At 32.1% G+C, this 72,089-nt stretch overlaps 3 protein-coding genes and 1 pseudogene across 3 annotated transcripts; 3 read left to right on the top strand and 1 right to left on the bottom strand.

Annotated features, from left to right (window-relative positions):
* The window catches only part of LOC129891790 (transcription factor WER-like), a 1,449-nt pseudogene extending 551 nt beyond the window's left edge, over positions 1-898 (top strand).
* Positions 899-4,574: 3,676 nt separating this feature from the next.
* LOC129891791 (transcription factor MYB14-like) lies at positions 4,575-5,952 on the top strand. Its single transcript, XM_055967273.1, has 3 exons — positions 4,575-4,754; positions 5,173-5,302; positions 5,413-5,952. The coding sequence occupies exons 1-3, from the start codon at positions 4,622-4,624 to the stop codon at positions 5,810-5,812; spliced, it is 663 nt and encodes a 220-aa protein (XP_055823248.1). The 5' UTR covers positions 4,575-4,621; the 3' UTR covers positions 5,813-5,952.
* Positions 5,953-29,108: 23,156 nt separating this feature from the next.
* On the top strand, positions 29,109-30,189 carry LOC129892396 (transcription factor MYB63-like). Its single transcript, XM_055967966.1, has 3 exons — positions 29,109-29,304; positions 29,389-29,518; positions 29,592-30,189. Exons 1-3 carry the CDS (start codon positions 29,172-29,174, stop codon positions 30,061-30,063), a joined length of 735 nt encoding a protein of 244 aa, XP_055823941.1. The 5' UTR covers positions 29,109-29,171; the 3' UTR covers positions 30,064-30,189.
* A 24,200-nt stretch (positions 30,190-54,389) lies between these two features.
* LOC129892145 (putative cyclin-D6-1) lies at positions 54,390-57,219 on the bottom strand. Its single transcript, XM_055967696.1, has 5 exons — positions 56,834-57,219; positions 56,658-56,753; positions 56,327-56,528; positions 56,124-56,254; positions 54,390-54,792 (listed from the first exon to the last, which is right to left on the bottom strand). The coding sequence occupies exons 1-5, from the start codon at positions 57,095-57,097 to the stop codon at positions 54,550-54,552; spliced, it is 936 nt and encodes a 311-aa protein (XP_055823671.1). The 5' UTR covers positions 57,098-57,219; the 3' UTR covers positions 54,390-54,549.
* Positions 57,220-72,089: the final 14,870 nt, after the last annotated feature.

Below are 72,089 nucleotides of genomic sequence, written 5' to 3'. Positions count from 1 at the left end.
GAAATAGGTATGCACTCTTCTTTCACATGTCCAATTTTATGAACTAACACAACATAAAGGTGAATTTAGAATTTAAATTTCATGACCTCCAACTTTTTAAATATTCAACATTGAACTCATTGTGTCAGATCTATTAATAGTTATTAGTACTATATATACCCATCATACCGAAAATTATGAGTTTCATAACACATAGTCAAAAGGTTACATCAGCCTCTACAGTAGAGAAAGTTAAATCAGACTTCCTCGTCGATTTCTTTTTAATAGATACACACACAATTCAGTTACTTTAACATGATAAGAGGTAGTAATAGTAGTTTTGTACTATGAGAATTTTTTACCCTAGTAGCTTGCTAGTGTGAAAAGTTTAGAAATCACACGATGAAATCAACCCCCGTAAACTTGTATTGTTGCAGATGGTCGGCAATTGCTATTCACTTGCCAGGAAGATCAGACAATGAGATAAAGAATCATTGGCACACAACACTTAAAAAGCGCGCTAATAACTCAAGTGAAGGAAGCAAGTTATGCAATAGTAAGAATAGTGGAAGTAATACCAAAAGAAAGAGTAATGTGGAAAATAAAAATATTGCAAGTCCTAATATGAGTAGTTCGCATGAAAATATAGTATTGGAAAGTTCAGAATGGTCACCAAAGGAGTCATCAAGTGAAGAACTCTCCTCTTATCAACAAGAACATAATGTTTTTCAAGAAGCAACATTAATGGAGGAAGTTACAAGTGGAAGCTTTTGGACAGAACCATTTGAAGTGGATGGTAAAATTGATTTTTGTAGCTCCTTCAATTGATTACTATGGACTTGTGTGTCCACCTTCACCTTTTATAGCTCATGAATTTCTTTCCTCCTTTGATCTAGATCATTGTAATAATTATTGGTAAGTGCATGTATAATGTTGCATATCTACAAATAAAGTTTATTTATTCGATCAACCTAAAAAAATGTTGACGTGTTTTGTTTCTTCTTTGAGTGGTATAGTCTTGTAGATAATTGTACAATTGTGATCAATCCATATGTAATGCGATCAAATACATTTGCGACAACTCAATCATTATCTCGAGGAACATTTATCCAAATAATTAATTAATTGATATTTTTTGGGTACAACTAATTAGTACTCTCGCAATGTTCACTTTTACTTGTTCAATTTAAAAAATTAAAAAATACTTAATTTTTAATTTATTTTTATTATTAATTATAATCATTACTCAATATATTTATCAAAATAATAAATTTATCATATTTAAAAAAATAATCCAATAAAATTGTCATTTTTATTTATTATTCCTTAAAGAATATGTTAAGTCAATCGTGTTGGACAAGTAAAATGGACAAGGGCACTATTGACAGCATATATAGAAGCTTATCTAGCTCAGGTACAATTTTCAATGTAACTTAGATCATTTAGGAAAAGTCAAGATTAGAGATTACTTAAGTTTTAGTATCTAGCTCAAAGAATTTTGTATTATGCACTATGCAGTTGAAGGTTATGGGGAATCGAACAAGATAATCCAAGGCCAATTAATCTCCGTTTGTGTTTGGTAAGGATTACGAAGATCTTATATGGTTAAGAATTAATTCTATTTTATTTTTATTCTTTTTTAAATTATAAATTTTTTTAAAATTTGATAGAATTCGAATATATTTCAAAACATCTTAATACATTGCATCTTGATTTCGGATACATTCCTCCACGTCTCGATATATCGCATCTCGATTTCAGATACATACTCAGCGTTCCAATATATCACATAAAATGATGTATCCAATCGATACATCGCATAAAATGATGTATCCAATACATCGCAACTACAAATGAATTGATCTTGTGGGAGTTTATATGTCTCGTCTTTTTTATTTTAATGACCCATATATAGATTATTCTTACCGTCTATTTGTAGAGTATTTCAAGTTATATTTAGGGAAAGTTACGAATATATATATATATATATATATATATATATATATATATATATATATACATATATATAGTTTGGTCAAATAGTTTACCAATATGGTCTAAATATACATAATATATACATTATTATAGTATATGTTGTATATAGGTATGTATAGTATATGCATATATATATGTATATTATATGTGTAGTATATTTATATTTAGTATTTTATTTGGGAAAGTCATAACTGCTCAATTATATTGGGAAAGTCATAACTGCTCAATTAAGTCATTGCTATGAGGAAGGCTATTGACTGTACTATTTGTAATGAATGAAAGAATGTGAAGATTTTTTTTGACACTAAAAATGTTGTCAACATGTATCCTGCTTGTATTCGAAAATCCAATGACGTATTCGAAATTCATAAATTTTAAGGATTTTTTTTAATTTAGAAAAAGATAAAAAACTAATGTTATTATCTCTTAACACTATGAAATCTGTATAAATTACACTAAAAATATTAATGTTGGAACATATATTTTGGTCAGATTCATCATGTTGGAGCAACAAGTAATTCTTGGGCCGGTCAACACTAAGTCAATTGATTACCCGAAGCCCAAACACATCAAGGCCCCATAGCTTATATGGGAGCATTTTAATGCGAAAAAGGGTGGGTCAAATATGTTCCCTAACGTAATAAAAATAAGGAAAAATTACTAGAAAAAATACTTTTTAATAAATAATTATTAATTTTAGTGATACTTTTTATTTTTTACCATTATAGAAATATATAGCAATATTATGATATAATTACTATGTATTAAAAATGAATTATGCATGCAATAAAGAGGCAGCCCGGTGCACTAAAGTGCCCGCTATGCGCGGGGTCCGGGGAAGGGCCTGACCACAAGGGTCTATTGTACACAGCCTTGCCTTGCATTTCTGCCAGAGGCTGTTTCCAAGGCTTGAACTCGTGACCTCCTGGTCACATGACAACAACTTTACCAGTTACTCCAAGGCTCCCCTTCTGAATTATGCATGCAATATAAATGTATTATACGTGTTTTAAAATATATTATACTTGTTTGGTAAGAAATTGACACAATGTATTATAAGTGTATTAAAGTATGTGATAAATATATTATCCATGAATAAAACTTGTATTATTGATTTTTATAAATTATTCTCGCTAATATGTATTAAAATTGTATTATAAGTGTTCACTGAAAAAAAAATATTATTACTATAAATGATAAATATTTTCTTAATGTAGTAAATTTCCCTAAAAATAACTCAAAATGCACTTCTTCCACCTAGCAGATTAAATTTGCCCCTCCCACTTGTTGAGATTAAAACGTTCTTAACGTATTAGAAATGACTTTAAAATGGTCTTTTACCTTATTAGATCTAATTTGTGCCTAACGTCATTTTCAGACTTTAAATTACCCCTCCACTAACAATATAATTATAAGATATTTATTAAATATTAATTGGACATGCATATAGACTTTATTTATTTGTCCGCGTACGATTCTTTTAAACATTATTATGTCCCATGGGACTCCCATCTAATAATTAAGGATACATAAGTACAACGGCGGTAGTATATGTTTTGAAGTTTTCATTAATCATGTTGGTATAGATAAGGGTGGAGCTAGAGATTCGGATATGGAATCGATCGAATTTATCAATTTTGTTTAAATAATGTATTTATATTAAAAAATCATTAAATATATATAAATTTAAAATTTTAAACTTAAATATTATTTAAAATCGTAAAATTCAAAACTCATAAAATTAAAATCAACTCTACTTAAACCAAACCATGGTGTCAATATATAAGATCCAATAAATGCAAAAATAGGTTTTTGTTTAGAATGTCATTGTCAGTTGACTGCTGGCATGTTTGGGGTATTAGACTCAAATGTGAACATAGAAGATGGGGCAGAAAAAATGTGAAAAGCAGAAGACTATAATAGAAGGTCCCGTTATTAACTAACAAATAAATAATATAACTAGGAGTAAATATTTCTTCTATTTCCATTTCAATGAATTTAACTTTTTTTTAGTTAGTTTGGAAAAATATACAGTAATATCTTTTTAAAAATTACAACTTTCATACTTTCTAAACTTCATGTAGGAGGGAGTAATAAATTGTGATACACGTTATAGTTCGAGAATCTAAGTTTAAGAGGTTGTCAATACATTCCATCTTTTTTTTTATGTTTAAAAAGGAATATCAAACTTTTACATTTAATAATTTTTAGTTCTAATAAAAGGGGTCAATTTGAGCTACATTTCAACCATAGATAAGCTGAATTAGAATAGTTAACATAAGTTTGATTAATAAATGATTGTATTATTAACCCGCAAATTATGTTTTCATGAGTTAATTTTTTGATTTCTCTGCTTGTCACTAGAGTCAAGACACTTGAGCAGTCTCTTTATTGGATGTATGCATGCCTTGACCTTTAATGCCTAGTTGTTAATGAGAGTTCCCATTGTTTATTGTAAAAACAAATTCTCATTGACAATTAGTTGAAGAAGGATAAATTAATAAGAAACACGGCTTCAGTACGTTGTTCTGCTCCTATCACATATAGTATATAAGAGCAGAAACTTTACAATTCAAGTTACGTATTAAGGTAAAGAAATCAAATTTTAAGAATAAAAAAAGAGAGATTTATTGAATAGCAAAGAAAAATGGTGAGAACTCCTTTTATTGACAGAGATGGAATAAAAAGAGGTGCATGGAGTGAAGATGAAGACAACAAACTAAAGACTTTTGTTGAAAGATTTGGTCATTCCAATTGGAGGCAATTGCCTAAATATGCTGGTTAGTTGAAGCCCCAATTCCTTTTGCCATTCATGTTGTGTGTATATATAGCTTTTTAACTTTTGGCGAATGGTTTTCTATACGCTTCGTAAGTACTGTTTGCTTTGTCCAATTTACATGGCACGATTTCTTTTTTAGTTGTTCCATAAAAAATGTCACATTTTCATAATTAGAAATAATTGAACTATTCCTTTTTTACCTAGTATTAGGTATAAATATGACAAAGCCAACTTTTTGGTTAGCTAGTTTAGCTGCTATGCTGATGTATCAGAAGGTATTATAATAATTGTGTGAGACAAATCAAACAGTTCCACCTAAATTGAGACGAAGGGAGATTACTTATAGTATAGCAGATTTTATAGGAAGAGAATTAAAGTTTGATTCTTACTTTGAGCATTTATTTTTTTGGTATTTTCAGGTCTAATGAGATGTGGGAAGAGTTGCAGATTGAGATGGATGAATTACTTAAGGCCTGATTTGAAGAAAGGAAATTATTGTCTTGAAGAAGAACAACTCATAATTAAATTACACAAGGAACTCGGAAACAGGTATATATGTTGTAGCAAGAGTACATGACATTATTAATTTAGTCGTAGTAAGTATTAAATTACACTGCTATATATAGATCGATGATTCTAATACGTATCAAATGTTGCAGATGGTCAGCGATTGCAGCAAAATTACCAGGAAGATCGGACAACAATATCAAAAACCACTGGCATGCTCATCTTAAGAAACGTACTCCGAGATTAACAAATAATACCACTTCATCAACATCGACGTCGGAGCAATTTACTGATGATGAGGCTGGCTATGATATGAAAGAGCTTCCAATTATATCATGTGATTTATCGAATAAATTAAATGGAATAACGGACTGGATTGAAGAAGATAATAACCACATTAAGACAATGGAACAATTTTCATGTATCAATTCAGTGGAACCACCCTTTTGCTGGACAGAACCCATTGACAATTTTCAGACAGAAATAACCTCTGATATTAATATTTGGTCCGAACCATTATTTGACAATTTCTGGACACAGCCTTTCTTTTGACCCATGTATTCCAAGATACATATACATGTGCTGACACTGAATGGAATATCAGACCTTTTATATTTTTATTTTGAATATACACATATGATGTGTATATATAATGTTAAAGAGACTTGTACAAAGAGTTTTCAATGTTGAAACCCTCCAAATTATATTGTTCACGCTCTAAACATTCAGTTTTGGACGTGCTGGAAGTGTGGTGGGGGGAGGGGTTAATGGGACATATCAGCTAAGAAATGAGAACAAGGACTCCTTATATAGTCTTGGACAACCATCTCTCATGTACTAGCTCCTTGTATAGTCTTGGAGGCCTTACGTTTTTCTCTTTGACTTTGCGAGTGAACACAAAATTTAACAAAAGAAAACAAAACTTTCAACATATAAAAGATGGAGAAACTATCTTATTCATACCATATATATCTATCTATATTTTTAAATAATTACGTATCTTATCACTAATTAAGAATTTTATATCATATATTGAGAAAGATACGCCTAGATATATGTATATTTGCTATCAAATACACTAAAAATAGGGAGAGAGGCGAGCGAGATGGGTGGGAGGCGAGCGAGATAGTCATGTATCCAAGATACATGTGAATCACACTAGATACATGTATTTGTATGTATCTGGTGTAATTCGCATGTATCGGAGATACCAGATACATAGGAGGGTGGCACTCGAGATGGAAGGAAGGCGAGTGAGATTTGTTTATGTATCTCAGATACATGCGAATAGACTTGGATACAGTGTATCTAAAACAAATTACACCTAATTTTGACCTCATAAAATTCGAGATACATATATCTAGACGTATCTGGACGCATCTGGTAAGATTCGTAATGTTATAAATTAAAGTGTATTTAAATAATTAGCTCCTAAACTAGTGGGATTTTTGTAAGTTTCTCGTAAAAGATACCCTTAGAATTTGTGCTTTAATTTTGAACTTGTTATATGGAGTATACTATAAGAACAAGTCAATAAAATAAATTGAATGATCACGTTAAAAAAAGAAAATTGAATGTTATCTAGTTTAATTTGTGATATTCTTTTAAATCTATTCAAAAAATTGTAATATTTTTATATTTAAGAATAGTTTTACTTTAAAATTTTGAATTTTATTCCTAATGAGATATTTTATAGTCAACCAAATTCTTAAACCTTATTTTAAACCATAAATTCAACAAACTTATTTATTAATTTAAATTTCATAATTAATCAAACAATATCCTATAACTGTGATATAAAAAGTGTCTTCTATTGAAAATAGACCTAATAAGAAAGGTAAGTAAAACGGAAGATTATTCGTAGCTATATTGACTCTTCCTCCACGTGCTGTGAAGACTTTCTAGTACCAGACTACCAGTACGCGTTTTCGACAAAAAGTAATAGAGGGTCTAAAATATTTTTGAATTATTGAATTTGAATTTGATATAAAAATATTCTTCGTTAACTTTTTGACTGTAAAATGCCTTTACGTCAATCTATTGGCCCTGAAATATCTTTATTTTTTACCGTTTCATTTAGCAATAAAATTAAATTTCTCATTTGTTATGTAGGAGTGGCCGCGGTGGAAGACAAGATGTGGGAAATGCAACTGAGATGGTTTGGGCATGTGAAGGGGAGAGACACAGATGCCCCAGTGCGGAGGTGTGAGAGGTTGGCCATGGATAGTTTCAGAAGAGGTAGGGGTAGGCCGAAACAATATTGAGGAGAGGTGATTAGACAGGACATGACACAGTTACAGCTCACCGAGGACATGACCTTAGATAGGAGGGTGTGGAGGACCCATATTAGGGTAGAAGGCTAGTACATAGTCTCGATATTCCTCCGTATTAGTAGGTTCATTAGCGCACTATATTTTCTTCTGTTCTGACTTCTGTTATTATCTTTCTATTATTTTCTGTACTTTGATTACTCTATTTAATCTGTGTTGCTTTCGTTATTTGCGTTATTCATTATTTGCTTTCTCATATCGCTTTGAACTTCTTATCCTTATCTGACCTCTTTTTATGCTTCTTTTGAGCCGAGGGTCTCTCGGAAACAACCATTCTACCTTGGTAGGAGTAAGGTCTGCGTACACTTTATCCTCCCCAGACCCCACGTTGTAAAATTTCACTGGGTTGTTGTTGTTGTTGCTGCTACGTGACACGATTTTATTGGTGTATTTTACAATTAACCTAAATTAATTAAATATCAACCCAAACTCGGATCCACCTAATAACCCTATGCTCGCCCCGTCTAAAAATTCCATTAAACTAAAGGAGAAAAATCTTGATTCTCATAAATTTTGGTGTTCTTCAAGCTTTTTCAAATTCTCCAATGGTGATTTTAATTTTTTCTTTAAATATATCCCCAAATTAATAAGTAAATCTAAAATTAAGTAAAATAAATGATTTTCAAAATGATTTGAATAATGGATAGGTAATCTACAAACTTCAGTTCTCCAATTTTGAAAACGAAATGCGAAATTCTTCGGCTTCATAAATGGAGTTACAATAATTTCCTTCAACTTTTTTTTCTCATCTTATTCACTAAATTTATTTTAGTAAGTGTACGATTTTGAGCTTGAATTTGATTGGTATTGTATTTGAAACGTAGTTAAATATTAAGAAGAAGAAAAATTGATTTAAAATATGCTGAACACCATAGAAGCTCGGATGAACCTCTAATGGAGATATCAAATTCTTGATATGTATGTTTTCGGCGTCATTGTGAAGTTGTATTTTAATTTTGGAGAATTTTGAAGATGGATTACGGTGACTTGGATGGATTTTATAGTTGGGTTCTATGAAGAAGATGAACAATAATTTGAAGAACAAATAAAATTTAGAATAAATAATAAAATGATGGGGTGGGGTGGGGTGGGGCGGGTATTAAATTGATCCGGGTTTGAATTGGAATTTAATTAGTATAGGTTAATTATAAAACACACCAATGAAATCGTGCTACCTAATAAATGAGATTTTTAATTCTATTGTTAAATGTGGCTATCAAAAATAAAGGTATTTCACGGTCAATAGGTTGACGTCGGGGGCATTTTGAAGCCGAAAGGCTAACAAAAGGTATTTTTATACCAAATTCAATAGTTCAAGAATATTTTAGGTCATTTTCCGTATATACAACCACTTGTATTTATTTAGTAAAATCCAGTAGTAGTAAATTAATTATATAGTAAAACCATCCTAAATTACTATTTTCGGGATTATGAAATATTATTATTTTATAGAGGTATTATTTAATTAATAAATTAATATTTACTAATTTAAAAAAATCAATAAAAGTTAATTTTGATTACATCGTTCGGAGGATGAAATCTTAAGAAATTTAAATGAATGAATTTGAGGTCATAAATTAGATTACCCACGTGAAATTGATACATGTTCAAAGTTTCAGAGCTTAGACGAAATTATAGATTTCATTGGAGAAAACAATGTTGATGATGAAGTTAAAGATAATACAATATTTTTGGAACCAATTATGCATAAGTAAACAGTTATCACACCTAGAATTCTTCACAATTTTTTTGGTGCAGTTCGAGAAAACAACACCAAAACTTTTGAATGCAATAAGAAAAGTTAGAGATGATTTTCAACTAGATTTAAATTAACAAAAAATAAAAAAAATACTAGATATATTTGTAACACCCTGAAATTTTCTAGGCTAAGACCTGAACCATCCTTCTTATACATATGGGATCTTACCAAGTGATTCTAACTTTGTATAGGAGTGTTAAGGTCTTTTCCTAAGTATTTGAAGTGTATTGGATGTGGTTTAAGGTCATAAGAGACCTCCAAAGTTTTTAGACCTTAGAAATTATCAAAATACCTCTACATGAGAGATTGCTCGTTCAACGCATCATCCCAAACTCTTTTGGTAAATCTGAGCCCGTAATATCAATCAACACGAAAAATTGAGTAAGACAAAGGGCCCGGTCGAATTTTAGGTCAATCGGATCAAAAATTGACTTTTTGGAGTGAAACCAAAAAAAACAGAAAAGTACGCAACCGATCTACAAAAGTAGGTCAAAAAAATTTATTTTTTATTTTCGACGTTCCCCCATAGGCCAAAATGTTCTGCACGAAGTTATTTTTAAAGAGGGGCAATCAAGACTTTTCTCCACCCCTCCTATACTTAACCCACAACTAATATAGGTCATTTTCGACCTTAAAAGAGTTACAAAACATTTCGAAGTTCTTCTACGCATTCTAACTAGAGGCTCAGGGCTAAAGAGTGGAGAAAAGGCTAGGGTTCTAAAGATTCAAGTAAGCGCTTGTAAGATTGATTGTCATGTCGTCATCCCGGGTATGTAAGGCTAAATTAAAGCATGGACATTGTTCTTCCATGTGTCCCATGATAGTGATAAGTTAATTTGCGAATGATCTGAGTCCCCATGATTGTATTTTCTTGAGAATTTCCTTAAATTTAACATAATATTGCGGAATTGATGTTTTTCTACGAACTTGTTTCTTGAACAAATGATTTAAACTACTTATTTCATAAATCCTAATAGTATTTTGACTAATATTGATTGCATATGCCTAAAGATTGAGTCTAGAGCCTTGAAGTCATGAATGCATGATTGTGATTGGATGTGAACATAATGATAGTCTTGATGAAACTTGATAGTCCTTCATATCTTCATAATTGAACCCAATTGAATGGTCTCAAACGAATGCTGTCATAAATGATTGTCCCAACTACTATTAAATGATTGGGAATGATTAACTTGATAGAACTGATGAACTGATAAAAGTCCATATGAAACTTGTTGATTGGTTTGATTGGATTGATTGTCTTATGAGAATTGAGTCATGGGAGAAGTATCGAGAACCAAATTGGATAAGAGTAAGTAATAAATGGAACTCAATAACTACATCGTCAAACTTCGGAGAGGATTGAATCGTTAAAGTTGGATATTTCTCTATTTTATTGTCCTGAAGAAAATAGGATTTTATTGATTGTTGGATCCAGATTGGTAGATTTTTCTTTCACCCTGGCAAGGTATTAGACGGTTGTGACAATAGGAATGAGCTTGTTGTACGATCACTGGCTTACAAGTGATTGTTGTCGAATAAGATGTCACAACCCGACCTAGGGCCTAGTCGTAACACGGTGATTGAAACCCCGAAGAGATCCAATCAAGCCTCTTGTACATATCATAAGCATTCATAAGGTAAAGCAAAAATGGAAACCTCATAAGAGAGTCTAAATCACAAATAGAAATTTAAGAACGACACATGACAACATAAACTCAAAACATTTATCTAACTAAATGCCTCTACTCATGAATATGGGCGGGGGATAAGACATGTCCCTAGCTTACTCTCAATATGAAATATAGCAAAAGTATCTAAAAACAATAACTAACTCGATAACTAGTCTCAGATAAATGAGGACTCACCTCAACCGCTGCATAGGAAAGCTTAACTAGCCACGTAAATGAGTGTGATCTTCAACCTCAACCCCTGTATTATAAGACAATGTAGACAAAAAGTATGCATTAGTACGTTGGAATGTACTCAGTATGTGGGCGTGATATGCAATGTCAATCATGGAATGCAATGGTCACGCAAATCACATGGTAAGATGAGATAAGTAAAGACATGAGAAAATCATATTGACCAAAATATTTAAAACGCATAATTTAAAATCATAGCATACATAAGAGATCATACATATGTGGGATAGGAATCATAACCGATAATAAGATCATGCGAGCTATAACATGAAATCCCATTGTCTTCCCATACAACGAAGAAAAAGGGAAATCTACTTGCCAATGTAGAATTTACCCCGCTAATTGGGTTATGCATATGCTATATGTGGATCCACTAGCTAGGCCATGAAGGCAATCCTACGATGGCATGTAGTTATGAGACAAGAGACTTTATATAAGGACCCCGTATTTTGATTCCCTACCTCAAGTCCACATTCGATGCTAAGTCAAATCCCACGGAATACATACAGAGCATAGAAATCATAATTTTATATATCATAGTCATTATCATAAATTTGAAATCATGGAGTAGCTCGTTTTCATAACATACTTGTAATGTGAGAATTGTCCTTTCATCATTACAATCATATTTGCATAATTCATATCGTTTAGCCTTAGGTCACCACATAGGGACCTAAGTCACCTTACTTCATAACTTGCATGAAAATCATCCTTCGAAACATACTTATAGTCCATGATCATAATTGAAATAAATAATCATAATTCATACTTGGAAATTCATGATCATAGCTTATACTTGAAATTTAGGTAAGACATGAATGCATGATCAATTGATTTGAAAATCATGTAATTGACTTGAAAACAAACATGATCATAAATTTTATATCAGCCCATACATAATTTATATAGATAATATCATTAGGAAGTATAATTGAAAATACTCATAATTTTCATCATGAACCCAAGATATCAAAATAGGAAAATTCATGGAAAAACTCTTTAATTTAATGCAATAACCATCAATTTATATTAAAATAGACTCATGATCATACTTTAAATCATAATTCATGCAATAGGATTAGAGATCATAAGACCCATAAAATATCATACTTTTATATGATAGAAAACCTTTAGAAATTTATTGGGTTTCTTGGATGAAAGAATTCATGAATCAATACCCACGTACCTTAAGTGAGAACACCAAATAATTTGGAAGAACTTGAGAGTTTTGATGGAGAGCTTGAGTGAATTTACTTGAAGTCTTTAATGGAGTCCTTAAAAGTGAGAGAAATATTTGAATAGGTGAATTGTAGAAGAATGAATAGAATTAGAGGTTTAGGTTAATTTATAGAGTTGAATTAGGTCCTAAAACGTCTAGGTTCATTAGCTAACAATTTAGGAAAAATTCTAAAGTGACCTGACTAAACACTAAATTTGGCCAAAAACACACAGCCAGGTCCGCGATGCGGAGGCAAGCAAGCCCGCGGTGTGGACTTATTGCATACCTTACTGGTTTGCGTAGTTCCTTGAGAAATCTATTTTTTGATCTATGGGTCATAAAAATCCACCGAGACTATTTTTCTACAGATTTTTACTCCTAATCGATATTCCAAACTCGAATTTTCCAAAATGATTAAGAATAATTCATTACTTGAGCGGCCTCTTTCCAAGGGATTCTTAAGGCACTTGTGAGCATTTTGAGGGATGTTACATAAGAGAAACTCTCATATAGGTCTTGATAGTACTCTGATTAGATCGGATTGTATTGTATTTTATATGTCTCTATCTAAACCTTACTCTTGCTTTAGACTTATGATATCTTGATTGAGTTTCTTACTTCTTGATTTGAGTTATCTAAATTGATAGTAGTCTACCTTATGCATATTTCATTCTGACATATTAAATACTCATATTATCCATTTAATGACGTTTATTTGGGCCTGCATCATTTCATGATGTCGAGACAGGTACTAGAGGTGATCAACAGGCGTATCGTTGAGAATATATTCATATTCAGCTGATTGATAAGTTCTCCCTGCTTTTGGAGGATGTCATATTTATATTTCTAGATTTTGAATTTAGTTCTCTTTATTTGAATTGAGGTATCCATGAACCTGTCTTGGCACCATTTAGATAATAGTGATAGAGGTTTCATAGACTAGATTGATGATCTGTGGATTTGAGATTGTCTTTTGGCTAGTTTCATTCGTACTAGTCTTGTTGAATGGATTAGACATATTATTGGCCTTTTGGCCACATTCTATAAGTAGTTATTTGATCATCTTGACAAGTTAAGACTTCCGCTGATAGAAAGTTGATTTAAGGATTGTGTGAACAGGCCAAGTGGTTCACTTGGGTACTAGTAATAGTCTTTGAGTACCTTCCACGCCTAGGATACTCTCTTGGAGCGTGACAAACTTGGTGTTAGAGCACAAAGTTCAAGATTCCTAGGGAGTTTATGAAGTCATGTCTCGTAGAGGCTTGTGTTATGGGTGTGTTGTTCACCATACTTATAATCAAGAGGCTATAGGGCATTAGAAATTGTTTTACTTCTTCATATTATGAGTTTGTGTGATAGAGTTTAAAGCTTTAAGAAATCTTTTCTAATTTATGTGTTCGAGTGTTGGTTTTAGATCATGCATCCAAGAAGAGAAGCCAGACCAGTTAGGGGAAGAGAAGGCCAGCCATGCAAAAGGATAACCAACCTTAACAACAAGTGCCTGAGGGACAAGGAAGACCGGTGCCTGCAGTGGAGCCTCCACAGGCTGACTTCACAATGTTGAGCTTCTCCAGACTATTTAGAGTTTGGTTCAGCCAGTAATAACACTAGTTTCTAGACAAAGAGCAGGTAGACAGGATGCTCCAGACACATCTAAGGTACATGAGTTCTTGAGAATGTACCCGCCTGAGTTCACAAGATTTACATCCAATGAGGACCCAGAGAACTACAATGAGGAGCTGTAGAAAATGTTTTAGGTGATGCATATGGATGATATTTATAAAGTTGAGTTGGCTACCTACCAGCTCAAGGGTGTGTCCAGAGTATGATTTGATCAGTGGAGAAAGAATAGAGCAAAGAGTGCACCAGTGCTGAGTTGATAAATTTTTAGGAGGCTTTCTTGGGTCGTTTCTTCCTAAGGGAGCTGAAAGAGATAAGGTAACAGAGTTCTTAAATTTGTAATAGAGCTCTATGAATGTGCAGAAGTACAGTCTCAAGTTCACACAACTATCCCGTTATGCTCCTAAAATAGTTGTTTATATGAGAAGTGGATGAGCTTGTATGTAGCTGGACTGGGTTGTTTGATAAAGAAAGAGGCAAGGGGGCAATGATGGTTGGAGACATGGATATTGGTAGGTTGATGACTTATGTGTAGCAGACGGAGGAGGAGAAGCTGCAGGATAGGAAAGAGTTTAGAAGCAAGAGGGCCAAGAAATCTAGCCATGAGGTTGGTAAGAAAGGGAATGGGAATGGGAGTCATTTTCAGACAAGGCTATCTGGCCTAGCCCCATCATCTTCTAGTGCGCATGCACCCAAGATCAGAAATGAACAGGGGTCCCAAAACTTAAGAGCCTTGGGATCTCAGTCACAAGCTAGTTTGGCTCAAAGTTCTAGAGGTAATCCACCATGTGGTAAGTGTGGAAAACTTCACATAGGATAATGCACATAAGGAAAGGAATGGGTGCTATAAGTGTGGCCAATTGGGTCACTTTCAGAGAGACTATTCGAGTAGTCTAGTAAAGCTTAATCTTTTGCCTCAGCACCACCAATTTGAGGAAATCAAAGGGATACTACTTCTAGTATGAGTGGGGATATAAACCATTTGTATGCCATCAGTAGTCGCCAAGATCAGGAGAAATCCCCAAATATTATTATGGGTATGATTCGAGTCTTTTCCTTCGATTGTTATGCTTTGTTGGATTCGGGTGCCACTTTGTCATTTGTAACTCTAATAAGTTTGATAAAGTTCCTAAGTGTCTTCTTAAGCCTTTCGGTGTATCTACTTTTGTTGGTGAGTCTATCTTAGCTGAGAGAGTCAATAGAGATTGTACTGTGTTAATCTATCACAAAAATACCATGGATAACTTAGTTGAGTTGGATATGGTTGATTTTGATGTATTTCTTGGCATGGACTGGCTTTATGCCTGTTATGCCTCTGTTGATTGTAGGACTCGTATGGTTAAGTTTAAATTCCCAAATAAGGTTGTATTAGAGTGGAAGGGTAATCCTGTTGTGCCTAAAGGTAAATTTATTTCATACCTTAGGGCCAAAAAGTTGATCTCTAAAAGATGTATTTATCACATCGTTAGGGTAAAGGATGTTAGTTTTAAGACTCCTACTTTTGATTCTGTTTCGATTGTGAATGAGTTTTCTTAAGTGTTTTCTGAGGATCTGTCTGAAGTCCCTCCTAATAGGGAGATCAACTTTGGGATCGATGTTCATCCCGATACTCGGCCTATCTCTATTTTGCCTTATAGAATGGCTCCTACTGAGTTAAAAGAATTAATAGAGCAATTGAAAGATTTGTTAGATAAGGGCTTCATTAGTCCAAGTGTCTCACAATGGGGTGCTTCTATCATATTTATGTGAAAGAAAGATGGGTCCCTTAGAATATGAATTGATTACCGGCAGTTGAACAAGGTCGCAGTAAAGAATAAGTATCCTCTCCCCAGGATAGATGATTTGTTTGACCAACGTCAGGGTGTCTCCTGTTTTTCAAAGATAGACCTCAGATCAGGTTACCATCAGTTGAAATTGAGAGAATGTAATATCCCGATAACCTTTTGGACCCGTTATAGCCATTTTGAGTTTTTGGTCATGTCATTTGGGTTAACTAATGCACCTACAACCTTTATGGATCTCATAAATCGAGTGTTTAAGCCATATCTTGATATATTTGTGATTGTCTTCATTGATGATATTTTGGTCAATTCCAAGAATGAGGAAAAACATACCTATCAACTTAGAGTTTTCCTCCAGACTCTGAAAGACAAGCAGTTATATGCAAATTTCTTCAAATGTGAATTCTGGCTAGCGTCAGTGGCTTTCCTAGGCCACATTATATCTGGAGATGGCATTCGGGTTGATACTTAGAAAATTGAGGCAATGAAAAATTGGCTCAGACCTACATCAAGAGCTTCTTAGTTTTGGCTGGCTACTACCGCAGATTTTTTGAGGGATTCTCATCCATATCATCCCCATTAACTAAGCTGACCCAAAAAAAGCTAAGTTTTAATGATCCGATGCTTGTGAGGAGAGTTTTCTAGAAATTGAAGAACTAAATGACCACCACTCCTGTTTTGACTTTGCCCGATAAAACATAGGATTTTGTAATCTATAATGATGCATCTAGAGCTGTTTTGGGGTGTGTATTGATGCAGAGGGTAAAAGTGATATCTTATGCTTCGAGATAACTTAAGATTTATGAGAGAAATTACCCAACTCATGACTTTGAGCTGGCAACTGTGGTATTTTCTCTCAAAATTTGGCGCCACTATTTGTATAAAGTGCATGTTAATGTATTCACTGATTATAAGAGTTTGCAGTACGTCTTCAATCAGAAAGAACTCAACCTAAGGCAGAGGAGATGGCTAGAGTTGCTCAAAGATTATTACATAACCATCTAGGTAAAGCTAATATTATCGCAGATGCTCTTAGCAGGTTGTGTATAGGTACCACTGCCCATACAGAGGAGGGAAAGAAAGAAGTTAAAGAGGTGCATAGATTGGCTCAATTGGGAGTTCAACTTGAGGAGAATAATAAATGTGGAGTTAAAGTTCAGAATGGGTCTACATCATCCCTTGTGGCAGAGGTGAAAGAAAAGCAAGACCAAGATCCTGTCCTCCTTCAATTAAAGAAAGTTGTTCACAAATAGAAGGTGATGGTTTTCTCCAAATGGGCAGATGGAGTGTTGAGGTACCTGAATAGATTGTGTGTCCCAAATGTTGATGATATCCGAGAAAGGATTATAGATAAAGCTCATAGTTCCAGATACTCTATTCATCCTAGTTCTACAAAGATGTATCATGACTTGAGGGAAGTATATTGGTGGAGTGAATTGAAGAGACATATCGTTGAATTTGCTTCTAAGTGCCTGAATTGTCAATAGGTTAAAGTTGAGCATTAAAGTCCATGTTGGTTAGCTCAAAATATAGAGATTCCATAATGGAAGTAGAAGATGATCAATATAGACTTTATTACAGGTTTGCCGAGGTCCTAAAATCATCATGATTCGATTTGGGTGATTGTGGATAGACTGACTAAATTAACCCACTTCTTAGCAGTTAAAACTACTGACACCGCATAGGATTATGCAAGATTATATAAGGAAGATTGACAGATTTCATGGGATTTCCTTTTCTATCATCTCAGATAGAGGAGCTTAATTCACTTTCCAATTTTGGAGATCTTTTTAGAAAGGACTGAGTACAAAAGTAAATCTTAGTACAACCTTTCATCCCCAAACAGATGGCAAAGTAGAGAGGATCATTCAGATATTAGAGGATATGTTCAGGGCATGTGTACTTGACTTCAAAAGAAATTGGAATGATCATTTACCTCTCATTGAGTTTTCATACAACAATAGTTATCATACAAATATTCAGATGGCTCCATATGAATCTTTATATGGAAGGAGATGTAGATCACCAATTGGGTGGTTTGAAGTTGGTGAAGTTGAGCTGATTGGGCCTAATTTTATTTACCAAGCTATGGAGAAGGTGAAGGTTATTCAAGAGATATTGAAGACAGCCCAAATCCGCCAGAAATCTTACACCCATGAAGGCCGTCATTAGGTTTGAAAAGAAGGAAAAGCTTAGTCCCCGATACATTGGTCCTCCCTACTAGATTGTGAGAAGGATTGGAGGTGTCACTTATGAGTTGGAGTTACCTTCTGAGTTAGTCGCTATTTATCCGGTATTTCACATCTCGATATTAAAAAAAGTGCTTGGAAGATCCTTCATTGGTAGTTTCCATTAATAGTATTGAAGTAAAAGATAGTATGTCCTATGAAGAGATTCTGGTTCAAATACTTAATCGTCAGGTTCGCAAGTTGAGAACAAAAGAGATTACCTCAATCAAAGTCTTGTGGAGGAATCAATTTGTTGAGTAAACCACATGGGAAGCTAAGGAAGATATGAAATCTAGATACCCGCATCTATTCGTTCCTAATGACAAAAATGTTAAAGGTAATGCCCATATTCTTGACTTGAACTGATTTGTATATTCTTGAGATTGAATAGTTGATTATGATTTGGTTGATTTGATTAAGTCCTGATTTTAATTCGTGCCTCCATTCCACACCTATTTACTCTTTATTCGAGGATGAATAATCCTAAGGGGGAGATACTGTAACACCTTGAAATTTTCTAAGTTAAGACCCCAAACTATTCTTCTTATAAATATAGAGTCTTACCAAGTGATTCTAACTTTGTATATAAGTGATGAGGTCTTTTCTGAAGTGTTTGAAGTGTATTGGATGTGGTTTAAGTTCATAAGGGACCTCCAAAGTTTTTAGACCTTAGAAATTACCAAAATACTCTTATATGAGAGATTATTCGTTTAACGCATCATCTCAAATTCTTTTGGTAAATCTAAGGCTGGAATATCGATTAGCACAAAAAATTGAGCGGCACAGTGGTCCCGGTCGAATTTTAGGTCAATCAGATCAAAAATTGACTTTTCAGAGTGAAACTGAGAAAATAGAAAAGTACGTGATGCGGACCTGCCCAAAAGTAGGTCAAAAAATTATTTTTTTGATTTTCGACAGTCCTAGACATTTATCAGAAGTTTTCATAAAAGAATGAATTATGAGGGAATAGGTCCGCGTCGCGTACTCGTTCTCCGTAGGCCAAAATATTCTGCACGAAGTTATTTTCAAAGAGGGGCATTTCAGACTTTTTTTCACCCCTCCTATACTTAATCCATGACTAATATAGGTCATTTTTGTCCTTAAAAGACTTTCAAAACATTCCTAAGTTCTTCTACGCATTCTAACTAGAGAATTAAGGCTAAGGAGTGAAGAAAAAGCTAGGGTTCTAAAAATTTAAACAAACTTTTGCAAGATTGATTGTCCTGTCTTCATCCCAAATATGTAAGGCTAAATAAAGCATGGATGTTGTTCTTTCATGTACCCCATGATAGTGATAGGTTGATTTGTGAATGATCTGAATCCCCATGATTGTGTTTTCTTGAGAATTTTCTTAAGTTTAACATATTTTACATAATATTGTGTAACTAATGTTTTCCTACGAACTTGTTTCTTGAACAAATGATTTAAACTACTTATTTCATAAATCCTAATAGTATTTTGACTAATATTGATTACATATGCTTAAATATTGAGTCTAGAGCTTTGAACTTGTGAATGCATAATTGTGATTGAATGTGAACATGATGATAGTCTTGATAAAACTTGATAGTCCTTCATATCTTCATAATTGAATGGTCTCAACTGAATGTTGTCATAAATGATTGTCCCAACTACTCTTAAATGATTGGGAATGATTGGATGATTGATTGGTTGAAAGGATTAATTGGATAGAAATGATGAACTGATAAAAGTCCATATGAGACTTGTTGAATGGCTTGATTAGGATTGATTGTCTTATGAGAATTGAGTAATGGGAGAAGTATTGAGCACCAAATTGGGTAAGAGTAAGTAATAACTCGAACTCAATAACTACGTCGCCAAACGTAGGATAGGATTGAACCATTAAAGTCGGATGTTTCCCTATTTTATTATTCTGAAAAGATATGACTTGATTGATTGTTGGATCCATATTGGTGGATTTGTCCTTTACCTTGGCAAGGTATTGGACGGTTGTGGCAACAACAACGAGTTTGTTGTACCATTATTGTCTCATAAATGACTGTTGTTGGATAAGAGAAACTCTCATATAGGTCTTGATAATACTCTGATTGGATTAGATTGGATTGTCTATGATTGGTCTTTGTCTAAACATTACTCTTATTTTAAACTTATGACATCTTGATTGAGCTTCTTACTTCTTTATTTGAGTTATCTGAGTTGATAGTAGTCTACCTTATGCATGTTTCATTCTGCATTTTACATACTCGTACATTCCACGTATTGGCGTCCATTTGGTCTTGTATCATTTTTTGATGTAGAGAAGGGTGCTAGAGGTCATCAATATGTGCATCGTTGAGGATCTATTCGTATTCGACTGATTGGTAGGTCCTCCCTACTTTCGGAGGATGCAAATTTATCTTTCTACCTTTTGAGTTTAGTTTTCTTCATTTGAATTGAGATAGCCATGAACCTGCCATTAGCACCATTTAGATAGTAGCGAGAAAGGCTTCATAGACTAGATTGTTAACTTGTTGATTCGAGATTGTCTTTTGACTAGTTTCATTCATACTAGTCTTGTTGATTGGACTAGACAGATTGTTGGCCTATGTCCTTATTCTGTAAGTAGTTATTTGATCATCTTGATGAGTTAAGTCTTCCGCTGATAGAAAGTTGATTGAATGATTGTGTGAATAGGCCAAGTGGTTCGCTTGTAGACTAGCAATAGTCTCTCTAAGTGCCGGTCACGCCTAGAAAATCCTACCTGGACGTGATAATATTTTACTAAATTATCTTAGATATTTTTATAATTTAAAAAAATTATTGATTTATAATATTAATGAAAGTATATATTTATACAGCGTCATGTACGTTACCAGTACATGGGTGTGCATGTGTGGTGTACGTTCAGTACGACATTCTACAAAAGAATCCAAAAGTACAAAGGGCAGACCACATGTGAACGTACAGCTATAACACTTTAGAATCCGATGACTAAATTTAATTGATTCATATGATATTTTGTCTTCGGCTTAATACGGAACAAATACTCTTTATAAAAAAAACAATTAAATTCGTTATCATCAATTAGATAAACGAAAATAACAAATATAAAAGTTATCGATATCGATGTTGGAAATGATTTTCTATGTGAATATTTACATTAACTTAAATACTTTATCATGTTATAAAATTGAAAAAGCAAATATAGTTACAAGTGGATGTGATTTGAGCCTCTTATCTAGTGGATTTCATATTAAGTCTGAATCATTTAACATATTTATGTTGATTTTAAAGTAGTGTGAGCCGTGTTATCATGGATTTATGTGTCTCTAATTGAAGGCCCTATTAATTCGTTAAATATGGCATGTGTATATCTATTTTGACTGCTTTAAAATTATTGTACAAGGCAGTTTAATCATATGTTATCTAGCTTTCGGTGTTGTTCTTGATGATATATAATCAATATAATTTGTCTTAGGTTATATACATTATATAGTGTCACGACCCAAGCCTAGGGCCTAGACGTGACATGGCGAATGAGGTACCCAAAAGTACCTCAATGAAGCCTCTAGCATTCTTTTAGCCTTTCATAGGTAATGATGATAAACAAGCGGAAATCATAATAGTAAATCTTCAACTTACATATGTCCAACAATACCTCTAACTATTAGATTTAATGGGGCTAAGACAAGTCCCTAGCTCACCCCCAATCATAATAGAAGAAATTCCATAATAAAATATCTTAACATATCATAAACTAGAAAGATAAAGGAGTATTGTTCCCGGAACATGGGAACTCACCAAAAGTAGTCTTCAATGGAATATCAACTAGCCACGTGGAGGAGAACGAGGAAGAGCATTGATCCCTACATGGTGATATCATGTAGGCAAAATAGTATGCGTTAGTATTTTGAATGTACTAAGTATGTAAGGATGCATGAACATTGAGGAAACATTAAAAACATTTATGTAATATGGAACATAATGTAATACATGCATAATAAATCATATGGATATCCTTTAAAACATTCATTTTGTGGAAAATTAACCATAACCGACATTTAAGACCATGCGAGCTATTACATGGAATCCAACATAACCCCCTACGTTGGCCGGGGAGACTACTTGCCAGGTAGAACTCCGTCAACTTCATTCATTTTTTTAACTTTAACTTTAAGGGCTATTTATGGATCCATTAGCCTAAGCCTACAAGGGCTCCTATGTTGACACATAGTTAATGAGACAAGGGGTTGCTACTAGGATTCCCTTACCGAATCTCACCTCAATGCCTCATTCGGTGCTAAGTCAATCCCACGGAATAGTTTAATACTTCAAAATATTTATAGCATATAACTTGAGAATTTAAACATCATATTCGGTAGAATAGCTCATTAAAACATTTGATAATTCAAATATGAAAGAATTGTCCTTATTGCATAAAGAATCCATCATTCATATCATTTCATCATTCTTTCATTTCATAAGACTCCCTTTTTTATCATAGATATTGCTTTCATAAACATTATTTGGAGTCAAAGCTTTCAAGTCAAACTTTATTAAAAACATAGTAAAACTAGGTGGGTTCAAATCACTTCAACTTGAAAATATGTATGTAAATAAATATACATAAATACTTTGAAATCCATTAATTAAAAATCATGCTTTAAACAACCCACCATGAATTTCAAGAAACTTTAAATAGATAAATAAAAGAATTACTTGTAAACCATCAATTCATACATATGAAATTATGTTGCATCAAAATAGAGCAATAATCATTAGTTTAACCATGATTCATATTATTAAGTAAAATTAAGAATTACCATAAGAAAATATTACTTGAAATCAAGAGACTTAATTGAAAGAGTTTTTGGACTACATGGGTGGAAGAACCCATGGATAAATACTCACATAACTTAGAGTAGAGCTTAGAGAAAATAAATATAATTTATCATATAATCAAAATAATTTAGACATGAGAGTGGAAGGAATACTCTCATTGAAACCTTACATACTTGGAAACCGAAGCTTTAGTTGGTACCGAAAGACTTAATGAACACTCTTGAGTCCTAGCTTCTCTCCTCGCCGGAACGTTTTGTGTACTAACCGGAGTATATGAATCACCGGAATAGTATTTCTTCACTGCTAATATCTAAAACTATATTTGAGAATGTGTAAAGAAGTGTATAGAGAGAAGATTTACTTGAGAAAGCTTGATGAATAAAATGAGGAAATAAGGTGGGTATTTATAGGTGGGAAAGAGGGACCTAACAATAAATAAAATAATTATAAATAAAAAATCTAAAAATTTAGTGGAATATATTGATGTCATGGATGATGTTAAATGGAGGACAATTTATGTCATGAGTGATGTCAAATGTATCTAGATCTTTCTATGGTAGGTGAAATGAGTTATTTTTGACAAAATACTCTTTTTGGGAGCTGCGTTTGAATAAGATAAATTCCTTATTAGGATTTGGTGTCTTCATAAGAATTGTAGATATGGAAGTCTAGTTTCATATCGTTCAAGAATCAACCAATTTGGATAAACCTACAGTGATATATGATTTTTCTTCTATAAACACTCATTTCCGTCACAGCATCCTACCTTACAAAGATTAATTTATTTGACCTACTTAACCTCCGAATATTAAAATATGATCTTCATAAAAGTTGTAGGTAATGATATTGTGGTTACGCAGAAATTTGAATCACTCAATTTGGATATTCCTATGAAAAGTTATGACCAAAATACAGAGGCTGTATCATGTTTAGGCAAAAATTAAAACATCGTATACAACGTTTTTAGGGGATGTTACATATAGATTAACTTAAGGGGAAATTTCGCAAATACTGACTATAACAAACTTAATTAGGCTTCTTAGCTATAGTTTGTATATTTACGGGTTGTAACTATAGTTTAAGCTGCTTTGTTTGTATAATTCGCGCATAATTGAGCTATTTTTGTGTAAACTCGAACTAAAGAATTTATACAATCACACATATCTGAACTATAAACAGTTATACAAATTATATTATACAAAATTATATTATACAAAAGTTATACAAATTATATTATACAAATTTCTAATTATACAAATGTGCGAATTATACAAATTCAAACCATAATTAACGCTAAATATTAGCGGCGAATTATAAATTAGTTAAACTATAACTATATTAATTAATTAACTAGTATATATTTGCTTATTCGTATAATTTTCCCTTTTAACTTTTAATTATAATCGATTGACTTTTCTTCAAAAGACTAGTTTACCAATTAATTAATGAATAAAACGTTGATATGGATATGATGAGGGAACTAACAAATATATAATTCAGTTAAATAACAAATTTAATGAATAAAGAAATCGATTAACACGTCTTCTAGATCTTAATTAAAAGTTGGTGTTGAAAGCTCATCCTATAGTCAAATACACTGAAAGCAATCTCTTTATTGGATCCAAGTTTGAATTTCAAGAGTTAAATTTTAATTTTAATCATGAATTTGAGCATATAATTTTTAGGTTTTTACAAATAAATTTACATATTTGAAAACTACAAAGAAATACTATAAGTTATAATAATTAAAATTTTAATATATTCAAATGACATATGAAAAAATTGCAGTCAAAAAATAAATTAATTTAAGTATAATTTTTAGGAATCACATAGTTTAAGGAGTAAATTACATTTTATCCCTACCTTTTACCAATTTACAAAAATCTCTTCAAATTTATCTCATTCGGATACATAATAGTCACCCGGATACATAAATATTGATAGATTATAGAACTTGTCTGTTGAGCTTAAAAAAGGAAATAAAAGATAAAATTAAATGTCAGTTCCACAAATCATTCAAAACAAATTGATATCAATCTCTCTCAAAAATTTTAAGAACTTCAAACAATTCAAAATTCAATTTTTCTTCTCCTCAATCTATCCCAAATAGTAACAAATTTTCTTCTACTTCTTTTTCATACATATTTTTCTTTCTAGTCATCAGTTATCAATTTTTTTTTAGCTTTTTCATCTACAAATTTCTGATACATATGGATGATGCTCTATCTTTTAGTATTGTTATTACTCAATTAGTTGGAGAAGGATGCATCTTCGACTTAAAAAATCGACTGCAAAAAAAACGTCCAAAAAGGAGGGGAAAATGTCAAGTTGTTGGTAGCTCCAGTAAGGGCTTTGAGTCAAGATTCATGGATGACGCCATTGTTGAAAGTGAAAAAAAGTTACGGGAGTTGGTAAAGAGCAAAGAAGAAGCTGTCGAAGGATTTCGTCATCACGTTTTTTTGCTTTCAACAAATCAGATTTTTGATTTTTTTTTAATTTTTTGTTGTTCATCTTTTTATGATACATACATGTTCAAATTTTTAATATATCTAGTGGTTTTTCTTTCTTCAATTAATGTATCATGTCTTCGTTTTAATATTATGATACATTACATTTTTATCATGCACAATTTATTTTGTTCAAATATTTAGTTTTTATACATAACCTTAATTTATTAAAACACAAATTAGCATGTAACTATCACAAATTTCGTTATTTTTTACTACCAGATAGATACATGCACCTTAACTTATTCAACTAGAATGTAATGTATCTATAGATATTATCACATATAATTGTTGATATATAAACACTAATGTTTTTATAACAATATATGTTTGTATCATATTCACAGTTATGTATGTGACACAATATTAATAGAACAACTGGTTGATTTTTTTTGTTGTTGTTGTTAATCTTTTTCTGACACATATGAGTTCTGGACATGATACATAAATTTGAATTTATAATAAATGTATCTGATATATAATCACTACTACACTATAATGTATCTATCTCAAATGTAGCATCTTATGGGCAATAATTATCTATTTAATGTATCTAGTAGAAATATTGTACTTAACAATTCAAACAAGGTATATAAATAGTAATGTATCATGATAAATCTATCAATCTCAAAAATACAATTCAATTGTAATGTATCATAATATTGAAACGAAGCATTATACATTAATTTAAGAAGTAAAAATAATTAGATACATTAAAAATATGAACTTATATGTATTACAAAAAGATAAACAACAAAAATCGACATTCATCCATATGCATCAACAATTTTTTAAAATGAAAAAACTTTTTTAAAAAAATAAAAAACTGAAGTGATAGAAAGAAATCTACCTCTTGAATAACTTGAAATCATTAAATTGAAAGAGAAAATATTTGAAATTCAAAAATAGATTAATAGATGTAACTGCGGAGAGATTTGTGGAGTGAAAAAAGGAAGGAAACCATGGGTGTGGTATTTTGAATTGATGTATCCGAAAAAGGAAATGATGGGAACGAAAAAATATATTTTTAAATTTTTTTGAAACGATAGAAAAAATAAGAAAATATAATAAAAAGAGGTATATAGTTAAGTAATGTTTCCTTTAAACTCTCAAAATTCGAAATGAGTCACATAAAATTCAAAAGATATCACATGAATTTGACTCTTTCAACAAATACTATCGACAATTTTCAGAGTGAAACCTTTGACCAACCCTTCGATAAGTTCTGGACAAAATATTTCTTTTAATACCTTCAACAAGTTTTTAATTCGTACTCTACAATTTTTTTGATAAACGACGAGAATATATCTATTTATTTTTGCCATCCAATGTCTGCTATCTCTAATGGAATTTGTATCCCAATAAAATTTTCTCCATTCTCAAAAAATCTGACTCAAGACTCTAATTAGCTGGGGAAGGATCTTGAAAATTTACACTACAACGCATAAACTATACATAGTTGAATGACATTTTAGAGCTTTTAATTTTGTATTTTGAATGAATAATAGAAAATACACTACCCCATATCAAGCTTGTCACTTTGCTTTAGTCAAATTGTGTAATTAGATTATATAATTGATCCTTCCTCCCACGTGCTTAAAGGATATTTCATTCATGAATATATAAATGAAATTTGTAGTAGCATTTGTCTAAGTTAACTCTTTTGGATCCGCGTTTTGGGTTAAAACTATCTGCAAACGACGCTCTATAATGACTCGTGCTTTATTGATGACATCATGAATGAACCAAGAACACGTAGAGCTATTTTAAGTAATTTATAAGTTAAAAACTGTTTATACGTTTAAAAAAATAAGTAGGTGTGACCCAACTTATTTTTTTGACTTATGATCTGTTTTCAACTTATAAGCTGCTTAAAATAAGTCTATTCAAACAAACTCAATTATGTATTGAGGCTTATTTTAAGCACAAAATGACTTTAAGTTGGTCAACCAAATACTCAAAAAATTTAAATACAGCTAATAAGTAACTTATAAGCCAAACCAAATGGGCTCGTACATGATATCTAATACAATTTCTATTTCTTTATTCATTAATTTCAAAATATATAATCAATCTGACTATTTGTTGAACTATTAATTACTCCTTGTATTCCAATTTATATGACCTATTTTTCTTTTTAGTAAGTCCAAAAAAGAATGTAATATTTTTATATTTAGTCACACAAATATCTATGACTCATTTTAAATTATAAATTTCAAAAATCTTTCTTTTTTTCTTAATTTTATATCAAGTCAAACTAACTCATATAAATTGGGACGAAGAAAATAGAATTATTTTTAAAAAAAACAACCGTACGTACTATATTATGCGTAAAAAGTCTGAAGACTTAAAATAATGCAACAACATCAATTGTACAATCTAAATAAGCACAATAGATCGCCCAATTTATGAAATAACGAAAGAGAAAACTTTCTTAAACTATGTGGTAGCATATTTTTAAAATGGAAAAATATACAATATGCATATCTTCAATATTTTTTTATACTTGGAATTAAATAAACCTAGTACTTTCTATTAAGAAGTTAAATCTTGTTTATTATAAACGAGTTTATCAAATATATATTTATATATATATATATATATATATATATATATATATATATATATAAATTGTGGGCAGGTTGGGAATAATAATAGATTGAAATGTGAACACTGACCACAACAAAGGAACATCAACATGTGAACACCTAAATAAAAGGACTCTATAGCCCCAGATACTAAAAGTAGTTGATTCTTCTCATTCAATTCAATCATTGACCTACCGTACAATTTTTAATTTCAGTAGGGTTATGAATGTATGAACTATTTATTATTTTATTCAGATATTAATTATATATAATTTAGTTATTTTACTTTTTATTTTGTCTAAAATACTATATAGGATTCCTTATAATTTATATATGTATTAAATATGTGGGTTTCAGATATTTTTTTTCTGTTTCTTTTCTTATAAAATAATGAATTTTAATATTAAGAGGGTTTTAACAAATTATATGATTAGAATTAATCATTTTGAAAAGGTGAAACTATTACATAAAATTAATGTTATATTAACGATGTACGAAAAAATTGTATCATATAAAATGAGACCAGGTTAAAATGACACAAGAGAAAAGTCATTGATGGACCTTTTCCAAAAGGACACGATCACAAGGTACTCACCAAAGTAAAAGGTGAAAAGGTTTCAATTCTCCGGGATCTAAAATATTTTTCTATTTCAATTTATGTATAAAAAATTTTAAAAATTGAGATTTAAGCAAAAAAAAATTATTATAATTTTTTTTATTTTTAAAATATTAATTAATTTTTGAAATTTGAACTATATGACATAAATTGAGACAGGAGTAGAAAAGAAAATAAAGAAATGAATTAACACGCCTTTACTGGATCTTCAGTTGGTGGCTAAAATTAGCTTAGAGTCAAGATACTGAAGCAGTCTTTTTATTGGAATATTATCCGATACTAGGTAGTAATATAATTTGGTGTTTACATAAATTGTTTATTATATATACTACTACAAAACAATTTCTTGTTTGGTTTAATTAGTTGAAATAAATAAATTAATAAGAAAACACGTCTTCAGTTGTCTGCCTCTATCACATATAACTTATAAGAGCGAAAAACTTTACACTGCAAGTTATACTCAGATAGAGAGTTTAATTAAGTTAAACAAATCAAATTAACATAAAAAGGAGAGAAAATAATTCCAAATTAGAAAATGGGGAGAACTCCTTTTATTGACAAAAATGGAATAAAAAGAGGTGCATGGAGTGAAGATGAAGACAACAAATTAAGAGCTTATGTTGAAAGATTTGGTCATCCTAATTGGAGGCAATTGCCTAAATATGCTGGTAATTAATTAGTTCATACAGTATGCCTTTTATTTTCTTATAAAAAGTTTTTTGCTTCTGATACTTATTTTTGAATATTTTCAGGACTAATGAGGTGCGGAAAGAGTTGCAGACTGAGATGGCTGAATTACTTGAGGCCTGGTTTGAAGAAAGGAAATTATAGCCATGAAGAAGAACGACTCATTATTAAATTACACAATGAACTCGGAATAAGGTACCTACATTTTTGAGCTAATAACTTGTGCAGTTAAGTTAGGTCTAAAATTCATTTATTTATATTTTTGCAGATGGTCAGCGATTGCTACAAAATTACCAGGACGATCCGACAATGATGTCAAAAATCATTGGCATGCTCATCTTAAGAAACGTGTGACAATGGATCAGCAACTTACTGATCAATCTTCAGAGTCAATTGGGCAATCTCAAACTTCTTATAAAGTTTCGGAACAAGACCCAGTTATTAGAGAGGTGTCAGATCATCATGCTCACGAAACTTCACGTCATCTAGAGGTTTCGTCAAGAGATCATGACGATTTATGTTCCGATTCTAGTTCCCAATTAAATGGATTGGACTGGATTGAAGAAGATAATAATTACATGAGATCAATGGAACAATTTCCAAGTATCAATTCATTGGAACCACTTCCAGACTCTTCCTTTACCTGGACAATTAATCCTATCGACACTTTTCAGAATGAACCTTTTGACCATATTTGGACCCAACCCTTCGATAATTTCTGGACACAACCTTTCTTTTAATTCTTAATTATATACCTCAACTTTCAAGAAGATTTTGATATATTCTATGAATTGTTTTTGAGAGAAAGACAAGTACTACAAGAATTTGTACTGAATAACATATTTCATGAGCTTTCAAGTTCAAATTCTAAAAATTTTGCAACCTTCACCAACGAATTATTCGTGTTTTGTGCCTAATATAAGGTCTTGTAATTGTAATATATAAATAAAATATATTTCTGTTAGCACATGCATGCTAAAAAAGGTTTTTTGTCTTGTGTAAAACAGCAACATCATATATATATATATATATATATATATCTTATTAATTTATCTACAAATTGTTTAGGTATAACTAAAGTCCAAGTTGTGGAGATGACAAAGTGAGTGATCAGTCTACGAAAATTCATACTTTAGTCAATTATATATTGTGCATGTCTGCATATTATATTTTCTACCCTTATCGATAAAGACATTAAATATGTATTAAATATTAAATACAAATTATAAGTTGGAATATAGGGAGTCAACTCTACACTCTTTTTTGTTTTCTAATATTCTGCATTTCACATTACTTGACTTTTATTTATAACCTGACACGATTTTAAAATAAAAAATTAATTAAAAATATATATTACTAAATTAATTTTATTAAAGACGTTATATTTTATTAAATTTATTTTATTAAATACGTTTGAAATTCTAAATTTGATAATTATAATTTTATGTAGTTATTTAATACTAAGAATACTATAAAAAAAAAATTTGATTTGATAAAATGGACGTAGAAGTAAAATGAAATATCTACGTTTGATATTGGGGCCAAGTCTTCAGTGGCCATGTACAATATACTTTTATATATTAACTTTTATTTATGAAAAATATATATTTGTGGACAATTATTTTGATGAGGAGCTATATAATATAAAAATCTTTTTATTTGATTCGTCGAGAATGTGTGCATATTTAAATAATTGAAATACTTCCTGAAAAAGACAGAAGGAACTTCAACGTTTCAAATTAAAGTGGACGGTGTACATATACATGTGCATTATTTTTCACAATACGCGGATGCTAATTACAGAATAAAAAAGAATTGTTTGACAATTTCAACTCAAGAAGGAAACAAATTTGACTTTTAATAATTAAGATCAAACAAAATGAATTTCATTGCATGTCATTTTCACCTAGCTTTAGCGAATCGTGATAGATTGAGAGTTTGGACTTTTAGGTTTGACGTAGTGATTCTGAAGGTTATTTTTAAAAATTTTAGTAAAAAGATTATTTTACCCCTTTTGGTAGTCTTCTCGAATCATATTTGATTGATATCCGATATTCGTTCCGTGGTTTTCTTGAAAGGTTGGGATTTTTGGTAAACTTTGAGTCTTAGATGTTTAGAATGACTCAAAAATGGTATTTGAGGTCATTTAGAGTTTCGAGTCTCGAAATGAAATTTTGTCGATTCCATCAGTTTCAGAACATTGAAATTGGCCTCAGAAAGTTGGCGGAACTAGATTTGGGGTCATAACGTGGATTTGAGGTGTTGAATTGGAAATAGTTGGATTTTTGGCTATAGATTTGACTTTGGTCAACATTTGAGGATCAGATGCTCGGAATTGTATTATGATGACTCCATTGGATTCGGAGAGTGATTTTAGGCCTAAGCAGAGTTCTTGTGTATTTTTCGAAAACTCCGAGGGCGTTTTGGTCTTTTGAGGCATAAAGTTATTTTAGTTGCGACTTTTTGGTTTTCGGGTCAAGGAGGCCTCGAAATAGAATTCCAACTATTCCGTTGAGTCAAAAACATCGATTTTAGTAGGATTGCATATATGATTTGAGTACACGGAATTCCGAACAAATCTCGAGGGTCAAGTCGAAACTTTGAAACTTGGAGCATTTTTGCTGAGATGCAGGCCTCACGGTCGCAAGGGGTAAGTCGCTTTTGCGACACTCGCTTAAGCGAGGACCTCTTTATGAAAGTGAAGATCATGGCTAGTGAGGTAGTCGCGAAAGCGACTAATGAGGCTGCCTTAGCGAAGGGGTGGGGGTCATAAAAACGACCCAATTCTCGCAAAAGCGAGGGTCTGCTTAAGCGAAACCCTGTCGCTTAAGCGACATTTAAGAGGGGTTTTGGTCGGGGTTTAAGCTATTTTCTCTAATTTTGAACTTTGAAACTCGATAGAAGCCATTTGGAGAGGGATTTCTCATGGGATTTTTTTGAATTTAGGGATTTCAATGGGTGAAAATGATCCCTTTTCAAGAACCTTGAGAATTTCTTAAAATGGTAATTGTGACTTGATTAGGGCTGGGTTTTGGAAATGGTTTTTTCTATTGAGTTCCTAAGACTAAGAGGAACAATTTCATCCAAAAAATTCCAAACTTAAACCCCTTTGCAAAATCGAATTTTGAGCCTTTGACCCTTTTTTCGCTGAATTTCACAGTCTTAATTTCGTTGGAGTTGGTTTCTGATTATGAATCAATACTTGAATAGATTGTGGAGATTCGGAGTATAATCGAAAGGGCAAGGCACACGTAGATTGATCGGTCGCATCTTGGCTAAGGTATGTAGACTTTTAAAACTTTGTGAATCTATTAGAATTCCCAAATATTTCATAATATATGTGCTGAGGCGTAATGGGGATGAGGTTACGGATTTAACTATGATATGAACTAATGTAAAATGAATTGATGGGGTTAATAAAAGACGATGTGTGATATTGTTGAGTAGTGAATATTACATACCGTAATCTAGATATCTATGTGTATTTGATGAAATACTTGATAGTCTAATTGTGATTGTGGTTTATCTGAATTAATTATTCCTCATTACTTGTGTGAGCATGATGCTTACATTGGTTCTGAAACACTGTGATGTTGTAAGATTGAAGTCATTTTCGGTCAGAGTATGATATGGCCGAGGTCATTTTCGATGAGAGATTGATAGGCTGAGGTCATTTTCGGCAGACTTATATTACCAAGGTCATTTTAAAAAAAATTATATTACGAGGTAATTTTCGGCGAGATTACATTATCGAGGTCATTTCTGGCAAGATTATATGGCCGAGGTTATTTCGGATGAGGTTGTAGGAACGAGGTCATTTTCGATCAGAGAGTATGAGATCAAGGTCATTTCCCATCAGATTTTATTATGCCAAGGTCTTTGCCAACAATTGCATACATGTATGATCATCAAGTGTGCATATACATATTTTACATATCTGTGTTGACAGTTTGATGCCTATTTGTGACTTGTGAGTATTTGTATAATATATCTTGTGATATTGAGTTGTGATCTGAACCTTATTGAACTGTTTAGTATTAAGTGTTAGGTTGGGCTGATTTTTATGCAGGTTGTAGTTTGGAGGTTTGGCTGTGTTGGAAAAGGAGTTCGTATATTTTATTAGATTTACTTAGTTTTTCTAGTTAGCTTGTTGGGTACCGTATTGTTTGGTATTCACTCTTGCTTCTACACTAGTGTAAGTTCTGACCCTGGACTTTGATCATCGTCTCCTTGTAATCATTCGAGACTTTCAAGAATTTTGGGAGAGCTAGTCATAGACATTCAGCATACTCTCAGATTTCCTATATTTTTTTGTTTTACTCCACTTGAGAGTTGAAGAAATATTGAGACTTGTATTTCATTTTAATTTTATTTTCTTTAGCGACTTGTACATATGAAAACCAATCTTTGGGGGTATTTAAATTGAAAGACTTCCACTTTGCTTATTATTTACTTATTTAGAATATTTCCGCTCTATTTATCGAAATGCTGGGTTTATGCTAACTTGTCCATTGGAAAAGCACCAGTGCCATCACACCCGATATTGGGTCTTGATAAATTGGTATCAAAGCCCCAAGTTCATAGGTCTCACGTGTACAAGTCAAGTCTAAGTAGAGTCTCGAGGATCAATACGAAGACATCTGTACTTATCTTCAAGAGGATATGAAGATTGTTAGGAAACTTCTTTTATTCATTCTTTCTTATCATGCCAAGTCATTATTGCTAGTGCTGAGTATGACGGGTTGTTTTGGTAGATACCGAGGTAGTCCCTGAGGTAACTGTTGATACCTCAGCTATAGGTAGAGGTAGGGGTAGAATGAGAGGCGAGGCTGTTATATTTTGGATTTTTGCTTTTTGGACCATTCGTGAGCTAATGAATATAAATTCAAGGACTTTTAATTTTGAATTTTATGATGACATGATTTGCTGTAAATGACTAGTTATATGGATAATTTATGTGAAGTAAAAGACATCTCAAGAAGTACCCTTGAGCCAAATCAAAATAGAAGCCATCAAATATTTTTTTTTTAAACTCACGTTTTGGGTAAGCTGACTTCGGAAGACCATAACCCCTTTATAAATTAGTAATTTGGGAAAACACTCAAAATAAAAGTTGTAGAAAATGGAAATATCGTTCCAACCATAGGTCGTGAGTATAGAGTTGATATCGGAATAAAGAGATATGCATGTTTTAAGACAGAAGGGTCAAGCTGGATAGTAGATTCGGCCCAACCTGATTCTAACTCGGGTCAGGCCCAATAACCACATCCTTAAGGTATTTGTTTAAGCTTCTATCTTCATCCTCAAATAAGAAAACATCCAGAAATTTCTAGAGAGAGAGAGAGAAAGTTCTTGAGAGAAAATACCAAATCCGACCAAAATTCGAGTTCCAAAATCCGAAGCTCATGAAGAGAAAATTGTTGTACGTCGTGTTGGCTTCAATTTGAGCTAGATATCAGCCAATAAGGAGAAGATTTAATGTCTTTGCTATACACTTGAGGTAATATTAAAGTCCCCTTTTCATTGTTAACAAGTTTAGTTAGAGTTTTAACAGATTAGGACGGAGAAAATAGCGTTATAAATTAGCTTGGTGATTTGTTGAGATTTATGGGTTAAAGAGTTGTTTTAGGTAGCTTAAATAAATGAAATTAGCTTTGTGATGATGTATAATAATAGTTGATAGTGCTTTGATGTTGTTGATGAGTTGTTGTTCTTGAATTTGGAGGAAAAAGGTGTATGAAGATTGTGAGGGTTCAAATCCATTTCTGGGATTGTGTAGCTGGTAGTAATTCTGGAATATCTCATTGTATAGACATTTGATTTTAGATATTAAACATGTTTTGGAAAGCTAATACATGTACCTACAACTCTTATTTTTATGTTGTAGTCTATATCTGCTATTATTATGTCAAAAAAAAGGAATGAATCATGAGACAAATTCTGTCCAGATTTTGGATTGAAAAATGCCTCATGTATAGCTGTTAGTGTTTTGATGATATCTTTTTGTAAAAAATGAGTTTTGAATTTATTTCTTTTGGGTTGAAAATTTAAGACATATCTCTAAAAGTTTCATGAAGGTCATTAAGTCCAATTTTACCGTTTTCAATTTCAAAATATGGCCACAACTTGAGGTACTCGGTTTTTCCGAACTTACTGTTTTGGGTAACATAATTCGGGTGGCAACATTCTAGGCTTATTGTCAATAATAAATTTTGTTTTATGTCAATATTTTTGATTGTTGATATTAATTTATGATTATATGACTGATTTGAAAGTGGGAAAAGTGAGCGGTATAGGGGAGGTGCTGTCCAAATGTTTTTAGAAATAACCTACTAACGGTAGAGTACGTTTTATTCATGTCCATAGCTTAACTATAGTGCTTAACGTTTTAATATAGGTTGAGAAAATATTGGGCAACATATTCGTATAAACGCTAAAGGTATGTAAAGCTAACCTTTTCTTTCTTTTGGCATGATCTTATATAACAAATGGACGACGAATGTATAGAATTCCAACGAAGATCTTATTCTTAGATATACTAGGATGACGAATGTTCTCAATTTTCAGAATTTATATCGATATGTCTTGATTCATATGTATGATTCTAGTCATCCAAGTTGGTATAAGTCGTATTAGTATAGATCATACTTTTGTATAATTCATATTTGGAATAATTAAGGTTAATCGGAGGTTACTTGAAATAAATATTGTCTTGATTTTCAAATGATGGTTCATTTGAGTTATTCTATTGAGTCTCAAATGATGATTTAAATGAATATGGTTACTCACTACTCTACTCATGCATGTCTTAATATATCTTTCACCAAGTCCCGGGCCGGGTATGTATTCGTGCACAATTTCACTGTATTATTCATCGAGTCCCTCACTAGAGGGCCAGGTACGATATATATATATATATGATGATATGATATGATGACATGGTGATAGTGTCGAGACCCATGATGGGCTGAATTTGATATACATGTATATGACAGATTTACCGAGTCCATAATAGGCCGAATATGATATATAATATGATCATGCATGATTTTATTTCATAAGGCATAGGTACAATGATTTCTTGATTATCGATATTATACTTGTCTCCTGATTGCCTATTTTAAATGTGAACTCCTTTATGGTATTTTATACTTTATATACTCAGTAAATATGTTGTAATGACTCCCTCTTTTTGGGGAGTTGCATTTCATGCCCGCAGGTACAAATATTAATTTTGGGGATCCGCCAACTTAGAATTTCCACTCAGCTATTTTGGAAGTGCTCTATTGTCCTGGAGCCTAGAATTTTGATATAGATATTTTGATGTATATATTTATTTATCCATGGGTATAGCGAGGTCCTGTCCCATTATATGTTACTGTTGATATTCTTAAAGGTCTGTAGACATATATGTGGATGATATATAGATGTTATCCAGCTGTACTAGTATGATATATATTTTGGAACATTCCTATTCATAGTGGTAGCCTAGTCGACTTCCGTATATACATATATATTTTGGAATGTGATATGTAGTGGCAGCCTTGTCGGCTTACGTACCACCTTACCTTTGATGTTATAACTCCTCAGGAGACAGGTCGCATAAATATATAAATATGGGACAGTTTTGATATGACATCTTATTTCCTTAAGTCCCATATCATATTTAGTTGTGAATTGGTTATAGACAACAGATATGTGTACGGGTGTCCAGTTCGGGCATCAATCATGGCCTACGGGGTTGGATCGTGACAGAGGTCATAGAGAGGTTAACGGTAAAGGTCGTACCTAAGAAGCAACGCCTTCCCGAGGTCATGCTAGAGAGACCTCCCTAGAGCCACAGGTTGAGATTAGTGAGAACCAGGTTACTCTAGAGCCCGCACCACCATTGCTTCAAGAGACCTTATTGAGGATGCTGGATATGTTAGAGAGTTTTACTTAGGGTGCTGCAGGCACGCCATAGGGTTCAAAGACTAGAGTTGGTGTACAAACTATAAAGCAGCATCAGATCCTAGTAGTTTAGGTTCAAGTGGGCTAGCCACTATTGGTTTCCGCACCAATTATCGATGCGCAGATTGCTCCAGATATGGTTATGACTATAACAGATCAGTAGTGCTATAAGCGATTTCAGAAGATAAAACCACCCCAGTTCTAAGGTGGCAAGAGCGAGAATGCACATGAGCATTTGACATTGTGTTGTGAGATATTAGAGGCAGTGAGCATGGCCAATGCCCGATATGTTTGATTTATTGCACTCCAGCTTCATGGGTCAGCCAGGGAGTGGTGAAGGACATTCATGAGGTCCAGACTACTTAGATCCCCTCTGATTGAGTGGGGAGGTTTTGCTAGTGCTTTTAAGGATTGTTTCATCCCATTGAGCTTACATGAGGAGAGTAGATTAAGGTTCAAGAGTTTGAGTCAGGGCGGTATGTTAGTTGCCTAGTATAAGGCTTATTTTTTCCAGTTGTCGAGACATGCTACAATATTTATCCCGAATGATGCGGTGAGAGTCTGCAGGTTCGTGAAGGGTTTGACTTTTTCTATTCGATCCTATGTGTTTAGATCAACTCGTAATGGGGATTCCATCCAGTCTATTATGAGCACCAAAAGGAGGTGGAATTGATGGTTAAAGATGATTTTGGGGACCCTAAAAAGGTCTGAGCTAGTGGTCTATTTTTGAATACCTCGTCCGGTGGTAGAGGTTCATATAGGGACGACAATCAGCTTCAACATCTGGAACCTATTCATTCTTTTTTGCCAGCAGCCGAGAGTGGGCAGTTAGTCTGAGGGCCTCAGAGTTTGGGCCGAGGTAGTTATGGTATTCCATCAGGGTTGTTACCGCAGTCTTCTGTCATGAGGCTGTGTTTTATTTGTGGAGATTCGTGTTATTTGATGCGTCTGTGCCTACTAAAGACTCATTTAAGGCCCCAGCGTACTTATTTAGTGACTCTAGAGAGAGATTCAGCACCTCTAGCTAGAGGTTGGGATAGAGCTCAAACAAGTAGAGACGGTAGAGCCACTGGTGGTGGTGTTATGATTTCGCAAGGTAGGGGTACAGTTCAGGAGGTGGAGGTAGAGGAGCTCAGTGCTATGCTTTTCTGGGAAGACCCAAGGCTGAGACTTCTGATCCGGTTATTATAGGTATCATCCTGGTTTTCCATCGACTTGCATCTGTGTTATTTGATACTGAATCTACATTCTCCTATGTGTATACTTATTTTGCATCTGGATTTGATTTGACTTATGACCGTATACCTATGCCTATACATGTCTTTATGCCCATGGGTAAGCCTCTAGTAGTGAATTGAGTGTATCAATCTTGTATTGTTTTTTTAGCCGAGTATGATACTTGGATAGACATGATTATACTACAGATAGTAGACTTTGATATGATATTGAGTATCAATTGGTTTTTTCCTTATCGTGCTATTCTTGATTGTTATGCTAAGACCATAACTCTAGGGATACTGGGTATTCCGAGGATCTAGTGGAAGGGCACTAACGGTTCCTACTCTAGTAAGATCATCTCTTATATACGTGCTTAGAGACTGATTGATAAAGGGTGCATGTCATAGTTGTCTTTCATTCGGGATACTAGTGCTGAGTCACCTCTCCTAGAGTCTATTCCCATAGTTAAGGAGTTCACTGATGTGTTTCCTTTTGATTTTGTGGGAGTTCCTCCGGATAGAGATATTGATTTTGCTATTGACTTGGATCCGAGCACTAAGCCCATCTCTATTCCACCTTATCACATGGCTTCGACAGATTTGAAGGACCAGTTGCAAAATCTATTGAGTAAGGGGTTTATTCGCCATAGTGTCTCCTTGGGGTGTACCGATTCAATTTTTGAAGAAGAATGATGGATTTATGAGGATATGTATCTATTATAGATAGCTGAACAAGGCTATAGTTAAGAACAAATATCCTTTTTCTCGTATTGATGATTTGTTTGATCAACTTTAGGGAGTATCCTTGTTCTCCAAGATAGATTTGAGATTCGGGTATCATCAGTTGAGGATTAGACCGTCTGATATTGCTAAGACCACTTTCCGAAATCATTTTGGCCATTTTAAGTTTCTGATTATGTTATTTGGGTTGACCAACGCCTTGGTAGCATTCATGGAGTTGATGAATGGGGTATTTAGGACATATCTAGGCTCCTTTGTGATTGATTTCATTGATGATATCTCGGTGTACTCCAAGACAAAGGAGGATCATTCTAGTCATTTGAGGTTGGTGCTTCAGAAGTTAAGGAAGCAGAAGTTGTATGCCAAGTTCTCCAAATGTGATTTTTGGCATGATTCCATGGAATTTCTAGGACACGTGGTGTCTAAGGAGAGTATTAGGAAGGATCCGGCCAAGATTGAGGTAATTAGAGGCTGGACCAAGCATACTTCCCTCACCGAGATTCGAAGTTTTATGGTTTGGATGGATATTATCGACAATTTGTGCAGGGATTCTCTATTATTTTGGCCTCACTAACTAGACTGACTCAGAAATCAGTATATTTTCATTGGTCAGATGAGTATGAGGTGAGCTTTCCAAAGCTCAAGGCCTTGTTGACTTCAGCCCCTATTTTGACCTTATCTGAGGAGGGTGTAGACTTCATAGTTTATTATGATGTTTTTGGTGTTGGTTTGGGTGGAGTTATGATGCAGAAAGGAAAGGTAGTTGCCTATTCGTCTAGACAGTTGAACGCTTATGAGAAGAACTACCCTACTCATGATCTAGAATTAGCCACAGTTGTATTTATGCTGAAGCTATGGCATCATTACTTGTATGGTGTGCATTGTGAGGTATTCACTGACCACTAGAGTCTTCAGTACATCTTCAGTCAGAGGGATCTAAATCTGAGATAGCGTAGATTGGTTGATCTACTGAAAGACTATGGCATGACTATCTTGTATCACCCGAGGAAGGCCAATATGGTGTCCAATGCTTTGAATAAAAAGGCTACTAGTATAGGGAGCCTCACGATGATTAGTGTTGACAAGCTGGCTAGAGATGTTTAGAGGTTAGCTAATAGCCTTGTCCGATTGTGAGTTTCTGAGGAGGGTGGAGGATTTATTACTTTTATTGATGCCCGCTCTTCCTTAGTTGAGCAGATTTAGGAGAGGTAATTTGATGATGAAAAGTTATGTCCCATTGTAGAAAAAGAGTTAAAGGGTGAAACCAAAGAGGCTAGACTTGATTCAGAGAGTGTCTTGAGAATTGGGAGCCAGATCTATGATCCCAAGATGGGCTACTTAATCAGATGGATACTAGAAGAGGCTCATTTCTCTCAATATTCTATCCATCCGGGTGTGAAAAAGATGTATCATGACTTTAACCAGCATTACTAGTAGTGTGGGATAAAGAAGCATATTGCAGAGTTTGTGCCTAAGTGTTTGACCTGTCAACAGGTCAAGTGTGAGCACTAGCGGCCTAGAGGTGTGAGTTAGAGGATATCCATTCCTACTTGAAAGTGGGAGCGAATCACCATGGACGACGTTATGGGTTTGCCTCCTACCGTAGGTCGTTATGATTCTATATGGGTGATAGTCGACAGACTAACCAAGTCTGCCCGTCTTATTCTAGTTAAAGTGAAGTACACGGCTAATAGACAAGCTCAGATGTATATTAGTCAGATCATTCGGCTTTATGGAGTTCCAATATTCATTGTTTCGGATTGAGATTCGGTGTTTACTTCCCACTTTTGGCAAGATTTACAGGAGGGCTTGGGTACTAAGCTTGATATGAGTACAACTTTTCACCCACAAACTGATGGCCAATCCGAGAGGACGATTTAGGTGTTGGAGGATATGCTTCAAGCTTGTTTTATTGATTTTAGTGTTAGGTGGGATCAGTATTTTCCCTTAGCAAAGTTTGCCTACAACTATTTTTATCACTCTTGCATTCAGATGTTCCCATTTGAGGCATTGTATGGTAGGCGGTATCGATATCCTATTGGGTGGTTCAATTCAGCTAAGATGGACTCTTTGGATACAGACTTGCTTAGGGATGCAATAGAGTAGGTTAGGATTATCCAAGGTAGGCTTTTGATATCCTAGAGTAGGCAAAATAGCTATGCGAATATGAGAGTTCGACCATTGAAGTTCGTGGAAGGTGATCATGTTTGGCTCCGAGTGTCACCCATGAAGGGCGTGATATATTTTGGAAAGAAAGAAAAGCTTAGCTCTCGGTTTATTGGCCCATTTGAGATTTTGAGGCGAATGGGTGAGGTGGCTTACAGATTGGCCTTGCCACTTAGCTTATCAGTGATACATCATATGTTTTATGTTTCCATGCTCCAAAAGTATATGTCGGACGAGTCTCGTGTGTTATCTCTTGACACAGTAGAGTTGGGTCCAGATTTTACTATTGAGGAGGAGCCCATAGCTATTCTTGATAGACAGGTCTGTAAGCTTAGTACCAAGGAGATATCTTCAGTGAAAGTATAATTGAGGCACCACTTAGTCGGAGAGGCGATTTGGGAGTTGGAGGATGACAAACAGGCTCAATATCCATAGCTTTTCGAGGCTTTAGGTATTTTTTCTATCTTTATGCTCGAGGACGAATATGGTTTTTAATGGTGCATGATGTAATGACTCTAAAGGTTATTTTTGGAAATTTTCATAAAAAGACCATTTACCCCTCCAGTTAGTCTCTCTGAGTCATATTTGATTGATATACATTGTTGGTTCCATAGTTTTCTTGAAAAGTTGAAATCTTTGATAAACTTTGAGTTGTAGAGGTTTAGAATGACTCAAAAATGATATTTCAGTTCATTTAGAGTTTCGAGTTTTAGAATAGAATTTCTTTGATTCTATTAGTTTTGAAATATTAAAATTAGTATAGGAGAATTGACGGAACCAAATTCGGGGTCATATCATGAATTTAAGGGGTTGAGTTGGAAATATTTGAGTTTTTGGTCATAGGTATGACTTTGGTCAACATTTGCAGCTCGAATGCTCAGAAATGAATTCCGATGACTCCGTTGGATTCAGAGGGTTATTTTAGGCCTAGGAAGAGTTCTTGTGTATTTTTCGGAAGCTCCGGGGGCATTTTGGTCTTTTGAGGTATAAAATTAGTTTAGTTGCGACTTTTTAGTTTCTGGGTCGAGGAGGCCTCAAAATCGAATTCTGATGATTTTGTTCAGTACGAAACGTCGAGTTTAGTAGGGTTGCATATATGGCTTTCTCTATTGAGTTTCTAAGACTAAGAGGAACAATTCCATCCAAAAATTACCTGTTTTAAACCCCTATATTACAGAGTCAAATTTTGAGTCTTTGACCCTTTTTTCTCCAAATTTCACATTCTTAGTAACGTTGGAGTTGGTTTCTGATTGTGAATTAATACTTGAATAGATTTTGGAGATTCAAAGTTTAATCACAAGGGCAAGGCACACGTGATTGATTGATCGCGTTTTAGCTAAGGCAAGTAGACTCTTAAAAATCTGTGAATCTCTTAGAATTCTTGAATATCCCATTGTATATGTGTTGGTGCGTAATGGAGATGCGGTTATGGTTTAATTGTAATATGAACTAATCTAAAACGAATTGAGGTTATGGGATCGCTATTGAGTTCCTAAGACTATGAGGAACAATTTCATCCAAAAATTTTCGGATGTAAACTCTTATTTTGCGAAGTTGAATTTTGAGCCTTTGACCTTTTTTCGCCAAATTTTACATTCTTAGTATCGTTGGAGCCTGAATCAATACTTGAATAGATTGTACAGATTCGGAGTATAATCGAAAGGATATGGCACACATGGATTGATTGATCGCATCTTAGCTAAGGCAAGTAGACTCTTAAAATTTTGTGAATCTCTTAGAATTTCCGAATATCCCATTGTATATGTGTTGGGGCGTAATAAGGATGAGGTTACGGGTTTAATTGTGATATGAACTAATCTAAATTGAATTGAGGTTACGGTTTTAGTCTCTATTGAGTTCCTAAGACTAAGAGAAATAATTTTATCAAAAAATTCTCAAATTTTAACCCCTATTTTGCGAAGTCGAATTTTGAGCCTTTGATCCTTTTTTCGCCAAATTTTACATTCTTAGTATCGTTGGAGTTGGTTTCTGATTGTGAATCAATACTTGAATAGATTGTGGAGATTTAGAGTATAATCGAAAGGGTAAGGCACACGTGGATTGATTAATCACGTCTTGGCTAAGGCAAGTAGACTCTTAAAACTCTGTGAATCTCTTAGAATTCCTGAATATCCCATTGTATATGTGTTGGGGCGTAATGGGGATGAGGTTACAAATTTAATTATGATATAAACTAATCTAAAATGAATTGACGAGGTTAATAAAAGACGATGTGTGATATTTTTGAGTAGTGAATATTACATGCCGTAAGCTAGATATCTATGTGTATTTGATGAAATACTTGATAGTCTAATTGTGATTGCAGTTTGTTTGAATTAATTATTCCTCATTACTTCTGTGAGCATGGAGTTTGCATTGGTTCTAAAATACTGTGATGAGAGGTATATGATTGTGAGACCGAGGTCATTTTCGATCAGAGATAAAATATGGTCGAGGTCATTTTCGGTGAGATATTGATAGACTGTCATTTTGGGTGAATTATATTACTGAGGTCATTTCCGATGGAATTATGTTGCCGAGGTCATTTCCGATGGAATTACATTGTCGAGGTCATTTTTAGTGAGATTATATGGCCGAGGTTATTTCTTGCGTGGTTGTGGGATCGAGGTCATTTTCGATCAAAGATTATAAGATCGAGGTCATTTTTTATCAGAGTTGATTATGCCGAGGTCTTTACCGGCAATTGCACACATGCATGATCATCAAATGTGCATATACATATTCTGCATATTTGTGTTGATAGTTTGATGCTTATTTGTGACTTGTTAGTATTTGTACGATATATCTTGTGATATTGAGCTGTGATCTGAACCTTATTGAACTGTTTAATATGAATTGTTAGGTTGGGCTAATTTCTGTGCAGGGTAGTCTAGAGGTTTGGTTGAGTTGGAAAAAGTGTTCGTGTATTCTATTAGATTTACTTAGTTTTTCTAGTTAGCTTGCTGGGTACCGCGTTGTTTGATATTCACCCTTGCTTCTACACTTGTGTAGGTTCTAAGCCTAGACATTAATCACCGTCTCCTTCTGCTCATTCGAGGCTTCCAGGATATTTGGCAGAGGTAGCTATGGATATTCAGCATACTCTCAGATTTTCTATATTTTTATGGTTTACTCTACTTGAGAGTTAAAGATATATTGAAACTTGTATTTTATTCCAGTTTTTTTATTTAGCGGCTTGTACATGTGACAACACATCTCTGGGGGTATTTAAGTTGAAAGACTTTCACTTTGTTTATTATTTATTTATTTAGACTGTTTCTACTCTATTTATAGAAATGTTGGATTTTCGGCTGACTTGTCCGGTGGAAAAGGATAGGTGCCATCACACCCAAAATGGGGTCTTGGCATTTGAAATTTTTACCATTTTTTATTTTGATTTCATTAATATTTCGTGCTTGTAACTGATTATTGCTCAAAAATATCAAATGGACAGATTAAATTGAATTTGAACATCTAAAAATAGATTGAGTTAACAACTAGGCAAAATATTACTTGGACTGAAATAGATTGAGTTGAAACGAGCTTAAAAAAATATCGTCTTAACCCTTGCAATTCTCACCAAACTTATATTTCTTTGTTTATTCTTTTGTAATAATATTTAAGTATCCAAGAATATTTTTTTTCTATAATACGTTTATTCAAGTATCTAAGATTTATTTTAAAAATATATTTTGATAAATTTTTTCATGGATCAAATTAAACTACGTACTAATGTACATATATCTACCCAAATTTCAGCTGAACTGAAATGAAATAAATTGATGTTAAATAAATTGGGGGTGGGATCTGTCGGATAATACAAGTACAGTTGGACACGTCATATAAAATATTTCTAATCATTTTTATGGAACATGAACCTTTAGTTCACTAATTAAACATGATGCAAGCTGACGCCAAGTCGCTGACGTTATAAACCGTAAGTGAAAGTATATAATAATTGGATACAATTAAGTAATAATGATATATGTTTGACGTCATACAATAAGTAATTTGCTGTAAATTAATACTCAAGAGTAAATATTTAGCTTTGGTTTCTACATAAATAATTCCGGGACTGTTTTATCATCATGCTGTCATTTCGTGTATAGCATTTTCGTTTTATTATGATTTGGGTTTTGTACACGTTAATAATTTGTTATGAACTTATGATATTGTTATTTCGTCATGCTTTATTTATTTATATATTTTTTGTTTTGTCCTTCTTTATATACTATTGTTGTCTTTTACTTTATTTTTCTCCAGCCGCGTAGGAGATTATTGAAATAACATTTTCTTGCGCAGATTGTCACTATAAAGACATTCAAGTATTTGAAAAATCAGGAAAAAGTATTAGTTGAAACTTGCAAGTTGCATGCGTGAATATTAAAAAAACAATGCTTGAATATTGCATGAAATTATACCTTCAGTCAAAGAAATATTATACTCTCACTTTATGTATAGCGTTCGAAGAAAAAAATTTGATCATATTTTACAAATATTTTGAATTGTTAATTATTATGACTAACAATAATAATTTTTATGTATTTTTTAAATACATAGGTTTTATCTTCTTTTCTTTAAAAATAGACTTGAATAGACTTTATATCTAAATTTACACTGATAATTAGTTAATTATAGTAGTATATCATATAAAGTCGAATAAAGGAAGCATAGTTTAGCTCTTTTTAATAAGTTATGGTCCCAAAATATTTATTTGATCTTTTCTAACATGTACTAGAAATCTAAGAAGAAATTGAAGAAAATACAACAAGAAAGTTCGGGAAAAAGAGAGAGAATTAGATTCTTATAATAAAATCCAACCAGCTAAGATAAAATGTACAAATTAACCGCTACGTAAAGGGTGTGACCCAGCCCCCAACTTGGACCAAGTATTTGAAATGAAGGTTAAGTGGGCTACTGGGCTTTTACTTGTTTTTTTTTGGGGGGGGGGGGGGGGGGGGGGAACTTACATAAATATACGATATTAAGAAAATATTTATCATCTATAGTAATAAAAAAAATATTCGCTGAACACTTATAATACATTTATAATACAGTTTTAATACATATTGCAGAAAATTAATTATAAAATATATATAATACAAATTTTATAGATGGATAATACATTTATCACATATTTTAATAGACTTATAATACATTATGTCAGTTTCTTACTACACAAACATAATATATATTTTAAAACACTTATAATACATTTATATTGTATGCATAATTCACTTTTAATACAAGTGTAGATTTATTATAATATTGCTATGTATTGCTATAAATGGTAATAAATAAAAAATATCGTTAAAATCAGTAATTAATTTTTAAAAAGCACTCAATCAAGTAATTTTTCCTTTTTTTTATGCTCGACAAATAAGCAGAGTGGGGATTATTGGAGGATACGGATAAAATAATAATTAGCGTGAAATGTCACTCATGCAACTTATATATCCCAGTAACTTGAATTGGCTAGCGTTGATGAGGATAATAATGACCGAAACATAAGGATTACCAGGAATGAATCATCAATTACTAGTCATCATCGTGATATTAATTAATTAGAAGTGGTAGCTATAAGAGTTGGATAATATAGTTGTACAAGCATAGAAGAGAAAGGAGTTTGCTAAACATACACTACAACAAAAATAATTTTTGACAGTAATAAATATACACATTAACAAAGAATGTTAAAATCTTTATCGGCATTATTTAATTGTCATTAGATCCAATATCGCAATAGACTTTAGCGACATTTACAAAAAGTGTTAATTACCTCTCTAAAAAGACATTTTTAGTGGCAATTAAACTATTGCCGTTAATTAATTGCTGCTAAAAATTATTTTTGATGTAGTGATAAAAGACTTAAAGATAAGAGGAACTAACTACATAGTCTAGGACTGAACACTCAATAATCCAACGTATTAGGACTCTGCATCCTTATCCTTATCATGCCCCCTCAACATTGGTCTAACATTGGTTCAATTTGCTTGAGACCAATGTTGCTAACAAAATTGACAAAGGACCTTCTAGAAAGTGCTTTGGTTAATGCATCTGCTAGTTGAGCTCTAGTTGGAATGTGATGAACTGAAATTTTCCTATTTTCCACTTGGTCACGGACAAGATGAAAGTCAATTGAGACATGTTGCATTTGACTGTAAAAGACTGGATTACGACATTGGTAAGTGACACCAATGTTATTGCAAAAAGTCTTAAGACGACAAGGCAGCTTGACCCGAAGTTCTTGCAGTAGGTTGGTTAGCTAATTAGCTCAGCTACAACACTTGCTACAGCCCTGTATTTTGCTTCTGTGGAAGATCTGGAAACGTTGTGTTACTTGTTGGAGCACCAACTAATTGGATTCTTTTCAAGAAAAATAACATAGGTTGAAGTGGAGTGCATAGTGTCGGGAATACCACCCTAATCTGCATCTGAGTAGGTGAGTAACTGAGCAGAGTTACCATGTTTAAAGTGAAGTCCATAGGTTATCGTTCCGTTTAGATAACGAAGAAGCCTCTTTGTTGCTTGATAATGTTTAGTTGGTGGGGAGTATTAGAATTGAGCGAGCTTATTTACTGCAAAGCATATATCAGGCCGTGTGAAGGTGAGGTATTACAATGAGCCAATGAACTGCCTATAAAGTGTAGTGTCTGCTAAAGGAGAACGGTCATCCAAGGATAAAATGTCACTCGTGGACAGAGGAGTGCTCACACTATTTGCATCCAGCATAAAGGATAAAATGTCACTTATGGATAGATGAGTATTCACATTGTTTGCATCCAGCATATTGAATTTGCATCCAGCATATTGAACTTGCTGAGTATGTCCTCAATGAAGCTACTTTGTGTGAGAGTCAATCCATGAGCATGTTGTATAACTTCAACACCTAGAAAAAATGTAAGGGACCAAGGTCCTTAATCGAAAATCCATCACCCAACAACTTAATTGTTGCCTGGACATGTGAGTTGTTAGAGCCTATAACAACAATGTCATCAACATAGATCATAATAATAATGAGAGAATTAGGAGTCCATTTGATGGTTAAAGATTTATCAAATTTGGAACGAGCAAAGCCACATGAAAAGAGAAATTCCTTGATTTTAGTATACCATACTCGTGGTGTCTGGCGAAGTCCATAGATAGATTTGTGAAGTTTACACACATGATTTGAAAATCGAAAATCTACAAAGCCAGGTGGTTATTGCATGAAAACAAACATCATGAAGAGTACCATGTAAAAAGGCAATGTTTACGCCAAGTTGACACAATGGCCATTTAAGAGACACAACTAGGGACAAGAGGCGAATAGTTGTGATTTTAATAACTGGACTGAAGGTGAAATGAAAATCAATTTCAGGACGTTGATGAAATATTTTTGCCACTAATCTGGCTTTATAATCCTTTATGGATCCATCAGGTTTTTGTTTGACACGAAACACCTATTTACACCCAACTTGCGTTTTGAAAGGGAGTAGATGAAACCAATGACCAAGTTTTATTTTTAAGAAAGGCTATGTGTTCTTTGATAATTGCAGCCTACCATTTAGGATATTTGATGCTTGACTGAAGGTATTTAGGGTAAGTGAAAGGTGTTTTATGGATAAGGTTGAAAGGTAATCAAAAACCACTTTGGGTTTGAAAATATTATGTTGAGACCTGGTGACCATTCGATTTGATGGTGTTTTAAGAGTTGGTTGTGGAGATGCATATGGATTGCTATTTTGAGAAGGAGAAAAAGATAGTGTGTAGGAGAACTTACAGTAGAGCCGGTTGGAACGTCATCCTGATGGCCTTGAGTCTGCGATCCGTGAGTAGACAGAGTTGACCAAATCAGTAGTAACAAGAATTGGAATTGGGCATGCAAGGACAAGAGGTGAGGGAGGTTGTGAGGGAGAGTAAAGACTAAAAGAATCATCTCAACACAACCATTTTTCCATGTACGAGACTTGTGGACGAGAGAGATGAGGATAGTTGGCTATGAATGGAAAAATATGTTTGACGAATATGACATGCCTGGATATATAGACTTTTAACGTGGTAAGGTCTAGGCAAGCATGACTATTTGTGGTAGCGGAATATCCCATTATTACACGAAGATTGGACTTGGGATCAAGCTTTATTGACATGTATGGCTTTAAACAGGGATAACAAAGACAACCAAAGATCCTTAGTTTAAGAAGGTTTAGGGTAACGTTACTGAAATAGAGATTTAAGATCGAGAAGTGGTGTTGGCAACCTCTTAATGAGGTAGACTGCAGATTGGAAACCGAGGGACCAGAATTTGAGTGGGAAAGAAGCATAGTGAAGAAGAGTAAAAGCGGTGTCCACAACGTGGCGATGTTTTATTTCGACAGTGCCAACTAGTTAGGGAGTGTATGGAGGACTTGTGAGATGCTAGATCCCAAAGTTCAAGAGAGTGGATTTAAGTCCAATGTATTCACCTCCCCCATCATCAGTGCACAATGTTTTAGTTCTCAATTGAAATTGGTTTTGAACCATTAGAACATAATTGGTAAAAAATTGCTTCACGTCTGATTTGAATTTTAGAGAAAACAACCAAGTATATTTCATGAAACAGTCAATAAAAATAACATAGAATCGGAAATTATCAAAAGAAATAGTTGGAGAGGGACCCCAAACATCTGAGTAAACAACATAAAAAGGCCTAAAACTTGTAATTGAACGGTTACCACATGGTAGACGATGACTCTTGTTACATAAAAACGAATTGCAAAATGTAAAGGATGCGACATGGTTCACTTGTAGGTTGAAAGAAGAGACACAAGATTTGGTAATGCGAGGTTGAAGATGGCCAAGACGAGCATGTCATAGATGCAAAAATATAGATGTTGATGTAAAAAAATATGCGTGAGGACGAGACGTGACTGATCCGGTCATGTCCCGGTCACTCATAGTGATCACCATTACTTTTGCCTTGAAGAAGACATGCCCTCGTGCTCAAATCCTTCACAACAAAAGAATAAGAAAAAAATTCAATGGAAGTTAGATTTTGTCTATAAAATTAAGCAACATAAATCAACTTCTTTTTTATAGATGGAGTACAAAGAACATTGTTCAAGAGAAATTCGGCTATAAAACTAGGAGAAGATAAAGTAGTGTGGCCAATATGAGTGATATGAATTCTTTTACCATTACCATTAATTATATCCTACATTCCAGAGAAATCAGTTGGAGTCTGAAGAGGTTGAGAGTCGTTTGTAATATGATGAGAGGTTCCGGAATCAACAACCCAAGGGCTTGGGGATTGGAAGCATAAGACTGATGGCTGACAAAATTAGCACATGTTTCACAAGTTTTGTGTGATTTGGACCTACAGACCTTCGCGATGTGACCAAACTTATCACAAAGTTGACATTGGACCCGCTGATTGTTGCTTTTGGTGGCATTTTGGTGGGTGAAGGAATTATTATTCGAGGCAGAAAATTAGTTACAATAATTGTAGGAACTGGATGGAGCATTGTTCCTACGATTGGAAGAGTTAGGCTGTCTATTTTTAGGACCATTATTGGTGGAATGTTGATGAAGTTGAGCAGTGATCATGGGTGTGTCGACTTTAGATTTCGAGTGTTTGATGAATATTTCTTGTGCAAGGAGTTTATCAAAGAGTTCTTCGAATGTGATAGGATTATCGCGAGCTCTCATTGCTGCAGATAACTCCTTGTACTCGGGACCTAGACCATTCAGGACCTTAATGACAAGTTTCTCGCTGTTAACGGGTAAACCAATGCACGCCAAATCATCTGCAATGGACTTGATTTATCTCATATAGTCACTGATTGAGCATGCGTCTCGTTTGACAATTGCCAGAGTATCGCGAAAACTGAAAATTCTTGAGTGCGATTTGCTGGCATTAGTTTTTTGAAGAATATCCCAAGCTTTTTTGGCAGTGAAAGCATGGGCAATGAGGGGAGCGATTGTAGCATCAACTGATGCCATAATGGCATTGCGAACAAGATTGTCTTGTCACCACCACAATCTCAAAGTGGGGTTAAGGATTTGATTATTTTCTTTTTTCAGAATGTGCGTATTTGGGACGGGAAGTGAGCCATCAACAAAGGTAAGAAGATCGTAGCCAAACAATAGTGTGGTAACTTGGGATTTCCACGTTGGATAATTTACACTTCCTGTTAGCTTGAAGGACAGCTCGGACGCAAGATTAAAGGAGATCAATTGAGAGGGCTGAACGACACCCCCTTGATTGAGAGTTACTGCAGGAGAGTTTGGAGAGGAAATAGCAGACATTCTGGAAAAGAAGAAGAAGAAAAAGAGTCGAAATTCTAGGGGAAAAAAGAGGATCGAATATAAGAGACCTAAAGATAAGGAACTAACTACATACTAGGACTGTACACTCAATATACCAACGTATTAGGAATCTGCGTCCTTATCCTTCCAAATACAAAATGTTCATGTTTTAGTATACCAAATGTGGAAATGATTTATAATATCAACTGTTTTAAAAATATAGAGTGCAAAATATAATCTTGATTAAATTGAGAAAATGATTCGATAGAAAGAAAAAAATTGATTGATACCATATCTCGAAGTATATATGTTAAGTTCTTGTGGATATTACTAACTCAAACTTGGCACCTATATTGACTACAGAATGGTTTGCTTTTGTATTAAAAAAATGCTTGTTGTGCTCGAATTTTATCATCTTCCTATTGAAACCTAAATTAAAATTATTCTGCTAGAATGAAATTGAAAGAGGAGATGTCTACGTAGTATATTCTCAATTTAAAATGACACAGAAAAACTACAGGTAGAAATATATATAATAACAGAACGGAACAATCGAACCAGGCCAGTCAGCCCAATCAACTAGTATCATTGAAAGAAGGAAGAAATCCATGGCCCAAAATAGGTTATTACTCTTCTGTTTCGAAAGGGATGATGTAGGGTGTGTCGTGGAGTCAAAAATTTTATTAACGAGAATTAATATATAAAAGAGTAAATTCATGAAAAAATGAAGAGATGGCAATATATATATATATATATATATATTCTTACCTAACTACAGAGTGAGGTGCATTGATTGACATCCCATAAGTACATGCTCCAGCATAGGTGTTTGGTATGGAGGAAAACATTTTTCAGAAGAAAAAAAATTATATTTTTCATGTATAATTTGATCAAAATACTTTGGAAAACATATGCTCTAGAAAAATAAGTTACTTAAAAAACGTTAAGGAAAATAAACTCCACAAGTGATATTCCAAAATCGTTGTCTCCTTTTCACCAACTCAATACCTCCAACTTCCAATCCTTGACCATGGCACCCCGTCACCCCTGTTACCCTATACCTCATCCGTATAGTTTTTGGTAAATTACACATGAATATTTTTTAAAAAATATTTTTTACAAAAAATTATTAATAAGAAATCAATTTATTTTCCAAAAAATAACTATTTTCCTTCGAACACACCAGTAATTCAAAACACGAAGATTAAATAAACAAATTTATTTACCTATATGTTTTACTTGTACTTTCTCGCAAACATGGTTATTAATTCTTTATCTTATCTAAATTTGTATTACCGCAAATCTATCCTAGTGTTCACATTTCTGCAACACTCTTTTTAAGTAGAAATCCTTTTTATCACATAATACTCCGATAACACTTGTTTATTTCAAACTATCCAATTTTAATTTTATGAATAGAAGATAGTACCAACAATTTTATTTATTTATTTATTTATTAAAAGGAAGTAAAACAGATAGGTACGTAATTAATAACGGCAGTAGACATTCGATTATAAATTGAGTCAGTGGTCCAATTTATATTGTGTGAATGTGTGGTGACTTTCAATTGCTGCCTATACAGTTATCAAATGTCTGGACGTATTTTTGGGATATTGAAACCATCAAATCTCTAATATTTATCGGGACCATGACCTTCACTTCCTCCTTCACGGTCTTAAAAAGGATTTTCTATCGTCTCAAATTTTTTATCGTTTTAAACGTTTAAGATAAAATTAGTCTGTTTTATATATCCTTAATAGTTCTTGCTCCTAAAGACTACTAAGTACTAACACCTCAATTATGAGAGATGTTATAACTGTTCAGATATCAATAATTTTAATATAATTAATATTTTTTTAAGGAGTTATAAAAAAGAATTACGATAGAAAATTTGAGACGAATGAAGTATAGCAACAAAATAATTTACTGTACAATTTTAAATCATAAAACAAGCTATTAATAAAATAAGAGAAATCTCAAGAATGGCATTATAATAAAAGAGATAAATTTATTCAATCGTATCACATCATACAGTTATTCTCTAATTTGCAAACAATTAGTGCCACCAGCAGCAACATGAAACAACTTTAAAAAGGTGAACAAATTCTACATCCATGTGGTCTTTTTGTTTCTTTTTCTCTTCCCAATAAAACAAAAGGAAATAAAATGAACTCATTTTATTCTATTTTCCCTCTATGATCTCTTTTCCTTTCTTTTACTTTTTCATGTTTTTCCCCCTTCTTTTTTTTCCAAATTCATACAAAGCAAAGTCACCAACCAAGCAAACCACTCCTAACCCCACAATCTCCTTCTCCTTTTGGTTCTTTGTTTTTCTCAATTGCCCCTATAATAGCTAGGACCCTTCCCTCTCTTTTTTTTTTCCTCTTCATTTTTAGTTGTTTGATGCAACACAAAGCTAAGCTAGTTTGACATCACACTTCTTCGTAGTTTGATTCTAACATATAATTTAAAAAATTCTTTCAGGATATATTGAGCATTTTAAAGTTAAATATTATTAAATATAAAAAATGTGTTATCTATATATATTCTTTGTTTTAATTTGTTTATCTTTTTTTTTTTAATGTCAATTCTCCACATAACATATTTAAAATGACAAAATTAAAGAACATTTTGACACATTCTATAAATTTTTGTTTAATACCACAAAATTTTAAAAAATCTTTATTTTTTTAAATTTTATGTAAAATTAAAATCAGATAAATAAATTGAAACGAAGAAAATAGTACTCAATTGGCTTTATTAAGCTTTTTTCCCCCCTAATGCATCTTTTTTCTACTTCTTCGTTTTCATCAAAAAAAAAAACGTTGAGATAGATAGCATAATTTAGTATGAAACATCAATATCAACGTTGTGCGCAAAGCTGAATTAAGTGTTGTCATGAATAATTATCTTTCGACGTTTCGTCAAGTTGTCTTGTCTGCCGCTGCTGCTGCTGCTAATTGCATTAAGTAAAGTATGTTCTTCAATTGGCTCGTTATCTGAACTCCAACTCATCTGCAGGTCAAGCACGTTGACTGGCGTGCTCGTGCTTGACACCATCTCTAGTATTGATTCATATCCTTCTTTCGCTATTTCTTGCGTCACGTTGTAGCAGCTTAATAAATCATTCTATGTACATAAGTAAAGCAAATAAAAAAGGTGAGTTATTGCATTTATAGATGAGTTGATTTTAAGTATATTGAGAATGTAAAGAACTTTTTTACGCTGGTTAGTTACTGTTTCCACAAGGCAATTAAAGCATTGAAATTTATGCTTGTAAATATTGCTAAAAAGCACAAATTTCTGACAAAATTACCATCGGAGATCAGCTCGTCAAAAATGTTTCCAATGAACTGTCCATTGGAAACGTTGTTTTTAGAATTTCTGATGGAAGGATCGTCAATTTTTTTCATTTTTATAATATAGTATTTTAATGCATAAAACATAAAGTTTATGGTTATTGGAGTTTTAATCATTGCAGTGCACTAACAATTTAAAAGAAAAATACACTATCAAATCACTAAAAAGTTGATTACATATAACTTTATATAGTAAATACAAACTGGTAATCTGTAAAAGATGATAAAATGTGACTTATAAACCGATAAAAATACACAAATATTAGTATAACTTAGCACTATCAATATATATGAGTAAAATTCCGGAAATAAGTGTACTTGCATTTTATAGTTACAAATTACAATCACTATCTCCTTATCTAGTTAAATTAGGTGCGACATATTACAGCTAGGAGTATTAACTTTAATGTAATTCGTTTTCATTATTGTTCTTACAATAAATTATTGAACAGTGTTATTTGGTTAGTCCAACTAAACACTCTTTTGTCCGTACTAGCGATATAAATTAAAGTAAAATCCTTAATTTGACCCATAAAGTGTGGAAGGCTCTGCCGCTGGATTTTTCAAAATCACTGGCGTTAACACGACTATTTTTCACGTACATTCATTAATTTGTACTCCATTTATATTTTTTTTTTAATAGTCTCAAAAAGTATGTTATCTTCATAATTAAAAATATAATTAATTTTAAAATTCTATTTTATCATTAATAAAATAATTAACAATCACACAAATATTTAATGATTGTTTTAAATCATAAATTTTTAAAAATCTTTCATTTTTTTTAAATATCGTGTCAAATTAAAAGATGTTATATAAAATGATACGAAGAGAATAGTATTTCACTTATTGAAATCAAATTACATTAATTTGACTTTAGAAAAATGACACATGCAAGAATATTAATTAGACAATCATAACATTCCTAATTAATCAACTTACGTTTATCCTTTACTATGCTTAGTTCTTATTCTGGGTGAAAAAAATAATCGTGAACCTTGTTGTCTTTTTTTTTGTTGTTGAAAAGAACAAAATGCATGGAATCAATGTGCTTAAAATTAGAAAGAAAAAAAAAGAAATTGAGGAAGAATATGAATTTACCTTATGTACATATGAACAGTTTAGGATTGCACTTTTATAGCATGAGAATTGTAAAGGGAAAAGCTCGTGAGAAGCAGATAGAAGAGCTGAAGCTGAGATTATCGATGGCTTGAAAGGCAAAATCTTGATCTCTAAAATCAAACAAAAAATCTCAATTTTTAATTGATAGTAATAATTTTTATAAAAATATGAATTTAACTTACCATTTTGAGCTGTCAATATAATCTCAGTGGCTCTAGCTTTGAGAGCTTGTTGTAACGGTAGATCTTTGAATTTGAACATAGATACAAAGAAATTAATGAAAGCGAATGCAGTAATTGAACGCATTCTCCATTTAAGGCCCCCAAGAATTAAAAGCTCCATTCGCTTTATCGTCTCGATATCGAATATCGTACCACCATCTTGCTGTACAAGAAAAAAAAAACATAACATTAAGATCTAAATGACACATTAGAGTCTTATGTAAGTAAAAGTTAGTGTCAATTTTAAGCGATTGTCTATAGATTTCAACTTAACATTATTTAGAAAATGTACCTCAATGTCAGTAACAGAGTACTCTGTTTTCCTCATTTTCAATGCTAATGAAACACAAGAAACAGCAATCATCCTCAAGATCCATGGTTTCGATTCCTACATTAACAAAATTTAATCAGAATCCTATTTTTCTCCGTAATGTTACTTATTAAAAAAAAAATTGAATGTAATTATACCGATAGCGAATGGAAGCAGATGAATCGATCGAGATAATTAATGGCAAGATATGAGAGAAAAGGATTATCAAAGGGATGAGAAATTTGTAAGATTATAGAAATGGTTGCTTCACGAATGTTGATGTGAAAATCCGAGTTTTTGAGATTTTGAAGGTAAGTTTGTGAAGGCATATGATAAGTTTCAATGTTGAAAAGAGGTGAAATGGTGTCTAAATGAGTTTCATCATGGCTAAATGGCAATGGATTTTCAAGGTTAAAGTCCATTGATGCTATGGTTTGGTTAGTGAGTGAGGAGGAATGAGTATAAAGTGAAAGAAAATAGGAAGGGCATTGTTAAATGAAAGAGGGGAAATAAATTATAAAAGGCTTTTTGGGGAGTTGAGGGGAGAAGAGAGAGTTAATGATAAGAAGAAAAAGGTGAGAGAGTTGACGAAACCGTAAGGAGACTTCAACTTCACTCACTGGTCTTTGTCGTTTCTACTCTCCGTTCCCTTTTACTTTGTCACGTTTAAATTTTATATATTTATTTAAAAAATTAATTATTCTGATTATTTTATTACATTATTTCTATTAATTGATATTTAGTGTTCTCTTCATTTTTTTTAGTTGTCATAATTTTTTTTGAGGATCAAACAATATGAATGGAAGAAATATTATGTTTGAGAAAATAATTTAGGGAATAAGTACTTAATGGTAATAGTAAAATATAAAAAATAATAATTGTCTTTTTTCTTGATTTTTTTGGAAAGTGAAAAATTATTTTTGAAATAGTGAACAAATAAAAATAAACGGAGAAAGTAATGCTTTTCTCTTTATATTATTACTTACTCTGTTAACCTTTACTTGTCATGGTTCGATTCAAGAAGAGTCAATTTGACTAATTTTTAAAATTAAATTAAATTAATATTTTAAATTTAGATATTCGAAATCTATAATAAAAAATATTTTAATTTGCAATTATTTTTATATAAATATGATAAAAAAAACTACATCATAAAATATTGATCAAAATTCATGTTATTTTGACTCTCAATAAATAAAAAGTGATAAATAAAAATAAATCGAGGGAGTGCTACACTGCTACTTATGTCCCAATTTAACTATCGTTTTAGCTCAGAAAATTGTTCAACAATAGTTAATAGCTCAGAAAAAGACTAAAGTTGGTTGTTAAATTCAAGTGTACCCTTAATATTAATAGAGAATGCATGCTTTTAAGAGGAAATAATCAATTTGTTTTTATTAAATAAGAATAATTTAATAAACAATATCATCCATTTATTAAGTTTCCTAATAGATATGAAATGAGCTAAAGTAACAATTCATATGAAATAGAGGCATATTATTATAATTTGGAAAAAGTGTCTGATATACCCTCGTTATGAAAGTTACTCATATATATCCTTATTGTTATACAAATGACTCACATATACCATTTTCCTTTAACGGAAGTGAAATAATTAATTTTAAATTTTTATAGTTTTTTATTAAAAAATACATATAAGGGTATATTTGATTCTTCTCATACATAATTTATTTTTTAAAACTTTTTTAATTTAACGACTAATTTGAATTTATTATTTTAATAGTCAAATTTATTATATATGCCCTAATTTTTTTAATAGTTAAAAAAACTAAATTACAATATAAACTAAATTACCTTTTCTTTTATAATTTTTTTAAAAATGGGAGAACGGAATTATAAGAGGGATAATTGATCCTTCGCCAATAAAAAAAAATTTAAATAGCTAATAAAATTCCTCGTTATTTATAATTTGTGTCTCACCATTGAAAAGGAAAATTAGTAGATATATTGGAGAAAGTGGAGATCAGAGAAGCTTAGAAGGCTCCAGTCTCTGCAATATGCTTCTAACTATGTCAGTCATCAACACTTCTCTGGTCAAACCCAAAAAGAATTCATTAACATATCTTTCTCTTCTTTACTACAGAGAAAGAAAAAAAATCCCCACATTTTAGCAGGGAAAGTTTCAATCCTTTTTCCCCCCTATCATTCATGGGTGGGCACAAATTAAAAATGATAAAATAAATCATGTTAGCATTATTGTTATCCTCTTTTCCTTTTAATTTGTAGTAAAATTAAACTATTTCAACATAAGATTAGGGTCGTCCCTTTATTCTATACCAACTTCGATTTGGACTGGCTTTTTGGGAATTTCATTCCTACCGTGCTCACAATTTATAATCAAAGATTGTGGTGAAATGAATATAATGTTTTACTCGAGAATAGAATTTTTTTAGTTAAAGAGCTTTTTCCTTTATAATGGGTATTATACTAGGCAAATCCAAATAATCATAACTTTAAAGAAGATATTGAATACCGGAAAAAAAATCACCCCACCCCACCCTTCTTCTTTGTTTTCCCTTCTAATGATACCTTCATATTAGACAATGTATATTAATAATTTGATTTTTCTTTTTGGGAACATATGAATAATTTGATTAATTACAATTGTCAAGCTCTTCTATCATTTTTTCTAATATGTGATTAGGCATATGCAATGATTTGTTCCGTAGTTATGGATAAGCCAAAGAAAAAAAATCGAATCAAATTTTTTTTGAGTAGTGAAGTGATTTGGAAATATTAAGTTTAGGCCAGACTTGAACGAAATTCGAGTCAGATGAGGTCTAGAATAATTCGATAATGGATTGGGGATTGAATTGTGTAGTTTGATCATTTGAGTTGATAGCTAAGACGATATGAGCTTGTACGGCTTTATAGAATCATATTGGGATGACAGTGTGTTGCAAAATGGGAACCTTGGGACTCAAACATAGACATTCTGTCTCTATGCATCTCGCCAAGGCGAGGCTGCTGTAGAAAGATGGTTCCGCTGTGATGGGACATACGTGATACGGGACTTAATACAAAAAAAGTCTCAAAATCGTTTTTAATCATTCCATTTCGTTTTTAAGAAACCAGAAGCGTCCTAAGACGAATTCTTGCAGTTTTCCACCAAAATTCGTGCTAAAGATAAGTTAATCGCTCCCCTAGCTTGTATTTTGATTTTTGGAACTTAGAATCCGGATAACTTAGGGGAAGGTCCTTGACTTGGATATAATTTTGGAAAATAGCCCTAGATGGATGTTAGGATCATGAGTTTGGCAAAAGTTGGAAAATTTGTTATAATTCAGATAAATTAGGTCATTTTATTAATCATTTGCATATGTGTGATTGTTTATAGACCACAAACAAAATGAAAGGCTTCGAAAAGGGAAAACTCCTATAATTTATACATTCCAAAGCTTGGTTTTGAGGTAGATGATGATTTTTTCTTTTCGTATATATGTCATATATACTTGCTGACTGCTTCACTTGTATGTATATATGTATGTGATTAGGGAAGGATGAAATGAACCATGTGAAATGATTGTTTATTGTCAATGGCATGCAATGAACTTATTCTTGATAATTATGACCGTGAAAACTATTCGTTTGTATTATGATTTTACTGTGTTTGATTTGACCGTGTGTTACGTTTCGACACATAACTTAATTGGATGTCACATTCCGACACATAATTGGATCGAGTGTCACATTCCAACACGACATTGAATCGGGTGTCTCATTCCGACACACCAATAGGTGAAATGTGGGTTCCATGAGAGGACCATTCCTAACTGTGTAATGAAACTAAGATTGTTAACCTGTGTATTCTATATATATGTGTGTTTACTAGTGTTGTAGTTCTTGTTCATATTTCACTTACTAGAATAACTATGTGATTCTATCAGTACACCATTGTTTTGTGTACTGATACTATACTTGCTTTTTCTTTGTTGAGTACAGGGCATCTTCAGGCGGCTATTTCAGAGACCTCGCTTAGAAGATCGTTGATTACTGAACTCAAGGGTGAACCAGCTCTTTAGGCTACCATGAGTTTCTCTCTGTCTTGATCCCTCCTTTCCGAACTTAGACTTTCAAATAATATTGTTTTTATGACTTTTTAGAGTTGCATCCCCTTATCTTTAGACTTTCAGGCTATTAGGGATATTTTTGCATGTTTAGTTGAACTGACTGAGTTTATGAGGACTCAACACTTTTTCTCATATTTAATCTGTTTCACATCCTAAATTGTTTATCTTTTGTTGTTGTTGCTTAGTCTGGATTATAATAGTGGTTCTTCCACCGGAGGATTAGTGTGGTGTCAATCATGATGAATCAGGATCGCGATAGCATAACTAACAAATTAATTAATCATGTTAAAGTATCTCTATTGAATCATTGCTTCACAGATTAATTTTGATTCTTTGTTATAAATTTGAATTTGAGAGGGATGAAACAAATTTAGTCAAGATTATCAACCACCACCCTCATTGTTAATTGGAATAGGTAAATCAATTTCAAGTTCTAACACTACCAAATCTGTTGAAAATGTTTTTGAGATAAAAACAAACTAACAAAAAGTGCTTCCTCTGTTTTCATTATGTGACGATGTCTAACTGAACACATATTTTTTTTTCAATTTCTACTTTTTTTGGTCTATTTTGAGAGTTTAGATATAACTTTTTGAGGTGCAACATTTGTTATGTTTTTTGTCCAGTGCAGTTTTAATGGTACAATTTTTAAGATTTGATGAAATCTTTTGATTTTTTTTGATTAATTTTTTTTCTGTCAAATCTAACTAAGAAAATTAATTACATATAACATACGGAAATCACAAGTGCTCTATATTGGCCAAATAACCAAAATTGTTCGATAATTTTTTTTAAAAGACTTTTTGGACTTACCGTTAAATATAAAAGATCAAATTTGTCATTTTTTTAAAAAAAATATTTTCGCATAAAATTGGACAGATGGAGTCTATGAGAGGTGATATCAAACCATTCTACTGACACAGTGATGATAATATATTAAATTTTGAAAATAATCCCGTGCCAAAAGTAGATAGAAGATAGACTCATTTACATTTTTATAACCATAGTAACATATTTAGTGAGTGATGTTATTTATTAGGGCTGTACAGGGCAAATCGATAAATCGTATCAAATCAATAAATCGAATTAAATTGGAAAAAAAAACTCGATTAGTGATTTAGTTTGACTTGATTTGGTGTTTGGAAAAAAAACTCAATCATTATAGGATTGATTTGATTTTAACTAAAAAAAATCAAACCGAACCCAAACCGACCCGATTATAGATATACTACTTTTAAATTATGTTATACATAAAAATATTTATTAAAATATAATTTATAAATATTTTTAAAATTTTTTTCATAATTTTTGTTTTTTTTCTTACATTTAGATTTGCACTTGAGAAATTCATCTAAATAATATACAAAAAAAACCCATCTTATAAAGTTATATTATAAAGTTAAAACTCCAAACAATGTTCTGCCTACATCTTATATGTTGATATTTTGTACTAAAACTCTTTTTAAGAAGCATTACTCTGTGTTTTTTATTAGATAATATGAAAAAACCGAAAAATCTGAGAAAAATTGATATCGAAAAACCCGACTTTTATTGGTTTAGTTTGATTTATAGATTTAATAACCCGACACAAATAATTTGATTTTTTTTTGTAAAAAATCCGAACCAACCCGATCCATATACACCCCTATTATTTATAATGATAGTAACATATTTAGTGAGTGATATTATTTATAACAATAGTAACATATTTAGCGAGGAAAATTTAACAAGTAAAATCTGAAAAGAATCAAAAAGTTTACAAGTAGAATTTTATAAAAGGTTAAATATAATACAAAATCTTATTTTTATCTAATGAAAATAGAAAAACTGTTTCTCATATATCACCACACTGATTTCCTTATCTATACAAAATAAATGTCTTCTTTCCATATCCCCCAGAATATAGACAATAATAATCAAAGATGAGGCTCATACCTTACCAAAGAAAATAAAATCATCGGACATATTCAAAGACAAGGACAAGTTTGAAATCTGCCTCTTTAGCATAACACCATACAACTGCTCCTAAAGAAAAATTAATAAAATAACCACTGTCACCATTCTTCCAAATGAAAAACTCCAAAAAAGATATACATACTATATAGTACACTATTAGAATTTAATTATTTATTTTGCCCAAAGTCTTTGCAGAGTGACAGCTTGGTTTCATGTCATTGAATGTATGTCCATCTTCCATACAACTAGAAAAAGATTATCAGTGGGACAATACATTAGCAACTTCTATGCAGTACTCTTAGAGTTATTACACTATTTGTTTAGTGTCTAGTTAAACTTGTTTATTTAGTTAGTTTTAACTTTTTCTCTCATGGGGCTCAGTGGAAACAGAAGTCAATGTGGGAAATACCTTGAGTTTGAATCAAGTAATAATACTCCATCCATTTGTTTCATATTACTTAGCCCATATTATTTTTTGAAAAATTTAGTTAAAAATATATTTTACTAAATTAACTTTATTAATAATATTTTAAAATCCTAAATTTGACTACTATTTTACGTAGTTAATTATTTAATACTGAAATAGTATAAAAAATATAATAAAACTCTCTTAATTTGTAAATTTGGACAAATAAAATAAAACATCTAGTTTACTATAGGGGCTAAGAAAAAACGAAACGGAGGGAGTATTTTTTTTCCTTCTAAATAAATCTTATAATTTACTCTATGTTTCATTTTTTGGCTCTTTTATTAAAAATAAATTTTTCATTTTACTTATCCATTCTAGCATATCAAGAGAAATTTATAATGTTTTTTCAATATTGCCTTTATCAATAAATAACTACTAATAAAATGTTATAGCTAAATCTAAATTAGCTTAATTTAGTAAAATAAATCCTAATGAAAAAAATATTAAGTTAATATGAGCCAAGTAAAATGAAACAGGAGAATCACAAATTTTCTTAGAATTATTCCTCAGAGTTATCCAATTTTTTCTTGTTGTTATATAATTTATAAAAACTATGCCTTAGAGTTACAATTCACAGTATCTTAGGAGTTTGATTAGGGTCCAAAATAATCAAACAATAACCTAGTGTCCTTAATTTATTGATTATGAAGATACTATAGTAACTCTCTAGAACTGGGTAGTTCTATATTATATTATATATAAGCTCATGGAAAGAAAAAGAAAATTGATATAAAGCTAAATAGAAAAATCCAGTTATATTAAGATCTGGGACCAATTTCAGAAGCTGTTCCAGCAATTGTCCAAGAAATATAATCATGTACTTGCAAATTTCTTTTAAGTTTGACAGCTATTGTGCCCACAATATTAATGGTAATTCTTTACTTAAGGAAATCTTTTTTCTCCCATCATTTTAACAACCGAATGAAGGGGAACATAAAATCTAACCTTCTTTTACATTTTAGGACAATAAAGATTTTATCCTATTAAGATTCTGATCTAATAATTTTTACAAAACAAAAATAATTATACTCATACATTTAAACTATATTTGTTAATACATATAAAGAAAAGTATTCAAGGTGGATCGAATTGCCATGTATTAGTCTTTTTGGCTCTTCTTCGGAAGGTGGAAAACTCCAATTTATTCATCCTAAGAACCCCTTTAGCCACTTCTGACAAATCAATTCCTTGCAAAAAAAAATCGGATCTTGAATTTGAGTGATATATTTTGCTAAAGCATATGCTACTTCATTCCCTTCTTTGTAACAATGTTTGACTGTTATATTTTTATTGCTAATTAAGAGTTTATTTTATCAATGATACTTATAATCCTCCAAAGAAGCTTACAAATTCCATTGATCATTTGAACCACTGTCATGAAATCCAATTCAACTTCTAGAGCCTCAAACTGTTGATCAGAGCACCATGAAATACCAAGACTGTCATTTGCATAAAAAATGAACTATATCTTATTCTCGATATTAATCTTGACACATTTTTTAAGAAATTTTAATTAAAGATGTAGTTTATCAAATTAACTTTATTAATAATTTTTTGAAATTTTAAATTCGACTTTTATTATTTTATGTAGTTATTTAATATTAAGAATAATATGAAGAAAAGTATATCTTGATTTGCTAATTAAAATGGAATGTATTAAACAGATCTAAATAAACTAAATTAATTAAATTAGTGGATTATTAACCCGTTCAAACCTAAGCAGTTTGAATAAATCATAATTTTATGAAATGCTTTTTCCACCCCAAAAGTATCTATAATTGAAGATATGAATTCAATAGAATTAGTTCAATAATTTGACTCAAACTTTATATTTTTATAACAAAATTATTTAATATACCTAAATAATTTATCTCAAACTTAAAATGGTAAATGTGCATGGCCCCTAGCAAATCAATGATGCAATATGTGCAGTTCTTGTACCTAAAAGCTGAAGTTAATGGGGACAAAATTGCAAGTAATGAAGTCTTACTTTTGAATTAAACCAAAGGAGTAAAATGAAGGGTCATTTTTTAAAGGCAAAAAGGCATCATATATCCCTCAATTTTATCATTTAGAGTTAATATATCCTCATTATAAAAGTGACTTATATATACCTTTCTTGTTACACAAATGACTGATTTTTTCACTTTCTTATGATGAAAACGATATATGTGAGCCATTTTTGTAACGGTGGAGGTATATGTTACCCAATTTTATAATCGTAAGTTATATGTGAGATATTTATATAACAATACGGATATATATAAATCACTTTTATAACGAGAGATGTATCAATTTTAAATATCAAAATCGAGGATATATCAGGATTTTTTCTCATTTCTAAATAATCTAAACCCCCACCCACCCACGCACGCAAACCCCCCTTCATCTAAAAGTAATGGTACCTACTTTTGACACAATTCACGAATCTATATTGAATATTTTAATTGAAGGCATTAAGGCTCTAGAATGGAAAAAGAGAAATATGGTGCACAGTTGCTCACAAAAAATCAGTTAATTTTATAAATTTTGAAAAAGGTTGACATGATAATCACAGAATAATGGACGATCAGTTTCCATCATATAATATTAGTCACATCACTATGATATTTTGACTTGGTCAAAGCAATTTATAAGATAAAATAATATGTTTCATTTGTTTCCACCTAATCAAAGTATCAATTTAGATGATTCATATATATATATATATATTAGGTCATTATATACATTTGTTTACATCAAATTTAAATATTAATTTATAAAATCTTAATATTATTAAAAATATTTTGTGTGAATAATTTTCATCATTATTGTCATGAATGATCAGCCGCTACAATCAACCATCTCTATCATCACAATTATCATCATTGTTAATTCTATTGTCAGTTACTATCACACATCCACACCTATCATCTTCATTGCAATTTCTGTTGCCATCACTATCATCCACGACAACTACACCACTGCGATCAATAATTCCTATTACTAATCAACTTTATCATTGCGGCGGTATCTATCATCAATACTATCGTCAACCACCACCTATGCTTCATGATAGTGTAATATATATTATTAGCTAAACTCGTGAATACTTGTTATGTTCATTAATTAATTAGCAAAAAATTGAGAAGAGCCTTCTTACTACTCTATTTTCCTATACTACTTGTCAAATGCTTCTGATACCAAAAAGTAATAATAATAAAAAGAACATAAAAATCACTATTGGCCACATAAGTCGCTTATTTCAAATTATTTTTCATTTTAGAGGCCGTTTGAATTGGCTTATAAACTGCTTATAAGCTGTTTTCAGTTTTTTTTGAGTGTTTGACTGACCAACTTAAAATTATTTTGTGCTTAAAATAAGCTCAATAAATAGTTGAGTTTATTTTGATGAACTTATTTTAAGCAGTTTATAAGTTGAAAACAGCTTATAAGTCAAAAAAAAGAAGTTGGCCTGTACCTACTTTTTTTAAAAAAGACTTATAAACATTTTTCAACTTATAAGTTGTTTAAAAATAAGTCAATCCAAACAGACTATTAGTTGACCTAATTACTGCTTTTAGCTATCAGACAGATCTCTTTTAAGGACATTTGCTCATTTTTTAGTATTTTGTGATAAACTTTTAGATGTAAAAAGTCAGGTATTAGTTCCTCTCTTTGCTTGACTTTTTCACTTCTCTCTCCGTCCCAATTTATATAATATCATTTGAATTTTGAGCGTAATTTTCATTGAAGGGGAGTTTAAATGAATGCTTTCCACCCACTTAAATATTCCTCCGTCCTTAACAGTTAAAGACGCAAAATTGAATCTCAAATATAAAACTCAACTTGATAAGAAAATGCTTAATATGCCATTAATTGTTGGACTTTCAGTGCATATATACATTTTAATCGAATCTTAGCGCAGGTATCGAGTTGAATGAGAGAACAAACAGTAATACAATTCAATATAATTAGTCAACGAGATATATATCCGAGTTGCCTGAAAGGGTGAATCGTACTTGTCAGTCACAAGCACTGAGGTGTCTTCATCATCGGATTCTATAGAGAAAGAGTCAGTTTTTTTGCGTAATATAGGAATAGATTAGAAGGTCACAATGTATTAAAGTATTTTCCGAGAAATAAAAAACTACAAAAAAATATAAAATTAGCGACGGAAAAAATTTCATAGCTAAACAACAAAAATCTCATGATAATCACATTTAGCTACGTGTTAGCAATAAATTATGAGAAAATTCAATTAGCTAAAAGCTTTTTAGCTACAGATGAGTTGGGGATTACCGATAAATTTTGTATCTAATTTCATATGTTTTAGTAGTGAAAATAAATCTCATTATCAATCCTCAATTTGAGGTCGGTTCTTAGTAGAGAATCTCAATATCTCAGTTGGTTGACAACATGAACTTTCACATTGTTGGTAAGGATCGCGAAATCTAGCTAAGAGATTTTAAACTATAGATTAGCTGGGGATTACCGATAAATTCCGTACCTAACTCTATATTTTTTAATAGTGAAAATAAACCTTATTACCGACCTTCGATTTGAGGTCAATTCTTAATATAGAATCTCAGTAGCTCTGTTAGTTGACAATATGAATGTTCACATTGTCGGTAAGGGTTGAGGAATCTAGCTATGAGATTTTTAGCTACAGATTAGCTGGAGATTACCAATAAACTAGGTACCTAACTCTATATTATTTTAATAGTGGAAATAAACCTCATTACCAATCTTCAAGTTGAGGTCGATTTTTAGTAGAGAGTTGATAAGAGTTCGGTTCCTCACGTTATAATCTTTTTCCAGAAAAAATATATTAAAAGGTCACGTTGCACATTATTTATACAAAAATATAACATTAAAAATATGCAAAACACGACGAGACTCTCTAAAAAAGAGTGGGTGGGGTAATGTGAAGAAGCCAACCAAGCAGCTTTAAAGTTTTTGATTGCTTCGAAATGCCTTTGAACAATGTTCCTTTCTTTCTTTCTTTTACTATGTATAATAATTATTGATACTTCAAAGCTTAGATTGCCCATCTCGTACGTTTTCTCTGTTCCTCTATTCATTTATAAATATAAATCTAATAATATTCTATAGCATGGAGAATCATGTTGTAATGTTTTTATCACTCATAGTATTCCTTTTTTTTTTTTTTGCCTTTTTAACAAAGAAAAAGGATTCTCTTCCCATGCATGGATCCAAGAGAAAGCTTAAAAGAGACCAAACCGCCTTCTCCGGTGTAATGGTCGTATAGTCTATGGTTTTTGTTATTATTATTATTATTATTTTAGTTTTATAAACAAAAAAACTATATGATAAAAATAAGGGCTTTGGCAGAAAACAATCAGAGGGATAGCTTGCACGCTTGAATGATGGTGTTGAAAGATTTTGCAGATTTTTTTGTATAATATTTTGACATATAGCTACCAAAATTTTGAAAAATGCATGCAACATCATTCCAGTCTTAAAAAGTTTTATAGGCCTACCAAAATCTTAGGGTTTGTAGATGTGTTAGCGTTCATTTTAAATATTTTAAAAAATATAGCTAATTGCACTGAATACACAATATTTAATAACAACAATAACATAGTGAAATCTTACACAGTACAGTCTGACTAATTACACTGGATACTCTAATCTCTATAATATACTCAAATACAAATCATATATACATTTAATCAGACTTACCGACTGGTACTACGAAAATCAAAGAGTTGATTACATCACGGTATATATGTAACTAAGTATATTCAGAGGCCGATTGAACGTTTATTTTTTATAGGTTAAACTTTTAAGATTTTTAGTATTGAAATGATTGTATTTTCTAAACTATGGGTTCGAATCTATTGTTTGTTGCAACTTTAGTATATCTTTTTTATTATGATAAATTTTTACTCAGTGTTAAAAGTATTGAGTTCGAACCAGGTATTTACATGTTGCATCCACCACTTATTTAATTAATATTTTAACATATAGTTATTAAATGATAAATTAAAATTATAATAAAAGCTTTACATATTTGTTATATTCAAGAAAGAAGATAAATATGTTTGTTAAAGTTTTTTTATTTACATCCTTTAATAATAAAAAGCTTTACGTATTTATGTAAAAATTTAAAAAGAAGATAACTATGTTTGTTGATTTATTTTTTGATAACACTATTAATATCATCATAGACAAACAATATCAGCATAAGAACAAAGCTAAAGAGCACCTCGACATCTCCTTTTAACGAGCAAGATGATCACAGGCCTCATAAAGAATTGTTGAAATTTTTATTCACATCTTTGATTGCATTATAAAGCGTGCATTTTTTGATATTCATAAATAGAAAATAAACATAAATTACTTTAGGGTTGGTATTTTTAGTTAGTTTATGGCCGGATCCTCCCCGGACCCTGCGCATAGCAGGAGCTTTAGTGCACGGAATTACCCTTTTTGAAGTTTGTTTTTCTGAGATTCAATTTTATGCTGATGACATGTCAATCATTTTAATCAAATATTTAGTCTTATAGATGCTCTAGTATGCAAATGTGAAATTATGCTAAATGAAGATATTAAAAGAGATAAGATAGACCTAAAATCACATGGAAGGAAATTATCTCGAAATACCTGTAAATACTTAATATCAATGCAAACCTTACTGTAAACTAGAGCACAATAGAAAAAAAAAAGATTTATATAGGCGACCAAATATCATTGATTGAGAATAGGTTCTAGATATAAGCTTATTTTCTTTCATTTTTATTTTATTTGTCTGATGATGATTACATAATATGAACTTGAATAAAAAATGAGATTTATATAACCAATGTCAATTTATTTGGGATTCAAAAATAGCTATTGTTATACTCTTGTAACCACATCAACTTGTAGTTTTAATGGTACAAATAGTTCAATTCCCACTGTTCCATTCCCTTGATCAATTTGTCATGTAATTAAGTATTATTTATTGATATACAGATACTAGTATTAATTATGCAATCACTAAAACTTTATGGCTTTCTTTAAAGTAAAAATTTGTTGAGGCTCAAAGGAAATTATCACTCCATCTTCTTAGTATAAGAGAAAAAGAGGTTGGATAGAGACGGAATCACAATTTTAATTTTATGAATTTTAAATTAAAAAGATAATTTTATACAAGTGATAATATCTGAGTTTTAAATCTAATATTTATATTATATATAATAAATTTCTTAACATGAAATATTATTTTTAAAAAACTATTGAATAATTCAAATTTATATTCAAATTTCTAGCTTCGCTCCTAGAATTTTGGGAATAGAGGAAAGGAAATCACATGATGAGTGCGTTGTTCACGCCATTCCCCCTTGCAGAGATAACACCATCATTGTTGTTTCTGCAAAGTATTGTAGGGAATGAAAGTGGGCCTTTTATATTCCTTTTTAAATATTCTTTCGTTCACTTGGGACAAACCTACAATTTTTACTCCATTTTTATTTTATGTAATTTGGAACTCATATGCCAGTGTGGCTGACCCTGCTTGCTTATGTTATCGTGGGGCAAACCTAGCCTGCCCACACATCTTTCCATTAATATTTTCCTCCTTTAGCAACTCTATTTATAATGTATATATTCACCTTCTCCAATATTATTTAACTTACCTATACGTGGTACTTTAAACTTTTAAGTTTGGGATAAAAGTTCGTGTCACTACTAAAAATGAACGTACAAATATAAGGAAAAAATTATGTTATAAAACATGATTTGTCCATCCAGTCCAACTCCGATCAAGCCTTTAAAGACAACGGACTTATTAGAATTGAGCTAAAAAATGTTAGTATTAACAAAAAATCTTTGCAAAATCCTATCGAATAAGGTTTAGAATAGGGCAGCCTAATGAGCCACGCCTATAAATTAAGGGTTCTATTCTCCATATTTCAACATTATGGTTTCTTAACAAACTCGTTGGTTTTTATCAATCACACAAACACAATATATGATCATTTGTAAAAATTATACACCATATATAGGACTTCATCATGTGTAATGTTATTAGCTCGACTATAAGTACAAGTACGACCTCAATATTGATCCCCAGTATTAATAATAACTCTTTCAAATATATATAATGACAGTTTATATATTTAAAATTGTAACCAATGTTCTCGACAGACATGTTTAGACAGACATGTTTAAAGAGAACACAGTAATTCACATTTTGCTTTACTTGAGACAATTTAATTAATTTTCTGAGCTAAATTGAATTAGAATAATTCTATACTTTAAAGTTGAAATTTAGATGTTCGAAAACTATCTGAAAATACTTTCAGTTGCAATCTTTCTCATATTAATATGATAAAAAGCACATCTTAAAACATTGGTTAGAGTTTATACAGTTTAACTCTCGAAAAGTGAAATGTAACAAGTAAAGGAAAATCGAGGGAGCATTTGTTAAAACCTACACCAACCATATCCGCAAACATCACCATTTTGGTGGCCTATGAACATAAACTACACCCGCGTAAACAGCAGAATATGTATTGATTAATTAATACAAAGAATAATCAAATTAATGATCCCATTAATAAGCCAGAGAAAATAATGGAGATTTAACTTATTTGTCAGATAGGACGTTATAATTATGTCAAGTGTCCTAAGTATATGTTTGTTATAAAAATTAAATTGGCAGGTTATGAGTGGATCATTATAGTCTTTGCCTAGCAACTCTAATTATTATTACATACATATAGCACATAAACTAAACCAAAAAGGAATTAAGACCAAATAATTGTACGACTTAAACTCATAGCAGTCGACCTGTAAAACCATACTATTAATCTGTAGGAAATCATTAGTGCTATCAGGCAAGTTTATCGCATATAATTAACCTCATTAAATATTTGCCAATTATATCCCCCTAGGTCATCATTGAAAGTC

Source organism: Solanum dulcamara, chromosome 6 (genome assembly GCF_947179165.1).
Source record: "Solanum dulcamara chromosome 6, daSolDulc1.2, whole genome shotgun sequence".
Classification (NCBI taxonomy): domain Eukaryota; kingdom Viridiplantae; phylum Streptophyta; class Magnoliopsida; order Solanales; family Solanaceae; genus Solanum; species Solanum dulcamara.
The sequence above is the reverse complement of the archived record's forward strand: the minus strand, read 5'-3'. Positions and strand labels throughout refer to the sequence as shown.

Bases quoted from the DNA above. Each gene is read 5' to 3' on its own strand.
- LOC129891791 (XM_055967273.1), top strand. From the start codon at position 4,622: ATGGTGAGAACTCCTTTTATTGACAGAGATGGAATAAAAAGAGGTGCA. The intron at 4,755-5,172 runs GTTAGTTGAAGC...TGGTATTTTCAG, and splicing joins GCAATTGCCTAAATATGCTG to GTCTAATGAGATGTGGGAAG. The intron at 5,303-5,412 runs GTATATATGTTG...CAAATGTTGCAG, and splicing joins CACAAGGAACTCGGAAACAG to ATGGTCAGCGATTGCAGCAA.
- LOC129892396 (XM_055967966.1), top strand. From the start codon at position 29,172: ATGGGGAGAACTCCTTTTATTGACAAAAATGGAATAAAAAGAGGTGCA. The intron at 29,305-29,388 runs GTAATTAATTAG...GAATATTTTCAG, and splicing joins GCAATTGCCTAAATATGCTG to GACTAATGAGGTGCGGAAAG. The intron at 29,519-29,591 runs GTACCTACATTT...ATATTTTTGCAG, and splicing joins CACAATGAACTCGGAATAAG to ATGGTCAGCGATTGCTACAA.
- LOC129892145 (XM_055967696.1), bottom strand. From the start codon at position 57,097: ATGGACTTTAACCTTGAAAATCCATTGCCATTTAGCCATGATGAAACT. The intron at 56,754-56,833 runs GTATAATTACAT...TTGTTAATGTAG, and splicing joins TCTGCTTCCATTCGCTATCG to GAATCGAAACCATGGATCTT. The intron at 56,255-56,326 runs GTAAGTTAAATT...GTTTGATTTTAG, and splicing joins TATATTGACAGCTCAAAATG to AGATCAAGATTTTGCCTTTC.